The 61853-nt window shown below is 42.0% G+C and overlaps 3 protein-coding genes across 5 annotated transcripts in view; all 3 read left to right on the top strand.

The window, feature by feature from the left end:
• The first annotated feature begins 1188 nt into the window (after positions 1-1188).
• LOC109889255 (SUMO-activating enzyme subunit 2) lies at positions 1189-22444 on the top strand. The gene is made up of 17 exons (XM_020480559.2): positions 1189-1482; positions 2032-2115; positions 2747-2817; positions 2904-2968; positions 3101-3201; positions 3327-3448; positions 6816-6883; positions 7031-7152; positions 7283-7382; positions 9499-9647; positions 9788-9881; positions 10429-10541; positions 10811-10966; positions 11249-11345; positions 20911-21016; positions 21123-21262; positions 21482-22444. The coding sequence occupies exons 1-17, from the start codon at positions 1342-1344 to the stop codon at positions 21685-21687; spliced, it is 1935 nt and encodes a 644-aa protein (XP_020336148.1). The 5' UTR covers positions 1189-1341; the 3' UTR covers positions 21688-22444.
• A 624-nt stretch (positions 22445-23068) lies between these two features.
• Positions 23069-37520, top strand: LOC109889254 (carbonic anhydrase 5B, mitochondrial). 3 transcript variants are annotated; one of them, XM_020480557.2, is made up of 8 exons: positions 23122-23243; positions 23328-23701; positions 26041-26238; positions 26705-26823; positions 27814-27909; positions 29544-29606; positions 33325-33483; positions 33624-37520. In XM_020480557.2, exons 2-8 carry the CDS (start codon positions 23560-23562, stop codon positions 33792-33794), a joined length of 948 nt encoding a protein of 315 aa, XP_020336146.1. In that variant the 5' UTR covers positions 23122-23243; positions 23328-23559; the 3' UTR covers positions 33795-37520. The 3 variants fall into 3 exon arrangements, with proteins under 3 accessions (XP_020336145.1, XP_020336146.1, XP_020336147.1); XM_020480556.2 differs by having other exon boundaries at positions 23069-23701; XM_020480558.2 differs by lacking the exons at positions 23122-23243; positions 23328-23701 and adding an exon at positions 25037-25912.
• A 17862-nt stretch (positions 37521-55382) lies between these two features.
• The window catches only part of LOC109889252 (large neutral amino acids transporter small subunit 1), a 26404-nt gene continuing 19933 nt past the window's right edge, over positions 55383-61853 (top strand). Inside the window, exons 1-2 of the mRNA XM_020480554.2 lie at positions 55383-56280; positions 59517-59642. Of these exons, the coding sequence (XP_020336143.1) occupies positions 55719-56280; positions 59517-59642 (688 nt within the window). The 5' untranslated portion in view covers positions 55383-55718. The remainder of the gene's footprint in view (positions 56281-59516; positions 59643-61853) is intronic.

Genomic DNA, 61853 nt, shown 5'->3' with positions numbered 1-61853 from the left:
GCAGGGGGTGTAAAGCCATAACACATACGTTTTTCCAGAGCAGACTATGATCGATAATGTCAAAAGCTGCACTGAAGTCTAACATGACAGCCCCCACAAGCATTTTATCATCAATTTCTCTCAGCCAATCATCAGTCATTTGTGTAAGTGCTGTGCTTGTTGAGTGTCCATCCCTATAAGCATGCTGAAAGTCTGTTGTCAATTTGTTTACTGTGAAATAGCATTGTATCTGGTCAAACAATTTTTCCCCAGAAGTTTACTAAGGGTTGGTAACAAGCTGATTGTTTGGCTATTTGAGCCAGTAAAGGGGGCTTTACTATTCCTGGTTAGTGGAATGACTTTAGCTTCCTTCCAGGCTTGAGGGCACACTCTCTCAAGTAGGCTTAAATTGAAGATGTGGCAAATAGGAGTGGCAATATCGTATGCTATTATCCTTAGTAATTTTCCATCCAGATTGTTAGACCCCAGTGGCTTGTCATTGTTGATAGACAACAATACTTTTTTCACCTCTTCCACATTGACTTTACAGAATTCAAAAGTACAATTCTTGTCTTTCATAATTTGGTCTGATATACTTGGATGTGTAGTGTCAGTGTTTGTTGCTGGCATGTCATCCCTAAGTTTGTTTATCTTGCCAATGAAAAAGTCAATAAAGTAGTTTGCAATATCAGTGGGCTTTGTGATGAATGAGCCATCTGATTCAATGAAAGTGACTAGGCAACAGGGTAGATAATAGACAGTAGCAGCGGCATATATGGTGAGTGTGAATTGTGTGTGTGTTGGGGTGTCAGTGTGAGTATGTGGGTAGAGTCTAGTGGGTGTGCATAGTCAGTGCAAGAGAGTTAGTGCAAAAGTGGACTTCAATATATATGTTTACCACCACTCAAAGCAATAAACTAGTTTTATGTCAGTGATACTCTGGCTCTCAATCATTTTCATCATGACTACTTGTTTTAGCTTGACTGGATGTTTTTGTCAATCTGAATGGAATTCATTTGCCACTGCACTATCTTGAACTAGCTATATCATCAAAACTGGTATCCCACAATATTTTCCCACCCACATAGTGAGAAAGGCAGAAACAAAGCCTATTTTGGTCATGGTTTTGGTGTGCAGTTCAGCACTGTACTGTCAGAGAAGGAAACTCAACGAACTCAACTCAAAAGCCTAAACCTCGCCTCTCCAGAAGGCGGCACTATAGGCAGAGTGTTTGATCAGTCTTTGTGCGCTTATATCGAAGGGCCCCCTTATCGGAGTGAGGAGGTGGTGCCTGCTGCTAGCCACATAGCTAGCTCCTCTCTCTTCTGGTCTACTGCAGTTTCTGTATTTTTCTGATCAACAATGGTACAACTAGTGGGGTCTCTCCGAAAAGAGCTCGCTGATTCCTTATCCGCTTGCCGGGTGCTGGTGGTCGGAGCTGGAGGAATTGGTTGCGAGCTCTTGAAAAATCTTGTACTCACCGGCTTCAAAAATATAGAAGTGGTAAGTCGTGCAGGGGGCGGACATTTGCTGGGTCTTTGTGCAGCCTACAGGCTGAAGTGTGAAAGGCCTGGCATGCTAGCTAGTCTGAAATAAGTGTATATATTAGAACATTTTCACATGAGCCTGGCTATATGTAAGTGGTGGAGTTAGCATTGTAGTTATATAGCTAGCTAGTTACATGCATGTATATAAAAAAACAACATTTAGGTCACTTCGTCCAGAATTTCAATTGCGCGCCATGTTGTCACGACCTCTTTGTGGTCTGCTAACGTTAGCTAGACAATGCTAAGCTGTCCATACCGGTATGCTTGAAGGCTAATTAGCTAGCTGCTAGCAATGCTGGTGATTTGTGATAAGCAATGTAAACTACAATGCAGCTAGCTAGATATATAATAACGTACGGTAGGTAGGTAGCTAACGTTATACAGTTTGTAGCGAAGTCTTTCATACCACGTCCAACTTTTTTGTGAACCTGTCTTGATCTTATTAATTGCATTTTTTGTATCAGTAATTGTGTTTTAACTTCGATTTGCTATGTCTCTTTTATAGATTGATCTGGACATTATTGATGTGAGCAACCTGAACAGACAGTTCCTGTTCCAGAAGAAACATGTGGGGAAGTCCAAGGCGCAGGTAGCTGACAGATGCTTTGTTGTTCTTTCACAAACATGAGATCACTTGGTCTTGCATTCTAAAATACACTGAGTTTACAAAACATTAGGAACACCTTCCTAATATTAAGTTGTACCCCCTTTTGCCCTGAGGCTGTTCAGCCTCAATTCGTCAGGGCATGGACTCTACAAGGTGTCAAACGTTCCACAGGGATGCAGTACCTTGTTGACTCCAATGCTTTCCACAGTTGTGTCAAGTTGGCTGGATGTCATTTGGATTGTGGACCATTCTTGATATACACTGGAAACTGTTGTGTGAAAAACCCGGCAGCGTTGCAGTTCTTGACACTCAAACAGGTGCGCCTGGCACCTACAACCATAGCCAATTCAAAGGCACTTAAATATTTTTTCTTGCCCATTCACTCTCTGAATGGCACACATACACAATTCATGTCTCAAAGCTTAAAGATCCTTCATTCACCTGTCTCTTCCTCTTCATCTACACTGATTTGAAGTGGATTAAACAAGTGACATCAATAAGGGATCATAGCTTTCACCTGGAAAGAGTAGATGTTCCTAATGTTTTGTACACTCCGTGTATGCTGTACACAATCTAAATACTATTTGTGAACTTACGTCTGTCTGTCTTGCAGGTGGCAAAAGAGAGTGTGCTGCAATTCTGTCCCACTGCCAACATTACAGCCTATCATGACAGCATCATGAAGTAAGTCAACTAGTGTTGTGAGTTGCCGGTGTGAGAACTTAAAGTCCATGATCCTGTTTAATGTTTGGTATGTTTGTCCTTCACAGCCCAGAGTACAATGTGGAATTCTTCAGGAACTTCATGCTTGTCATGAATGCTTTGGACAATCGAGGTATAGTAATATCTACTTCCCCCTAATTATACCCTCTTTCCCTACCCCTATTCTGTCTGTAGAGTACATTTGGTATCTTTTCCCTGGTGTGGTCCTGGTCTTAACGCCAGCTGAATCTTTTCTTCCTTGCAGCGGCTCGTAACCATGTGAACAGGATGTGTCTTGCAGCTGACATTCCCCTTATTGAGAGTGGCACAGCTGGCTACCTTGGGCAGGTGACCGTTATTAAGAAGGTAAGACACGGATGAAAACAACCTGTGGATGCCAATTAGAAGCATGGTCATGTTCAGTGCAGTAAAAATTCATTAGATACAGAGTGAAATAATCACCTCTCTCTCCTTGATTTCCCACACTATAGGGTCTTACTGAGTGTTATGAGTGCCAGCCCAAACCCACACAGAAAACCTTCCCTGGTTGTACCATTCGCAACACCCCCTCTGAGCCTATACACTGCATTGTGTGGGCCAAGTACCTGTTCAAGTAAGTGTTGTTGAAGTGCTTTTTTAAATGTATTTTTTATTTATATCACCTTTATTTAACCAGGTAGGCCAGTTGAGAACAAGTTCTCATTTACAACTGCGACCTGGCCAAGATAAAGCAAAGCAGTGCGACAGAGTTACACATTGAATAAACAAATGTACAGTCAATAACACAATATACAATTCTGTATACAGTATCTGCAAATGAGGTAAGGCAATAAATAGGCCAATAGTGGCGAAGTAATTACAATTTAGCAATTTACACTGGAGTGATATATGTGCAGATGAGGATTTGCAAGTAGAAATACTGGTGTGCAAAAGAGCAGATATGGGGATGAGGTAGGTAGTTGGTTGGATGGGCTGTGTACAGCTGCAGCGATCGGTAAGCTGCTCTGACAGCTGACGTTCCAGTTAGTGAGGAAGATAAGAATCTCCAGCTTCAGTGATTTTTGCAATTAATTCCAGTCATTGGTAGCAGAGAACTGGAAGGAAAGGCGGCCAAAGAGGTGTTGGCTTTGGGGATGACCAGTGAAATATACCTGCTGGAGCAAGTGCTACGGGTGGGTGTTGCTATGGTGACCAGTGAGCTGAGATAAGGTGGAACTTTACCTAGCACAGACTTATAGATGACCTGGAGCCAGTGGGTTTGGCAACGAATATGTAGTGACGGCCAGCCGATGAGAGCATACAGGTCGCAGTGGTGGGTAGTATATGGGGCTTTGGTGACCAAACGGATGGCACTGTGATAGACTGCATCCAATTGGCTGAGTAGAGTGTTGGAGGCTATTTTGTAAATGACATCGTCGAGGATCGGTAGGATAGTCAGTTTTGTGAGGATATGTTTGGCAGCATGAGTGAAGCATTTGTTCGAAATAGGAAGCCGATTCTAGATTTCATTTTGGATTGGAGATGCTTAATATGAGTCTGGAAGGAGAGTTTACAGTCTAGCCAGACGCCTAGGTATTTATAGTTGTCCACATATTCTAAGTCAGAACCCTCCAGAGTAGTGATGCTGGGTGAGCGGGTGCGGCCAGCGATTGGTTGAAGAGCATGCCTTTCATTTTACTAGCATTTAAGAGCAGTTGGAGGCCACGGAAAGAGTGTTGTATGGCATTGAAGCTTGTTTGGAGGTTTGTTAAATAGTGTCCAAAGAAGAACCCCCATAGACTGCCAGAGGTCTGTACAACAGGCCCTCCGGACTATTTGAAGCTACTGCAGTACGCCACAGGGTGTTTTTGTGCTGGTCAAGAGCAGTCAAGCCTGGAGTGAACCATGGGCTATATCTGTTCTTAGTTCAACATTTTTTGAAAGGGGCATGCTTATTTAAGATGGTGAGGAAAGCACTTTTTAAAGAACAACCAGGCATCCTCTACTGACGGGACGAGGTCATTATCCTTCCTGGATACCTGGGCCAGGTCGATTAGAAAGGCCTGCTCGTAGAAGTGAGCATTTGACAGTGATAAGGAGTGGTCGTTTGACCGCGGACCCATAACGGACGCAGGCAGTGATCGCTGAGATCCTGGTTGAAGACAGCAGAGGTGTATTTAGAATGCAAGTTGGTCAGGATGATATCTATGAGGGTGCCCATGTTTACGGATTTGGGGTTATACCTGGTAGGTTCCTTGATAATTTGTGAGATTGAGGGCATCTAGCTTAGATTGTAGGATGGCTGGGGTATTAAGCATATCCCAATTTAGGTCACCCAGCAGTATGAACACTGACGATAGATGGGGTGCAATCAATCACATATGGTGTCCAGGGCACAGCTGGGAGCTGAGGGGGGATCTATAACAAGCGGCAACAGTGAGGCACTTATTTCTGGAGAGATGGATCTTTAAAAGTAGAAGCTCAAACTGTTTGGGCATAGACCTGGATAGTATGACCGAACTATGCAGGCAATCTCTACAGTAGATTGCAATTCCGCCCACTTTAGCAGTTCTGTCTTGAAGGAAAATGTTGTAATTGGGGATGGAAATTTCAGAATTTTTGGTGGCCTTCCTAAGCCAAGTTTCAGACACGGCTAGGACATCAGGGTTGGCGATGTGTGCTAAAGCGGTGAATAAAGCAAACTTAAGGACGAGGCTTCTGATGTTAACATGCATGAACCCAAGGCTTTTACTGTTGCACACAGGGCCTTGGTTAACCTCTACATCACCAGAGGAGGAGTAGGATGAGGGTACGGCTAAAGGCTATAAGAACTGGCCATCTAGTGCTTTGGGAACAGAGAATAAAAGGAGCAGATTTCTGGGCATGGTAGGATAGATTCAGGGCATAGTGTACAGACAAGGGTATGGTAGGGTGCGAGTACAGTGGGGATGAGAGAGGTTGCATCTCTGGAGGTGCCAGTTAGGCTAGGTGTGGTCTCTGCATGTGTGGGGGGTAGGACAAGGGGGCTATCTGAGGCATGTTGAGCAGGACTAGGGGCTCTGCAATAAAATAAAACAATGAGAGCTGCCCTAAACAACAGTATTCAAGGCATATTGACATTAAGAGAAAGGCATAAAGCAATCACGGGTGTTGATTGGGAGAGCTAAGACAACAAAGGGTGAGACAACAATGAGTAAACCGCTAGGACAATAACAACGGGTAAATGGCGAGCGCAGGGGCCGATTTACATCAGCAGACCAGTCGTGATGGATCGGCGGGGCTCCATGTCGACAAAGGGTCCAGGCCAATTGGCAAGAGGTATTGTGGTTGGTGTACTTCGTTTGCTAGCCGGGAGATGGGCCTAGCTTGAGGCTAACTGGTGCATGCTTCTGGACAAGGACGATAGCCACTCGGTAGCAACTAGCTAGCTGCGAAGATCCGGTGTAATGGTCCAGAGCTTGCGTCAGGAATCCGGGGATGTAGTGGGGGAAAAAGCAGTCCGATATGCTCAGGGCTGATATTGTGCTGTGCAGACTGGCAGGTATTATCCAGGCTATCCGGGCTAAAGCGTCTGGAGTCCGAGCTAAAGGTTAAGACCGCTAGCAGTGGCTAACAATGACTAAATGGCTAGTAGCTAATTAGCTGGCTAGCTGCTGGTGGAGGTTCTAGTTATAAGGTCTAAAAAATAGCAGATCCTTGTGTGAGGCGGGTTGCATGAAGGTATATTTAATTCGAAATGGGGGAAAAAGAGATTTGAATTGTACACAAAACCCCAGAAAAATATTGAATATTTACATGGGCCGAAAAACAAACGCGTCTTACTGCTGCGCCATCTTGGAAGATAACTTTTATGTATCTCACTAGTTGTAAACCAATGAGGAATAGGTTGTGATTGTTATCTTCATCCTAAGTGAGTGTTGGTGTTGCTTGCAGAGATATGTTTTATTGCTGGGAGGTTGAGATTAAGCCCATGATAATGACAATTTTAATCTCCACCTCAGCCAGCTCTTTGGAGAGGAGGATGCAGATCAGGAGGTGTCCCCTGACACCGCTGACCCAGAGCTTTCATGTGAGTAGAGCGCAACACTAGAGAATTCTAATACTGCCACCTCCCTGCTCTCCATAGACCAGAGGGGTAAGATGCACTGACACGTTTGCAGTAAAAGGCTGCTGTGTACACTGGTTTTCATTGAGGTCTCTTGTCTCCTTTTCTCAGGGAACCCTGCAGACACTGAAGCCCGAGCCACAGCATCTGATCAGGATGGAGACATCAAACGGGTGTCCACCAAGGACTGGGCACGATCCACAGGCTACGACGCAGTCAAACTCTTCAACAAGGTAGGCTTTAGTGTGAACAAGCATTCACTAAAGGACTGCTTAAGTGAAAGTGTCCCCTTGTCTTGTTGTCAACAAGCTTATTAGCCCCTTGACTTTGGCTAATAGCCATTTGCTTTGTGTGGTCCTCCAGCTTTTCAAAGATGACATCCAGTACCTCCTGACCATGGATAAGCTGTGGAAGAAGAGGAAAGCGCCACTCCCTCTGGATTGGCTTGAGATTCAGAAACTTGGTAAGATATTAGCATCCTACACTGAACAAAAAATATAAACGCATTGTGTATTATGTTGGTCCCATGTTTCATGAGCAGAGATAAAATTAAAGCTTATTTCTCTCAAATTTTGTGCACAAATTTGTTTAAATCTGTTAGTGAGAATTTCTCCTTTGCCAAGATAACCCATCCACCTGACAGGTGTGGCATATCAAGAAGCTGGTTAAACAGCATGATCATTACACAGGTACACCGTGTGCTAGGAACAATAAAAGGCCTCTCTTAAAATGTGCTTTTTTGTCACAAATGCCACAGAAGTCTCAAGTTGAGGGATTATGCAATTGGCATACTGACTGAAGGAATGCCTGCCAGCTCTGTTGCCAGAGATTTTAATGTTAATTTCTCTACCATAAGCTGTCTCCAACGTCGTTTTAGATAATTTAGCAGTACGTCCAACTGGCCTCACAACTGCAGACCACGTGCATGGCGTCGTGTGGGAGAGCGATTTGCAGATGTTACGAGTGCTCTACGTGCCATGTAAAAAAGCCAACATTTAAGTTCCTTGCTCAGAACATGCGAACATATGAATGCTGGTGGTTCAATATTCCCAGTTGTAGTTATTATAGGAATTATAAGACTATTTCTCGCTATATCATTTTGTATTTCATATACCTTTGACTATTGGATGTTCTAATAGACACTTTAGTATTTCCAGCCTAATCTCAGGAGTTGACCGGCTTGAAGTCATTAACAGCGCTGTGATGCAAGCATTGCTAAGAGCTGCTGACAAATGCATTAAAGTTTGAATGAATGCTTACGAGCCTGCTGCCGCCTACCACCGCTCAGACTGCTCTATCAAATCATAGACTTAATTATAATATAATAAACACAGAAATACATTGTGGTCAAATCCGGAAACTATAATTTCGTAAACAAAATGTTTATTCTCTCAATGAAATACGGAACCGTTCCGTATTTTATGAAACGGGCAGCAACCCTAAGTCTAAATATTGCTGTTACATTGCACAACCTTCAATGTTATGTCATAATTATGTAATGCTCTGGCAAATTAGTTCACAGTTCGCAACGAGCCAGACGGCCCAAACGGTTGCATTTAACATGACTCTGAATGAACGCAAGAGAAGTGACACAATTTCCCTACTTAATATTGCCTGCTAACATGAATTTCTTTTAACTAAGTATGCAGGTTTAAAAAATATATATACTTGTGTATTGATTTTAAGAAAGGCATTGATGTTTATGGTTAGGTATATTCGTGCAACGATTGTGCTTTTTTCATGAATGCGCTTTTGTTAAATCATCACCCGTTTGGTGAAGTAGGCTGTGATTCGATGATAAATTAACAGGCACCGCATTGATTATATGCAACGCAGGACAAGCTAGTTAGCCTTGTAATATCATCAACCATGTGTAGTTAACTAGTGATTATGTTTGATTGTTTTTTATACGATAAGTTTAATGCTAGCAGCTTACATTGGCTCCTTGCTGCACTCTCGTTACGGCCTGCCACGCAGTTTCCTCGTGGAATGCAATGTAATCGGCCATAATCGGCATCCAAAAATGCGGATTACCGATTGTTATGAAAACTTGGGATCGACCATGCCGATTAATCGGTCTAATTCTACTCTGGATTGACGTGTACGACAGCGTTTTCCAGTTCCTGCCAATATCCAGCAATTAAGCACACCAATTGAAGAGGAGTGGGACCACAGGCCACAATCAACCGCTTGATCAACTCTGTGAAGGAGATGTCGAACTGTATGAGGCAAATGGGGGTCACACTAGATACTGACTGGTTTTCTGATCGACGCCCCTACATTTAAAAAAAAAACAAAAAATTTAACAGGTATCTGACCAACAAATGCATGTCTGTATCCCCCAGTCATGTGAAATCCATAGATTAGGGCCTAATTTATTTATTTCAAATGACTGATTTCCTTATATGAACTGTAAGTCAGTAAAATCTTTGAAATGGTTGAGTTTATATTTTTGTTCAGTATATATTATATTGCTCCAAGCTTCTGGAGAGTGCAGTGGACCAATTTGATTTAGAAGATTTTGTTGTGGTAGTTTAGTTTTGTCATTGTCTCTCTCTCTCTTTCTGGTTGTGCGATAGCGTGTCCCCAGGAGGTGACTGGGACGGGACTGAAGGACCAACAGGTGTTGGGTGTGGCAGGTTACTCCCAGCTCTTCTCCCGCAGCGTGGAAACCCTGCGTTCCATGCTGGCTGACAAAGGGGATGGAGCAGAACTTGTGTGGGACAAGGTGAGGACCTAAGGATTGGACATTGCAGAATCAACACTGCCCCACTGGAACAAAATATTTTGGTGGAGATAGAAAATAGACCTGGGAAGATTATGCTCTTTTGGCATTGCATTTGAGTAACATTTTCCTCCTTTTGCTAGGATGACCCTCCAGCGATGGACTTTGTGACAGCAGCCGCCAACTTGCGCATGCATATCTTTAGCATGAACATGAAGAGCCGTTTTGACATCAAGTGTGGGTATTTTGGGTGAAAGATGTCGAGCTGTTAAGTTCTTATTGTGACAATTTATTATTGATACAGATTCATACAATTGATTTTACTTTCTTGCTTTAAAGTTCCAATGCTGCTGTTTTTTTATCTCGATATCAAATAATATCTGCTTAACAATTAAGAACAATTAAGTACCTTACTGTGATTGTTTGTTTTGAATTAAAATGGTCAATTTCTCAAGCAAGAATATGGCTAGGACTGTATGGGAGTGGTCTGAGTGGGCAGGGGGAAACTGAAAACTATATGTTATTGGCTGAGAGGTTTGGAACGTTAACTAATGTACCACTTGATGTCACAAGGCAGGCCAAAACAGACAGAAATTGTAGGCAGTCTTTTCAAACAGCTCTTACACTAAAAAGAGCATGATCGTTTTCATAATTTCACAGTATTATTCCACCTTCATGTTGTGGAAATGTATATAAATCATGTTTTTGACTGCACTGGGCATTTAAATGTTTCTAAGTCTGATACCTATTAAGGTGTTTTGATTTTGTAAATTGTTCCTTGCAGCCATGGCAGGAAACATCATCCCAGCAATCGCCACAACCAATGCAGTCATTGCTGGCCTCATTGTGCTGGAGGCTCTGAAGATCCTGTCTGGAGATGTGGAGCAGTGTCGCACGGTGAGAAATCAGGAGTGATCCCTTCTACTCTTAGAGGGTGGTACTCTACCTTTGATCATCTGCCCCTAGTCTGCACATTCAGGGAAGCTTTGACAGTATGAATGGGGCACTATTTTCAAAATTCAGCATATCACTTACTTGGCCCAGCATTTCATTCACTAATTGTAGCCATGATGGTTGTAAATAATTTTATAGATGATGAGTGTTTGGTGTATGCCTACTGTCCTCTGAAACATTTTCCAATGTTCCTTCCTGTATGGTCTTCTTAGATCTTCCTGAACAAGCAGCCTAACCCCAGGAAAAAGCTGCTTGTTCCATGTGCTTTGGACCCACCCAGTGCCAACTGTTATGTGTGCGCCAGCAAGCCAGAGGTTACAGTCAAACTGAATGTGCACAACACTCTTGTGCTGGCCCTTCAAGACAAGGTAATGTATGCCTCTCTGGCTCCTGTATGCATGTGACCATGCTTGCCATCAGACTGATAAAGACAAACACACAGACTGGTATGGATGTTGTGGGCCAGTGATGAAGACATTTTTGACCATAGAGGCAGAGATGAAGCCAGATGGATATTGACTGCTTAGAGAGTTGCATGTTGATCTATACAACACCAATCTGGTTTGCTTGTTTGTTGCAACCACCACAACACAGTGAAAAGTGATCAGCATATCTATGTGTTCCGCTAAAGATTCTTGTTTCTTTGTTAGATATTAAAGGAGAAGTTTGGGATGGTGGCGCCAGATGTGCAGATCGAGGATGGGAAAGGGACAATCCTCATCTCCTCTGAGGAGGGTGAAACTGAAGGTATAAGACAATCACAGAATAATATCAGACTGTTCCCAAGGAGACCAGTAGAGGATGCCAACCTGTTCCCATGGTGACTGCAGGCCTTAACATTAACATTTTTAGCCACTTTACAAATAAAATGCATTACTATCTTTTTTTACCCTCGAATAAGACAAAAGGGTAGGCTAGCTACACTCTGCTTATTGGCTTCTTTGCATAGTCAAGCCTACACTGCCTCTTTAAGGCTCTCCTGAAAAATGGTTGGCCACCCTTCGTAGCCTATAAAATAATGCAACATTACAAGTAAAACCAAATACTTTTTTGGTTTATAAAATAATTCCGTCCAGGGCTTGAAATTAAGGGTGTCCCGTTGTCCCTGGGACGATAAACAATGTCTGCGGTTCAAAATACAACCACTGCACATGTTTCTTAATCACATTTTATTGGTCACATACACTTATTTAGCTGATGTTCTTGCGGGAGTAGCAAAATCCAAAAAGCAATGAGTTCGGTGCAACAGATCAGACCGTTTAGCTTAAAATGTTGATCAAGTAATTTTTTTTTATTTCACCTTTATTTAACCAGGTAGGCAAGTTGAGAACAAGTTCTCATTTACAACTGTGACCTGGCCAAGATGAAGCAAAGCAGTTCGACACATACAACAACAGAGTTACACATGGAGTAAAACAAACATACAGTCAATAATACAGTAGAAAAATAAGTCTATATACAATGTGAGCAAATGAGGTGAGATAAGGGAGGTAAAAGCAAAAAAAGGCCATGGTGGCGAAGTAGAACATTGGAATGGTAGATTTGCAGTGGAGGAATGTGCAAAGTAGAGAGAGAAATAATAGGGTGCAAAGGAGCTAAATTATAGATGGGCTATGTACAGGTGCAGTAATCCGTGAGCTGCTCTGACAGCTGGTGCTTAAAGCTAGTGAGGGAGATAAGTGTTCCCAGTTTCAGAGATTTTTGTAGTTCGTTCCAGTCATTGGCAGCAGAGAACTGGAAGGAGAGGTGGCCAAAGGAAGATTTTGTTTTGGGGGTGACCAGCGAGATATACCTGCTGGAGCGTGTGCTACAGGTGGGTGCTGCTATGGTGACCAGCGAGCTGAGATAAGGGGGGACTTTACCTAGCAGGGTCTTGTAGATGGCCTGGAGCCAGTGGGTTTGGTGACGAGTATGAAGCGACGGCCAGCCAACGAGAGCGTACAGGTCGCAGTGATGGTTAGTATATGGGGCTTTGGTGACAAAACGGATGGCACTGTGATAGACTGCATCCAATTGATTGAGTAGGGTATTGGAGGCTATTTTGTAAATGACATCGTCAAGGATCGGTAGGATGGTCAGTTTTACAAGGGTGTGTTTGGCAGCATGAGTGAAGGATGCTTTCTGGCGAAATAGGAAGCCAATTCTAGATTTAACTTTGGATTGGAGATGTTTGATGTGAGTCTGGAAGGAGAGTTTACAGTCTAACCAGACACCTAGAGTATGTGGACAACTACCTAAGTCAAAACCGTCCAGAGTAGTGATGTTGGACGGGCGGGCAGGTGCAGGCAGCGATTGGTTGAAGAGCATGCATTTAGTTTTACTTGTATTTAAGAGCAATTGGAGGCCACGGAAGGAGAGTTGTATGGCATTGAAGCTTGTCTGGAGGGTTGTTAACAGTGTCCAAAGTGTCCATATTATAAGCTCAACAATGCGCTCATGGCTGTAGGCTACGTACAAATGTTCCAAAATTCAATTAGCGGGAAAACACTCGCTTTTAAGTTAAAACTAACAGTAGTCAAGTAGGCTACTGTGGCTATTTGATCATAATGTAGTCCTAACAGAGTAACCTACCATCAAAAACAATGAAGAAAATGCATCCAATAACATTTTAACATGGAAATAGCTGTTCTATCGTTCAGCCTACAGTAGCAGCCAATGTGTTGTGTTCGATGTAGGCCTACATTGAGACTTTTGGAGAGAAAAAACATTAACCAGGGCGGTGCCACTCCCGAGTGGTACAGCGGTCTACGGCACTGCATCTCATTGCAAGAGTTAAAGGTTCAATTTAAAAAAGTGTGAAACTGTTTATCCACGTGACCTTCAGACAAGGTGACTGAACATGTTGTTTGATGCAAGAAACCACTTTACAATATAAAATGCATCATTATTCCCATACCATTATTACAGTGAATCAGACATTATTCTACCCTCTGCCTATTGGCCACTTAGCTTATTCAAGCCTGTCTCAAAATACATTGCCCCTTTAAGACAAAAAAAAGCTCTTTACCTGACTGACGTTTCAAAGATGTCTTGAAATGCACACATTTGTGCTCTTTTTGGAATCACACTCCCCATTGCTGACTACAAATTATCTATAACTGGGCTAATAACTCACTAACTAGCAAAGGATATGAACAAATGTACACACGTCCCTACATGAAGCTCTTGCTTTGATCTCAAAACAAGTGCATCTATTCTCGACTGCTGATCCTGCAAAAGGTCCAGTTCAAAGTGAATGGCACAGATCTATGGCAATTTGTCTAATTCTGAATGCTGATTGGTTAAAACAGAATTCCCAGCCGGTGTCTATTCCACAAGTTCCCACCGGCTAACTCTATGACGTTAAAATGCCTATTTACTCTGTTCCATCTGACTGCACAATCCACTGTCTCATCAGCCCAGCCAGGCAATTTATAAACTTGATCTCTACTATAAAAAACATTATCTCCCATTTCTTTTAGACTAACATTTTAGTTTTCAACAGAGGAGATTTGTATTAACCGACATTTGCAACATTGTCTCAATATAGAATTTCAATCTTCAGCATTCCCATAGTAATGAATGTGTCGGGCGAGCCAGTCAGGTAGCGTCCTCTGAACAACAGTGTCCTAACGAGTGAGCACATTTTCTATGCCAGACGAAATCGTGCCTCATTAGCTCATTGTTATGGATGTATCCAAATAAATGTCACTGGAAAACAGCTTAAACGAATGCAAATGCGGATAAGAACATTGCCAGCCAGTATGGCAATGGAACATTTATAACGAACGACTGAGTCGTGTCCATAGATACAGAACAAAATGACTGAATGACTTGGTCGTGTCCATAGATACAGAACAAAATGACTGAATGACTTGGTCGTGTCTCTAGCAACCGAACCAATAGAACGAACGACCAGCCGGTTGGGTAGCAACCCTAGATTTGTGTCGGGACTATATCTTTTCGAAGGATGAAATGGTATGAATTAATAAATCAAAACCTTTTTAAATTAAAATATGGCAATCATTATTTGAATATGTTGGTAACCTGTTTGTATAAAAGTGCTAATGTTCTCGACTTTTTCAGGACCCTGTCTTCCAAAGATAATTCGTAAAAATCCAAATAAATTCACAGATCTTCATTGTAAAGGGTTTAAACAATGTTCCAATGCTTGTTCAATGAACCATAAACAATTAATGAACATGCACCTGTGGAACGGTCATTAAGACACTAACAGCTTACAGACGGTAGGCAATTAAGTTCAGTTATGAAAACTTAGGACACTGAAGAGGCCTTTCTACTGACTCTGAAAAACACCAAAAGAAAGATGCCCAGGGTCCCTGCTCATCTGTGTGAACGTGCCTTAGACATGCTGCAAGGGGGCATGAGGACTGCAGATGTGGCCAGGGCAATAAATTGCAACGTCTGTACTGTGAGATGCCGAAGACAGCACTACAGGGAGACGGAACGGACAGCTGATCGTCCTCGCAGTGGCAGACCACGTAACAACACCTGCACCGGATTGGGACATCCGAACATCCTGTACCTGTCCCGCAGGTGTGATGGCAACAACAACTGCCTGAGTTACACCAGGAACGCACAATCCCTCCATCAGTTCTCAGACTGTCCGCAATAGGCTGAGAGAGGCTGGACTGAGGGCTTGTAGGCCTGTTGTAAGGCAGGTCCTCACCAGACATCACCTGAAACAATGTCGCCTATGGGCACAAACCCACCATCGCCGGACCAGACAGGACTGACAAAAAGTGCTCTTAACTGACGAGTCGCGGTTTTGTCTCACTGGGGGTGCTGGTAGGATTTGCGTTTATCGTCGAAGGAATGAGCGTTACACCGAGGCCTGTCCTCTGGAGCGGGATCGATTTGGAGGTGGAGGGTCTGTCATGGTCTGGGGCGGTGTGTCGCAGCATCATCGGACTGAGCTTGTTGTCATTGCAGGCAATCTCAACGCTGTGCGTTACAGGGAAGACATCCTCCTCCCTCATGTGGTACCCTTCCTGCAGGCTCATCCTGACATGACCCTCCAGCATGACAATGCCACCAGCCATACTGCTCGTTCTGTGCGTGATTTCCTGCAAGACAGGAATGTCAGTGCTCTGCCATGGCCAGCAAAGATCCCGGCTCTCTATCCCATTGAGCACATCTGGGACCTGTTGGATTGGAGTGTGAGGGCTAGGACCATTCCCCCCCCCCAGAAATGTTCGGGAACTTGCAGGTGCCTTGGTGGAAGAGTGGGGTAACATCTCACAGCAAGAACTGGAAAATCTGGTGTAGTCCATGAGGAGGAGATGCACTGCAGTACTTAATGCAGCTGGTGGCCACACCAGATACCGACTGTTACTTTTGACCCTCCCCCTTTGTTTAGGTACACATTATTCAATTTCTGTTAGTCACGTGTCTGTGGAACACTTGACAGTGAGAGGATGTTTCTTATTTTGCTGAGTTTAGGTTATTGGCCATTCAGATTCACATGGAGGGATTTATTTCATAATAAGCTTAAACTTGTCATTCAATGTTTCTATAGGCTATTGATGTTTGTTCTCTCATTAGTCCCCTGGCTACCTTACATTTGTAGGCTATTCAAACTACTTTGATGTAACTCAGCTAGCATTCAGCATTCATTGTTTGATCAGGAGAATGGCATGCATGCATAAAATGATGAAAGCATAGCCTAACCCAAAGTCATATTCATAGTCTATCGAATGGAGAGAAGGGAATATAGCCTACGTTTTTTAAAACGCCTAGCCACAAGATGGTTAAGGACTGTCCGTATTTACAGTGCCTTCAGAAAGTATTCATACACCTTGACTTATTCTACATTTGTGTTACAGCCTGAATACAAAATTGATTAAATGTTTTTTAAATCTAACCCATCTACACACAATACCCCATAGTGACTAAGTGAAAACATGTCTTTAGACATTTCTACACATTGAAAATAAAATACAGAAATCTTATTTACATTGGTATTCACACCCCTTTACTATGTCACTCTAAATAAGGTCAAGGGCATCCGATTTCCGTTGTCCATCCTTGAGATGCCAATACAACTAAATTGGAGTCCACCTGTGGCCAATTCAATTGCGTGGACATGATTTAGAAAAACACCTGTCTATATAAGGTCACACAGTTTGACATTCCTGCAGTCAGCATGCCCATTGCACGCTCCCTCAACTTGAGTTGCCTTTTATTGTCCCCAGCACAAGATGCTGTTTAATCGACTTCTTTATGTCAGGTGGATGGATAATCTTGGCAAAGGAGAAATGCACAACATTTTAGAGAAAAGCTTTTTGTGCGCATGAAACATTTATGGGATCTTTTTTTTTTGCTCCTGAAAGATGGGACCAACACTTACATGTTGTGGTTCATATTTTTGTTCAATACATTTTGCCTGAATGCAAAGCGCTGTCTGGGTAGAACTAGGCCACAGCTCATCACCCGTCGAATATAATCCCTACCGTGAAGCATGGTGGTTGCAGCATCATGCTATGGGGATGCTTTTCAGCGGTAGGAACTGTGAGACTGGTAAGGATCGAAGGAACATGAATGGAGCCAAATACAGGCAAATCCTAGATGAGAACCTGCTTCAGAGTGCAAACGACCTTCGGTTGGGCGAATGAGCCCAAGCATACAGCCAAAGCAAGGCTGGAATGGCTTCAAAACAATAATGTGAAAGTCCTTGAGTGGTCCAGCCAAAACCCAGACTTGAATCCCATTGAAAGTTTATGGAAAGACTTGAATAATGCTGTTCACCGGAAGAATGGGAGAAAATCCCCAAATTCAGATGTGCAAAGCTGATACAGACATACCCAAGACGACTCAAGGCTGTAATCACCGACAAAGTTGCTTCTGCAAAATATAGACTCAGGGGTGTGACTACTTATGTAATAGAGATATATTTAATTTTCAATACATTTGCTAACATTTCTAAAAACATGTTTTCACCTTGTCATTATGGGTTATTATGTATAGATGGGTGAGAGGGAAAAAATATTTTTAATCCATTTTGAATTCGGGCTGTAATACGTACTGCATTGAATAGCCCCCGCGATATGCAACTTTTCAGTTAAGTCAGGAACCAACATACACAGTCAGCGTAGCAGCGTAGCCTAGTGGTTAGAGCGTTGGACTAGTAACCGGAAGGTTGTGAGTTCAAATCCCCGAGCTGACAAGGTACAAAAATCTGTCGTTCTGCCCCTGAACAGGCAGTTAACCCACTGTTCCCAGGCCGTCATTGAAAATAAGAATGTGTTCTTAACTGACTTGCCTGGTTAAATAAAGGTAAAAAAATATATAAAAAAAAAAAGTTGGGAAAGTTAAGGCTAGCTTTTTCAAACAAATTTGCATCCTGTAGCACTAAGTCCAAAAAGTACTGGGACACTAAAGTCCATGGAGAATAAGAGCAGCACTTCCCAGCTGCCCACTGCACTGAGGCTAGGAAACCCTGTCACCACCGATAAATCCGTGATAGAGAATTTCAATAAGCATTTTTCTACGGCTGGCTATGCTTTCCACCTGGCTACCCCAGTCAACAGCCCTGCTCCCCTCACTGCAACTTGCCCTAGCCCCCCCATTTCTCCTTCACCCAAATAGAGATAGCTGAGGTTCTGAAAGAGCTGTAAAATCTGGACCCTACAAATCAGCAGGGCTGGACAATCTGGACCCTCTCTTCCGAAATTGTTGCAACCCCTATTACTAGCTTGTTCAACCTCTCGAATCGTCTGAGATCCCCAAAGATTGGAAGGGGGAGACATTCTAGACCCAAACTGCTACAGACATATCTATCCTCCCCCGTCTTTCTAAGGTCTTTGAAAACCAAGTTAAACAAACAGATCACCGACCATTTTGAATCCCACCGTACCTTCTCCGCTATGCAGTCTGGTTTCCGAGATGGTCATGGGTGCACCTCAGCCACGCTCAAGGTCCTAAACGACATAACCGCCATCTATTAAAGACAGTACTGTGCAGCTGTATTCATCGACCTGTCCAAGGCTTTCGACTCTCAGTCACCACATTCTTATCGACAGATGCAAAAGCCTTGGTTTATCAAATGACTGCCTCGCCTGGTTCACCAACTACTTCCCTGACCGAGTTCAGTGTGTCAAATTGGAGAGCCTGTTGTCCGGACCTCTGGCAGTCTATGGGGGTGCCACAGGGTTCAATCCTTGGGCCGACTCTTTCCTCTGTATTCATCAATGATGTCGCTCTTGCTGCTGGTGATTGTCTGATCCATCTATACGCAGACGACACCATTCTGTATACTTCAGGCCCTTTGGACACTGAGTTAAGTAACCTCCAAATGAGCTTCAATGCCATACAACTCTCCTTCCGTGGCCTCCAACTGCTCTTAAATGCAAACTAAATGCATGCTCTTCAACTGATCGCTGCCCACACCTACCCACCCGTCCAGCATCACTACCCTGGACGGTTCTGACTTAGGTATTTGTAGTTGTCCACATATTCTAGGTGTCTGGTTAGACTGTAAACTCTCCTTCCAGACTCACATTAAGCATCTCCAATCCAAAATTAAATTTAGAATCGGTTTCCTATTTCGCAACAAAGCATCCTTCACTCATATTGCCAAACACAACCTCGTAAAACTGACTATCCTACCGATCCTTGACTTCGGCGATGTCATTTACAAAATGGCCTCCAACACTCTACTCAGCAAATTGGATGCAGTCTATCACAGTACCATACGTTTTGTCACCAAAGCCCCATATACTACCCACCACTGCGACCTGTATGCTCTCATTGGCTGGCCCTCACTTTATATCCCTCGCCAAACCCACTGGCCCCAGGTCATCTGTAAGTTGTTGCTAGGTAAAGCCCTGCCTTATCTCAGCTCGCTGGTCACCATAGCAGCACCCACCCACATCACGTTCTCCAACAGGTATATTTCACTGGTCACCCGCAAAACTAATTCCTCCTTCAGCCGCCTTTCCTTACAGTTCTCTGCTGCCAATGACTGCAACGAGCTGCAAATTATCACTGAAGCTGGAGACTTGTATCTCCCAGCTTTAAGCACCAGCTGTCAGAGCAGCTCACAGATCACTGTACCTGTACATAGCCAATCTGTAAATAGCCCATCCAACTACCTCATCACCATATTGTTATTTATTTGATTTATTTAGCTCCTTTGTACCCCAGTACCGCTACTTGCACACTGATCTTCTGCACATCTATCACCCCAGTGTAATTTCGCTACTATGGCCTATTTATTACCCCCCCCCCCCCTATCCTACCTCATTTGCACACACTGTATATAAACTTTCTCTATTGTATTATTGACTGTATTTTTGTTTACTCCATGTGTAACTCTATTATTCGAGTCATATTGCTTTGCTTTATCTTGGCCAGGTCGAAGTTGTAAATGAGAACTTGTTCTTAACTAGCCTACCTGGTTAAATGAAGGTTAAATAAATCAAATAAAAACAACAAAATGTGGAATAAGTCATGCGGGATGAATACTTTCTGAAGGCACTGTATAAAAATAAAATTTGGTTTAGGCCATAAGGCCCAAGCATCTGACAGCGAGAGAGGGGAGAGACAATATTTTCTGAATGGCCAATTTGCGCTGCTTTGGTGTACTACTCTGCTCTGTCTAGCCTACATTCCTCTTGCGTTCTGTATAACATATTTATTGAAATAGGCCAGCCTTTATTTTAATTTTTTTTTTATTTTACCATTTATTTAACTAGGCAAGTCAGTTAAAGAACAAATTCTTATTTTCAATGGCGGCCTAGGAACGGTGGGTTAACTGCCTGTTCAGGGGCAGAACGACAGATTTGTACCTTGTCAGCTCGGGGGTTTGAACTTGCAACCTTCCAGTTACTAGTCCAACGCTCTAACCACTAGGCTACCCTGCCTAGAAGCCTTTCATAAAACAAGATAATAGCAAATAGGAATAGACAAATTACTCAGAATGTCACCGAGCTGCCCTGCCCGACTCCGTTATTTATTGCGTGGCGCTAGTCAAGTTCAAATACGCTAAACCAGGGGTCTCCAACCCTGTTCCTGGAGAGCCACTGTCCTTTTCTCTCCAACCCCAGTTGTAACTAACCTGGTTCAGGTTATCAACCAAGTATTAGAGTTGGCGTAAAAACCTACAGGACGGTAACTCTCCAGAAACAGGGTTGGAGACCCCTGGGCAAAAAAGTTGTCTGTCACATCACAATATTGTCACCATTGGCAATGGCTGTCGATGATCGTCGATAGATGATACTATCATTAATATCGCTAAACCCTGTATTGTACTCAATGGTATACTCTTATCAGGTATACATATTTATGATCATGCACCATTCTCTTCTTATAGCAAACAACAGCAAGTTTCTGTCTGACTTTGGGATACGACATGGTAGCCGTCTGCAAGTGGATGACTTTTTGCAGGATTACACACTCCTGGTTAACGTGATTCACTGGTAAGAGAGGATGCATTTCTCTGTGCTGTATAGGCCTTTGCATTTGCATGACTAATGCAAATTTGTTTCCTTAACGTAAATGTATTTCTGCGCTTTTCTGGAAAAGTGAGGACTTGGAGAAGGATGTGGAGTTTGAGGTGGTGGGTGACGCCCCTGACAAAGCCCCAACCCCACCCAGCGCACAAGAGGACAAGAATGTTGCCAACGGCAACAAAGACTCTGCAGAACCGTCCACATCTTCCAAAGGTGAGCAAAACTGACCTTGACTACAGAGATGGACTGTTTTTAAACTGTCTAATAATCCAAATCCGGGTCAGAAGTCACCGGTCCTGTCCTTTTAAACCATTTTATTTATGGTACTGAGAATCATGTGCAGCTATGTTTATTTTGTAGCTGAAAGTAAACTCAAATGGTACATGTCGATCATCTCTCGTCTGACTTTCTCTTGATTTCCTTTCTTCTTAGCCCCTGCTGAGCAGGACGATGTTCTGATAGTTGATTCAGACGAGGAGGAGCCATCCTCCAGCACTATGGATGTCCGCATGGAGTCAGGAGGCCACAAGAGGAAGCTCCATGATGCTGAGACAGGCGAGGCTTCAGCCAAGCGCCAACGCCTGGATCAGCCTTTGGCTGCCGATGAGGAAGATGATGACATCATTGCACTAGACTAGTATGTCTCTCCTGGCCCCTCCCCTCTTCAGAAGGATGAAACTCTGTGTTTGTGTTTTCATACGCTGTTCCTCTTACCAAACATGTGTAAATATAAATGTACAAAAACTGTTGTGTGCCAGTTTTTTTTATTTTGGTCCATCACAGATGGATAAAATACTTTTAGCTTTTTGTATTTTTTTATAATGTATTTGTCATGTCACAAGTCAGGGTGTGGTTTGTAGGGAGACTGAAAGAAACATTTAATAGCAAATGTTTTTTCAGTGTATTTCATCCAGTAAACGTACACCTCCATTGAAGGAATGTAAAAAAAAGTTTTCAAACCCAATCATTTCTTTGAGTCAAGCATTGACTGAATTTTCTTTGTAATTGTTAACCATTGACCACTTGCAGGGTGAATTGCTTTGTCACAGCTGGTTAAAAAAGAAATTGTTCTGGAGTTTGTTACTTTATTTATAAATCTTTCATGTGGTTTATAGTTGGAGCCATCATATCCAGGCCTCAACCTCCCTTTGGACCAAATAGATAACGACACAATAAACACTTACATCTAATGACCCCAAAATGTTTTTTTAAGCTTTAGCATACACATTATTACTGGTATTTGTTTGGAACATCAGTACTTTGGCTTGTTTTTACTGGACACACCACCAAATTTCAATTTGCTAACTTATTTGTGGTGCTTTTTTTGGGGGGGGGGGGGCTATGAAGCCCTTTCATTGCTTGGTTTTGGTTTGACAATAAATGATCTGTTTTTGCCACGGTTGTCTTCTAAAGGGTTCAGACTGAGAAAAGGCCTCATTATAGCAATTACAAGTTTGCCGAAAGAGCGAATGAGTTTCATAACGTCCCTTTAATGTTTGTCTTCCAACGTCCTGGGACTGAAGGAAAAACATTTTTCAGAGCAAATGTTTTGTAACTGAAGGTGTGTGTAGGGATTAAAGTCCAAAAGAGTCAACTCAGCCCTGTCAGTAAATGGAGTACACAAGAAAAGCCATAACATAAGCATGTTTACAATAAACATGACATTCCTAAGGAGCTTTAGCTGAACATATTCTCAGTCCCATAGTAGCACAACATTTGCAAGACTTCTATGTTATTCAAAATAACCTTAACCAATCATTTACATTAAATCAGAATAGAATACTTGGGCTGTTTGTAAAGATGCATGTGTGTTCATCCACAATTGGAAACGACACAGTCAATGAGTGAGTTTTTGTTATAGAGAAAGCACTGCACTTTTGACCATGTATCGTATTGAAGATCATGAGGCGCAGATGAATTGTGCTGTTATGACATATGACAAGAACCACACAGACATTTCAACAAAACGAAGTTTAAAAAGTACACCAAATATCTATGTCACGGGTCTAGATCTAGCGCATGTTGTTTGAAACGCCTCTCAGAGGATAAAGCCGATTGGTCGAAAGTCTTACACGAGCCCCACTCAACGAACTCTTCCTTTTGGAACCACATTATCACAAACAATATTTCACCTTCATTGATTCGGAGCGTGCGATAGCAGTAGGTAGCCAATATAAATCGCCGCGGTGTTAAAGTAAGCACTCATCAACAGGTCAAGTGTAAACCTTTGGAATTTACGTGAATGTTTCAATCGTGTGAAAGCTTGTCTATTTTCCAGATCAATCAAGCGATAGTGTGGAGAGAGCCAGCCGGAAGCCATCCGAAACTGTCAGTGTGGAAGAAGAGGGGCCATAACGCAACTCCCGTTGTTGTTTCTGACTGAAAACATATGAAACCGAACGAGACGGGAGCAGTTTTAATTCGACGTTTTGCCTTACCTGAAAAGATAACACAACAGCTCATTTTGACTCTCGCAAACTTCCGAGTAGCCTATTCGAAGAACCGTGGTCATGGTGGCTCTCTCATCGATCGTAAACCCACTTGCCCGGCATCTGCAGAGACATGTCATCAAGCAAACTAAAGGTCAACGGTTGATACCTGTGAGAAGATGCAACCTCACTGCATGTTCAAGCAAATATGTGCTTTCAGCGTGTAAGTGTCGAAACTTTAAAAGTACGGTAGCTTTCATCATATTACAGCTGAATTATCATTAGTTGCAGTTGAATTCGCTAGCTGTTTGCTCTTCATTTCATAAGACTAGAACAATGACATTAATGTTCAGTCCAGCTGGCCGCTGAGATTACATGAGAAATAAGACCGTTTCAAGCGCTCAAGCAATAGTAACATAAATGGCTACGTTGTAAAGTTGTAATCGAAATGCACAATGTCTACATTACTAAAGGGTTAATTAAATGGCGTTGTTTTGATCGCAACGGGTGCACAAAGAATGCATAGAAACCAAGGACTGGATTTCTGCATGAGTGAATTGGCGTCACATTTTCAGGGGGAAATAGTTCATTCTAAACTTCTGGCCGGGGGAAATAGTTCATTCTAAACTTCTGGCCGGGTTTTGATTGTAACTATGGTGTGTACATACACATGTCAATTTGATCATAACTGTGATCACAATTTATGTTTATCTTTTGTATTTTATTTTTTAACTTGGCCTATTGTACACTGCATGTTTGGTTTATGGTCTTGTCTTTACTCAAGACATTCATAAGGCCTGACTTTTCTCTCCAGAACCCAAGGCATTATGCATTATTCCAAGGGTTCTCAGATATAAGCACTGCATACCGGTGGGAACATGTGGACTAAAATCCCAGTGCTCTGTTTTAATGTTTAGAACCATCAATCATTGCTTGCATTACAGTTTTTGAAACATGGAATTTATTTCATACTGTATAAGCGAGAAATAATATAAAAAAATATATTCACTTAATGTAGCAGATTTGCACAGATCCATATGGCTGTGTGTGCATCCAGCTGACAAACTACACTTCTGCTACACCTTCTCCCCAGTTACGCTTAGCACAGGTGGTCGCCTCTGTCTTCCGTAAACAAGCATTAACAAAGGTGTTCGCTGGGCTTCTTCCACAACGATCCTGACAAACCATTTCTGTATGAACCTCGCTTTGTGCAGTGGGGCATTGTCATGCTGAAACAGGAAAAGTCCTTCCCTAAACTATTGCCACAAAGTTGGATGCACAGAATTGTCTAGAATGTCATTGTATACTGTAGCGTTAAGATTTCACAACTGGAACGAAAGGGCCTAGCCCGAACCATGAAAAACAGCACCAGACCATTATTCCTCATCCACCGAACTTTACAGTTGGCACTATGCATTGGAGCAGGTAGTGTTCTCTTGGCATTCACCAAACCCAGATTCTATCTGTCGGACTGCCAGATGGTGAAGCATGATTCATTACCCCAGAGAAAGTGTTTCCACTGCTCCAGAATCCAATGGTGGCAAGTTTTACACAATGTTTGTCTATGGAGATTGCATGGGTGTGTGCTCAATTTTATACACCTGTCAGCAAGCTGAAATAGCCACACCCGTCCACATACTTACTTCATGAATATCTAGCAGATTGTAACAAGTAATGTGATCTATTAGTCATTGCAGGATAGCTACTGTTTGGCATATCACAGAGAATTTTCGATCAACTTTAACTTAGCGACACTATCTTCGTCCTCGATTCGGTCAAACATATCTTCTAATAGGTCTGTGTTCAGTTGCAGGTGGTTTGTTCGAATTTAGAAAACGCTAGTAAGGATAGGCCCTTTTTCTTTCAGGTACAGTAGCAAAATGGATAATTGTTAATACATATTTCCATTAAATACCTTTTCCAAACGACCTTTGTCGTAGGTTAAGCATTCACATAGGTTAAACATTCATAGTCCCATTGGCAGAGCGGTCAGTGGCTGATGTAAATTGCATCATAGGCAGTTATTGTTTTGCAGCCCAATGGCGAAATCAGGAAGTCATAGTAGATTTATTTTAACGCCAGAAGATGTACATCTATGAAACGTTCCATTCAGAGCTGAACTAGTGTCTCCCATTCCTGCTGCGGAGTAAACCTGGTGGGCTGCCAATACATTCCGCGAGTCTGTTTCTGTAGCCTACCCACATTTTGCTTATCCTGTAATTTCCTTTCAATAGGAGTTACTGAAGGAAGTGTCTCTTTTTCCTCCTGCTTTTTTAATTTCTTAAACGGAATCAACGGAGGACGCTTAGACTACTGGTCTCACAAAGTTTTCACAATTGCTTGTCTACTTTGAGACATTTGATCTTATGTTATTTGGGAATTTGACTTATTGCCTATTTTAGAATGCAGGAAGCTGGAGAGTACACTATGAAAAGTAAGTGTCAGCATTTCTTACAGTAGGCTAAGCAATAGGACCTAATGTGATTTACTAAAGACAAGCTGCTGTTTTACATTTTACTATCAGACTAGATTTAAATCCCCTCTCTCATGCTTTGACTCCAGTGCATCCGATGTGGCAGGGACCACTTGTTGCTCCTGGGGGCAACAGACAATCTCCGATCGATATTCGGGTGCGCAAGAGTGTGTTTGATCCGCATCTCAAGCCTCTGACCCCGGATTACGACCCCAGGACATGTTCACAGATATGGAACAACGGGTACTCATTCCTGGTTGAGTACGATGACACCACCGACAAATCCAGTAAGCAGTTTCTGTTCTGCTGCGTGACCTCCTGATTTAACACTGCAATGCCTGCCACGTGGAACATGATTTTGATTTACATTTAGGTATCCCTGCTCTTGGCTTATTTCTCAACATCATGGTCTTAACTTATTGTTTAGACAGTCTAATTACTTTAATTTTCAATCCAATATTATTTCAGAAATGTATTTTATTAACCGCTAGACTTTACATAAATGTTTATACCAAGAGGCAAACATTTTTTTAACAGTAGGCTAATTATTCTGTCATTTAATTCTTAGTTCTGCTTTTCATGTGTGTTTGTGTGAGAAGAGGATACATATGTTTTAACAAGTATGTTTATATAATAATGTTTAACTCGCCACAGCTGTTGTGTGTATTAATTACGGTTTCTTCTCATTATTGTATGCGTCTCTAACACAACATTGATGAGTGGTCGATTTCTTCTCGTCGCTCTCCCTCTCAGCACTTAAAGGGGGTCCTCTGGAGGACAACTTCCGGCTGTGTCAGTTCCACTTCCATTGGGGGGAGAGCAACGCATGGGGCTCTGAGCACACAGTGGACCGCCGCCTCTTCCCTGCTGAGGTAGCTACTGCACGTCCTCTTACTTAACAGAGAGTGTCTGTATTTAAATGTTAACTTTGTTGAATGACTCTAGCTATGCTATAGTAAGAACCTCCTAACATGTCAAGTCTAACAGAGTCATAGTCTTCTGGAGACTGTGGCATGGAACGGTAGATAGTAGGGACTGCTTAGTCATCAAGTCAATGCTGATGCCCTAGCCAATCCATGATGACATTGGCATGCAATTTCTGTGACGGGGATTGTGCTGTTGGAAACCTCTACGTATAGAAGCAGAATGCATTCTGTTCTATCCTTAAGGCCCACCTTTTAATGTGTGATCTATTTTCATATTTTTCCACTCACCTAAAGCATACTTATGCAATAGAGGGAGTACTACTGTATGTCTGGGGGAGGGTGCCATGCCAAGCTGGCGTTAGTGGCTGTGAGAATCTGACCATGTCAGGGTTCTCAACACTCCCCAGGTGCAGTGTGTGTACAGAGGCTCAAGTTACGATTACAGCACACAACTCACTCTGTGTGCCTAATAGGAGCACACCACAGTGGGTAACCGAGATAATGGATCCTTCTCAGTTTACTTATTGGGTTGTACCATTCTTTATAGAAATCTCCCCAGATCCCAGGGTGAATAGGGATCTGTGGTGTGAGTATGGGTAGGGTTGGGTTGGACACTCCGATGGAGTAAAACAAAGAGCAGCTGCATGTGACCTCAGGGTCAGACGATGCTCCGTTTGGTTTAATAGCTACTGATACCCATCTGTTCAGGATGGAGGATTTTGGGTTGGATTTTCATTCAGAATCTGCAAATTTTTTGTTACAGTTTTGATAATTGATTGTTCTACCACGAAGGTAACCGTTTATCTTGAGAATGATATTAAAGATTCATAATTATCCAGCAGCAAATATAATCTGTGACACATTGCATTTGAATTCTCTGGGTGTGTGGATAAATAGGTTCTAATTAATGTATGGCGTTGCCTTTTGTGTTGATAGCTCCACATGGTCCACTGGAACTCTGATAAGTACAGCCGGTTTGAGGAGGCGGTGATGGAGGAGAATGGACTGGCTGTTATCGGGGTTTTCCTCAAGGTAACTTACTGCTTCTTGTTAACATAGCGAAGCATCCCTACCACATGCAACCCACCACCACTGTCATACATACTTGACCATATACAGTTGAAGTCGGAAGTTTACACACACTTAGTTTGGAGTCATTAAAACTCATTTTCCAACCACTCCACAAATGTATTGTTAACAAACTATAGTTTTGGCAAGTCTGTTAGGACATCTACTTTGTGCATGACACAAGTAATTTTTCCAACAATTGTTTACAGACAGATTATTTCACTTATAATTCACTGTATCACAATTCCAGTGGGTCAGAAGTTTACATACACGAAGTTGACTGTGCCTTCAAACAGTTTGGAAAATTCCAGAAAATGATGTAATGGCTTTAGAAGCTTCTGATAGGCTGATTGACATAATTTGAGTCAATTGGAGGTGTACCTGTGGATGTATTTCAAGGCCTACCTTCAAACTCAGTGCCTCTTTGCTTGACATCATGGGAAAATCAAAAAATATCAGCCAAGACTTCAGGAAAATAAATTGTAGACCTCTACAAATCTGGTTAATCCTTGGTAGGAATTTCCAAATGCCTGAAGGTACCACGTTCATCTGTACAAACAATAGTACGCAAGTATAAACACAATGGGACCATGCAGCCGTCATACCGCTCAGGAAGGGGACGTGTTCTGTCTCCTAGAGATGAACGTAATTTGGTGCGATAAGTGCAAATCAATCCCAGAAAAACTGCAAAGGACCTTGTCTGGAGGAAACCGGTACAAAAAGTATCTATATCCACATAACCTGAAAGGCTGCTCAGCAAGGAAGAAGCCACTGCTCAAAAAACACCATTTTAAAAAGCCAGACTACGGTTTGCAACTGCACATGGGGACAAAGATCGTACTTTTTGGAGAAATGTCCTCTGGTCTGATGAAACAAAAATAGAACTGTTTGGCCATAATGACCATCATTATGTTTGGAGGAAAAAGGGGAAGGCTTGCAAGCCGAAGAACACCATCCCAACCGTGAAGCACGGGGGTGGTTGCATCATTTTGTGGGGGTGCTTTGCTGCAGGAGGGACTGGTGCACTTCACAAAATAGATGGCATCATGAGGTAAGGGAAATTATGTGTATATATTGAAGCAACATTTCAAGACAGGAAGTTAAAGCTTGGTTGCAAATAGGTCTTCCAAATGGATAATGACCCCAAGCATACTTCCAAAGTTGTGGCAAAATGGCTTAAGGACAACAAAGTCAAGGTATTGGAGTGTCTATCACAAAGCCCTGACCTCAATCCTAATGAAAATTTGTGTGCAGAACTGAAGAAGTGTGTGCTACCAAATACTAATTGAGTGTATGTAATCTTCTGACCCACTGGAAATGTGAGGAACGAAATAAAAGCTGAAATAAATCACTCTACTATTATTCTGACATTTCACATTCTTAAAATAAAGTAGTGATCCTAACTGACCTAAGACAGGGTTTTTTACTGTGATTAAATGTCAGGAATTGTGAAACTGAGTTTAAATGTATTTGACTAATGTTTATGTAAACTTCAGACTTCAGCTGTACACGTCATATACACACCATTTCAATATTTACTGACATTGAAATGTAAACACCCCATGCAGTGCTCAGACACAGATTATTTTCCTCCTCAGATAGGGAAGAGACACGAGGGACTGCAGAAACTAGTAGATGTCCTACCTGCTGTCAGACACAAGGTGAGTTCAATGATTGACCACTTAAACCATGCAGGTGATTTTGTTGCCAAGGTTTCAGAGAGAACGTTTCAAGCAGGGGTTATATGTCGCTGAGTTTCTGAGAAGGCCGCCCAAAGCTTAAGAACATAAGTAGTCAGTGCTGTACGACTCAGGTTGGTATTCTAGACAAGCCTCTCTCCAGTGACTATTGGAGTGCGAATTACACCATGCTATTTGGGGGATTCTCTATCAAATTTATTGGCCTAATAAATGACCTTTTAATGACATTTTTATGTGGCATGAACACAACCAGTCATATTTTCATCTGGTTGTCAAACAAATCACTTCAAAAAGTAGGCATGTTGGTCCACTCCATAATAATTCCAGCATCCAAACTAGAGGTCAACCGATTATGATTTTTCAACGCCGATACCGATTATTGGAGGACCAAAAAAAGCAGCTACTGATTAATCGGCTTTTACATTTTTTTTCATTATTATTATTACATTTTTTATGTATTTGTAATAATGACAATTACAACAATACTGAATAAACACTTATTTTAACTTAATACATCATAAATACATCATAAATAATGAAACATGTTCAATTTGGTTTAAATAATGCAAAAACAAATTGTTGGAGAAGAAAGTAAAAGTGCAATATGTGCCATGTAAGAAAGTTAACGTTTAAGTTCCTTGCTCAGAACATGAGAACATATGAAAGCTGGTGGTTCCTTTTTAACATGAGTCGTCAACATTCCCAGGTAAGAAGTTTTAGGTTGTAGTTATTCTAGGAATTATAGGACTATTTCTGTCTATACCATTTGTATTTCATTAACCTTTGATTATTGGATGTTCTTATAGGCACTTTAGTATTGCCAGTGTAACAGTATAGCTTCCGTCCCTCTCCTCGCCCCTACCTGGGCTTGAACCAGGAACACATCGACAACAGCCACCCTCGAAGCAGCGTTACCCATGCAGAGCAAGGGGAACAACCACTCCGAGTCTCAGAGCGAGTGACATTTGAAACGCTATTAGCGCACACCCCGCTAACTAGCTAGCCATTTCACATCGGTTACACCAGCCTTACCTTGGGAGTTGATGGGCTTGAAGTCATAAACAGCACATTGCTTGAAGCACAGCAAAAACGCATGAAAGTGCTGTTTGAATGAATGCTTATGAGCCTGCTGGTGCCTACCATCGCTCAGTTAGACTACTCTATCAAATCATAGACTTAGTTATAACATAATAGCACGCAGAAATACGAGCCGTATGTCATTAATATGGTCGAATCCGGAAACTATCATCTCGAAAACAAGACTTTTATTATTTTATTGAAATACGGAACCGTTCCGTATTTTATCTAACGGGTGGCATCCATAAGTCTAAATATTCCTGTTACATTGCACAACCCTCAATGTTATGTCATAATTACAAAAAATTCTGGCAAATTAGGCTGCCCTAACTGTTGCATATATCCTGACTCTGCGTGCAATGAACGCAAGAGAAGTGACACATTTTCACCTGGTTAATATTGCCTGCTAACCTAGATTTCTTTTAGCTAAATATGCAGGTTTAAAAAATATATACTTCTGCGTATTGATTTTAAGAAAGGCATTGATCTTTATGGTTAGGTACACATTGGAGCAAGGACAGTCCTTTTTCGCGAATACGCACCGCATCGATTATATGCAACGCAGGACACGCTAGATAAACTAGTAATATCATCAACCATGTGTAGTTAACTAGTGATTTTGATTGTTTTTTTATAAGATAAGTTTAACGCTAGCTAGCAACTTACCTTGGCTTACTGCATTCGCATATCAGGCAGGCTCCTCGTGGAGTGCAATGAGAGGCAGGTGGTTAGAGCGTTGGACTAGTTAACTGTAAGGTTGCAAGATTGAATCCCCGAGCTGATAAGGTATAAATCTGTCGTTCTGCCCCTGAACAAGGCAGTTAACCCACCGTTCCTAGGCCGTCATTGAAAATAAAGTGTTCTTAACTGACTTGCCTAGTTAAATAAAGATTAAATAAAGGTGTAAAAAAAATAAAAAATAATAATAATCGGTGTCCAAAAATACCGATTTCCAATTATTATGAAAACTTGAAATCGGCCCAAATTAATCGGCCATTCCGATTAATTGGTCGACCTCTAATCCAAACTGCATGTATACTTGTGCTGTTTGACTTAATAGTGATGTAGTGATGTAGTGTTTAAAATGGAAAAAAGTAACACTTTCAATGCATAAAAAAAAAGGTGGGTAAACAACATTTACTTGCGTTTATCCTTCACTAGGCCTACACCCCTACCGGTAGCCTACCCCCTCAGCCAAGGCCATTTTAAACACACGCAGAATAGGTAGCTTACATTCAATATAATACAGTTGAATCAAAACATGTTTTGCACCCTAGTTCATGAATTGTCATGAGTTAATGTTTGGAGTCTTCACAGATAATGGGACATAAAACAGTACCTTTCTTTCCTTATGTTAATGACATTTGACAGTGTTGTTATTTATTAAGTATTTAACAATTGAATTAGAATATTGAACTTAAACCCTGTACAAATAATGTATCTTGGAGATCTGGGAAAGTCCACTAAGTCTAACATTTCATTATGTGATGTTTTGCAGTGAAAACAGTTCTCATGGGCACACAAATCCAAAGTAATGTAGGCCTATGCCATTGCAAAACCGAATGCTTTTAACCAGAAGAGTCAACTACTGTTATTAAGGTAAACTTGTTGGCTGGATTGGATGTGCATTGGTGTCTAGCTGTAGGCTAGTTGTCTAGTGATATTGTCGACCATCAGGTGATCCAGTAAAGAAAACCAATATCGATAGAAAATAATAAATGGTCTGGTACTTCTGGCCACAGTTGGCAGGGAGAACACCAGTACCTGCGCACACCTAAAAAACAGCAATGAGTGCTTTAAGCAGCTGACTAACAAAAGCAAACAAAGATAAATCAATGGATAAATCTAATGCATTGGAATAAAGACATAGGCTATTTTTATCAAGGCTGCATGGCAAACAAATGGCGAAAAATGACAAAGTATCTATGCTGAAAGGAGCTCGGCTGAAGCTGAAATTCAGCACTAGCCTACTGGATGGACAGCACCGCCACAGAAATAAATGGTTTAAACCATGACAGAGTTGGGGGTGTACGTTTCATATTTACCACTGCATTTTAAACACATAGGAGAATGGTTAAATTAGCATTATTTAGAGCCCCCCCCCACCCTTTGTTACCTTCCAGAAGTATTACTGCAAAGGAACTTACTGAGATGGGGAGACTTGTCAACTTTAACTGCTGTCTAGTGGCCATGAGTCAAATTACATGCCTCTACAATTTCTTAGATTTTTTTTTAACCTTTATTTAACTAGGCAAGTCAGTTAAGAACAAATTCTTATTTACAATGACCTACCAAAAGGCCTCCTGCAGGGACGGGGGCCTGGGATTAAAATAAATAAATACAATATAAATCTAGGACAAAACACAGATCACAAGCGACACTACATAAAGAGAGACCTAAGACAACATAGCAAGGCAGCAACACATGACAACACAGCATGGTAGCAGCACAAAACAGGGCACAGTCAACAGCACAATGGTCAAGAAGGTAGACAACAATACATCACACATTAAGGTTGGGAAATGGCAATTATTATTATTTGACTTATGACATGGTTGGCAGCACCATGTAACCCTTTCCTCTTTCCCTTTTTACACCTTAGGACAGTGTTGTTGAGTTCACCAGGTTCGACCCAGCCTGCCTACTGCCCACTAACATTGATGATTACTGGACGTATGCAGGGTCACTGACCACGCCTCCTCTGACCGAAGCAGTGACCTGGATTATCATGAAGCAGCACATCGAAGTCAGCCATGACCAGGTTAGTGTGTGAGTGAGAGCGTGTGCATGTGTGTGTGAAAAAGGAATGTTAGAACTACTGGTGGACTACACTTTAGTGACTTCACTCGGCTGCTCCATGTCTGCTTAACACATTCTCTCCCTGTCCGTTCTCTTCCTCAGCTGGCTGTGTTTCGGAGCCTTCTCTTCACCTCAGCAGAGGAGGAGGTGCAGAAGAGCATGGTCAACAACTTCCGTGTGCAGCAGTCGCTGCAGGGCCGCACTGTGCGTTCTTCGTTTACCCCCTTCCTGAAGGAGGAGCAACCGGCAAAGGGTCCACACACAGGCCACTGACCTTTACTCAGAGACTCACTTGGACCCTTCAAACCAAAATAATGCAATACCCTGGGAAGCACATTTTTGGCTAACAAAGTCTTACGTTTGACTCTACAGAAGTCATACTGCTGGCATCTTTCCAAACGCTTATGCATTCAGAAAGCACTCTGATTTCACTTAAGTGCCAGGGATTTTATAATTCCAATGTCACCATCTAAAAGCTGTTTTGTTGACCATCCTTGGCACTAGACAGCTGTTTCACTGCCTGCTGTCCTATCAATAAGTGAAAGGCATCATCAACACAGGGCAGGTGTATTGCTGTAGTCTATGCTAACAGATTTTTTAAACCCCTGTCTCTTAGGTGAACCTTTTTTATTCAGTCCTTAACAGTCCCACTTGAAATGCTTCCAGAAACCAATGAGGGATTATGCTGAAATACAGGTAACTGTCAAAATAAAGGAAAACACCAACATGTATTGTCTTTAAGAGGGTGTTGGGCCACCACAGCTTTATTGTACAAGTGTCTGGAAGTCTTGGATGGATGCGACACCATTCTTCCATGAGAAATTCCAGATTTTTTTTGTTTTCCTCCAGGATCTCCCATAAGTGTTTAATTGAGTTGAGATCTGGTTGCAGAGATGGCTATGGCATATGGCTTACATCATTTTTATGCTCAAAACATTCAGTGACCACTCATGCCCTGTGGATGGGGTTATTGTCATCTTATGGGGGCGCAGCCAAAATAATACATCACCCTAAGTAAGCATGATGGGCTGTTACCTGCTTAATTAACTTAGGAAGTGCACCCGTGGAAGCATCTGCTTTCAATATACTTTGTTTCCCTCATTTACTCAAGTGTTTCCATTATTTTGTCAGTTACCTGCACTTTTATACTATCACCGATTTTAATAATCTCAAGCATAAGAATATCACCCTTGTGTATGAGCAGTACTCTTGCAGTAATTGTTCTCCTTCCTTGACAAAGTATTTGAGGTGAAGGGGCTCCATATATGGATGTGGGGTTTAGTTTGAAGGTTTAAGCTCTGAACTTGTTTACTGCACACAGCCGAAGAGATTTGGTTCATTGTATTTGGGTCTAGCTAAGGCTCCAAACTGCACAAATGAGTGTTGCTCATTGCTTTGAAAGATGTTTTAGATGCATTTGTGATTGATTTTATTACATAGTCTATTGAGTGGACTAGAATGTACATCTCACTATCTGTAACTTAAAGGTAAAAATCCTATGTGTAGGATTGACATCTTTTATAAGGCCTTATAAGCACAAGGACACAGGCATTTGTTACAACTAATATGCAGAACTATTTTGTTGATATAGCAAACTTCTGTATTTTAGCATGGGTGTCTAAGCATATTTCCTCGTGTTCTGTTCTACTAAACAGGAATCTACCATAGTGTCTTCTATTTTATGCATCATACTGACACATGGCGGTCACCTCTGTTCTCATAGATCAATTGCTCATGGCAGTGTCTATTCTGTTGGGGCTTGCTGGTCTAACGCATATCGATAATATTCTGCCCCTACCAAGCTTAACAGTCGGTCAATTTGTATGTTTGTGGTTTAGGCGCTGGGAGAGTTAAGAGAGGGTATCACATCATGCATCATTAACCTGTTATCTTGTTGGTTCTGTATTTATTTATTTATTTATTGGTGGAGGTCAGTAGGTTTTTACTTGCCTTTTTAGAAGCACACAGACAGGAATCATTCTCCTGATATTTGTATTTCATTTCTTGAGACTTAAGCTTTTTCTGTACTTTATATCTCCCTATATATATATATATAACACATTTGAGATTTTAAAGTTCCCAGCAGAACTGGACAGGGATTACAGTGGAACCAACTACATGCATCAACTTTAAAACATAACTACACTTAATGTTATGCTTTAATAGCTTTCCAAAAGGTTAACTGTAATATAAGCACTGCTATTCCCCATGTTGACACAAAACCATGAAACGTGATACAGCAATTGTAATACCTTGCTGCCTATTTTCTATTAGCCTACTTCTAGTTGCAGTATTCTGGGTGTGCCTTCCAGTGCTTCACTATTTTCATCAAAGAAAGGGAGTGATTGAATAAAGAGAGGGGGGGGGTCTTATGTTTGCAGTGTTCAGAGAATGTGAAGTAGGTGCTAAAAAGATTGGAGGAGAAAGGGATTGATTGGTTTGTTCTATAAACAGGGAATGAAAAGGGAGCAGACATTGAGGCAACATTGGTATTGTTTGTTCTATAAAGCATTACGTGAGTGAATGGTTGTCTTTGTGATCATTCAATAACAATGTTCCTGTATAAACTGTCCCTTGTGGGGCCTCTCCCTTGAAAAAGCCACCTGGCCCTCTCCCCACTAGGTCAATTGCAGAGAAGAAGTAGCTTGACACTAACCTGTTTTGAAAACTGTACAGCACTGTCCAAACACAGGAACCGTAAGACTCTTGCCCTCTACCCAAATGACACTTGCCTGTTTCACTGCGTTCCCTATGAAATGAAAGATGGCATTTTGTTACACCAGAGTTTAGGGGAACAATGTTGGGGTACAGGGAGGATTTGAACACAGTTCTGAATGGTTATACATTTCATGTGGGCATTTTTATGGGTGCTGATTGGTTTGATGGTAAGTAGAGAGATTTCATTTGCTGTTGTAACTGGTACGGGGCCTATTTTTCAAGCTTCCATTTGTCTTGGTCTGTTTAGTTATGATCTGCCTTTTTTAAATATTTGAAATGATACTCCAGTGGGAGGTTTCTATTCATTTAACTGTATTTTTATAGTTTTCAAATGATAAATACTAAACGGACACAAAAGTTGTACTATAATGACTATGTACTTTAAAAATGGATCATTAGTCTTGGTTAATATGTCCTCTGGTGAACTGCTGTATTTTAATGTGTCTGCCATCAATGCCTGTTTTAAACGTGTAAAAGTTAGTATGCACAATGATCTCGATCGATATACAATGTGTACAAAACATTAACACCTTCCTAATATTGCTGGCCGATGTTGACGCCAATGCTTCCCACAGTTGTGTGAAGTTGGCTGGACGTCCTTTGGGTCGTGGACCATTCTTGATACAAGGGAAACTGAAAAACCCAGCAGCGTTGCAGTTCTTGATGCAAACCGGTGCGCCTTGCACATACTACCATACCCTGTTCAAAGATACTTCAATATTTTGTCTAGCCCATTCACCCTCTGACACACACACAATCCATGTGTCAAGGCTTAAAAATATATTTTTAACCTGTCTCCTCCCCTTCATCTACACTGATTTGAAGTGGATTTGTCAAGTGACATCAATTAGGGATCCTATCATTCACCTGGTCAGTCTGTCATGGAAAGAGCATGTGTTCTTAATGTTTTGTACACTGTGTACATGTTTTGCATAAATACGACTTGCAGTACTTCCCCTTTCTTTGTTTGCTACTTGGCAGGTGTTTTCCTGAGGCTAGAGGAGTATGCTGTAGTACATGTTGTATTTGTTTGATCGTCGGGCAGCCACATTCCTGCCCCATGGGCCTTGAGGAGCTGTGGTTCAAGGGATAAGTTGGGGCCCCTCTTCCAACAGGCCTGTTATTGCACCAGGTGCCGGATTGGCCCAGTCCAGCTGGGCAACCAGGAAGTGGTGCTACTATCATGTCCCACAGGCCTAAAACACCACAGGGATGGACCTTACATCCTTTGCTGACAGAATGTTTATATATAAGATTAATAATAAAGAAATTCCTATTTTATTTTGATGTGCAGGTGCTATTAAAAAAAACTATGGAATGGAAGAAAGGGAAACGCTACTAAGGTACACTATAGTACATTTTGGTAGATAGAAGGTGCTCCTTGGTAAAAGGGGTAAATTGGTCATCAAAAAAGAAAGGAGGACCAAGGCACTTCATATAATTCATTAAAATGCCTTTAATATGGAATGTTTCAGCTGCATGGCCTTCATCAGGGAGTACCAAAAAAAAGAGAATACAATGTCCTCTTTTGAACAGCTTTTCCAATTAGCCCTAATTGAAAGAAGGAGTGGTTACAAAATTGATTGGACACACCTAGTAAGCAATAATATACACATTAAAAGGTGAAATGCTGTAGCTATGTTATCATAAAGATACAACTCCAAGCTAGAAGTATCAGAACACTTAGAAAGGTAGTTCTAACCTTAAATATGACTGGGAGAAGTGTCAAGAATAAGAAAGCTATATATTCCATAGTACACTAGAACACAGCAAAACATGAACAACAGTCTAAACATAGCTGAGGGCAATTGAGCAAAATGTCCACTAGATGACAGCAAATGGACCCATCACGACCCTACAGGAAGGGTGAGAAATCCATATCTTCATTTAAACCAGGGTATTTAGTGGCCTGTAGTTTGTAAATCCAAAAACTTTCCCTTTGGTTTAACTGTTTAAGACGGTCCCCTTTTCTAATAGAGGCCGGAACATAATCAATACCCATAGCTTGTAGGGAGGCAGGATTGCCATGGTGTAAGGACTTATAGTGCCTTACCATGGGGTAGTCTTCATTGCCTACCCGTATGGCGTACTTGTGTTCCGCTAAGCAGTCTTGAAGGCATCTCTTTGTCTGTCCAATGTAGAACACCCTGCACTGTGGACATTCCAATCTATAGATGACATGAGTGGTTTTACAGTTAATGAAATGCTTGACGTAATACTCCATTTTGGAAGCTGTGTCAACAAAATACTTCTGTGCAATATTTCTGCAATGGTTACATTTAAAAGAGCCCTTGGGTTTGTGGTCAAGCCAAGTTTTTTGAGAGTCACCCGGAAGATAACTGTGGACTAATTTGTTATTTAGGGTAGGACATCTCTTAAAACTTATGACTGGTGGCTCAGGAAAGACTTGGCGTAGAAGCATATCACTTTGGATGATTCCCCAATTATTTTTCATGATTCTTTTAATGTTCTCTGCTTCAGTGCTATATTTTGTAACAAAATACACTCTCTCTGATTTGTCATGAGGCATTCCCCTTCGCAACAAGTTCTCTCTGTCAAGTAATCCAGCCCTTATACCTGCAACTTTCAGGACCTGAACGCTGTAGCCTCAATTCAAGAAGCGATTCTCCAATTCAGCAGATTTGACACTGTAGTCCGTTTCCTAATCGCAAATTCTGCGGACTCTTTGGAATTGGCCATATGGAAAATTAGCCTTTTGGGGTGAAAGCTGTCTGCCCTCAGAATGGTATTCCCATCTGTAGGCTTCCTAAAGATTGATGTGTGCAAACAACCTGTCATTTTTACTCATGTCGAGGTCAAAAAAATTAATGTTATCCTTGCTGTACTCCATAGTTAGTTTGATGTTAGGGTTAATGTTGTTAAGGTATTGGTGGAAGGAAATAAGTTCATCTTCAAAGACGGACCAAAACAGGCAAACATCATCAATCATCAATCAATCAATAGCGTCCCCACCATATAATCCGGTCAAAGAAATAGTTATTAGAAGGATCCAAAATGAAGTTATTTTCCCATTTATCCAAGTACAAACCAGCGTGGCTGTAGCTCCCATGGCACATCCTTTGACCTGTTTAAAAATACAGTCCTGAAAGATAAAGATGTTATGATTAAGAGTCCATTCAGTCAGTGAGACAATGAATTCATAAGTCATAATTCATAAGCTTTAAGAGATGTCCTACCCTAAATGACAAATTAGTCCACAGCTATCTTCCGGGTGACTCTCAAAAAACTAGCTTGGAGTTATCTTTTTTTAATGTTTAATTTATTTATTTTTTTATCCCCTTTTCTCCCCAATTTCATGGTATCCAATTGTTAGTAGTTACTATCTTGTCTCATCGCTACAACTCCCGTACGGGCTTGGGAGAGACGAAGGTCGAAAGCCATGCGTCCTCCGAAACATAACCCAACCAAGCCACGCTGCTTCTTTAACACAGCGCGCATCCAACCCGGAAACCAGCCGCACCAATGTGTTGGAGGAAACACCGTGCACCTGGCGACCTGGTTAGCGTGCACTGCACCCGGCCCGCCACAGGAGTCGCTGGTGCGCGATGAGACAAGGATATCCCTACCGGCCAAACACTCCCTAACCCGGACGACGCTAGTGTAACAGTATAACTTTAGACCGTCCCATCGCCCATACCCGGGCGCGAACCTGGGACCCTCTGCAGTCATCAACAACAGTCACACACGAAGCATCGTTACCCATCGCTCCACAAAAGCCGCGGCCCTTGCAGAGCAAGGGGAACTACTACTTCAAGGTCTCAGAGCAAGTGACGTCACCAATTGAAACACTATTTAGCGCGCACCACCGCTAACTAAGCTAGCGTTTCACGTCCGTTACACTAGGCCAATTGTGTGTCGCCCCACGGACCTCCCGGTCGTCTGCGACAGAGCCTGGGCACGAACCCAGAGTCTCTGCTGGCACTGTAATCCAGCGCCCTAGACCATTGCGCCACCCGGGAGGCCCTGGAGTTGTATCTTTATGATAACATAGCTACAGCATTTCACCTTTTAATGTGTATATTATTGCCTACAATCCATTTTGTAACCACTCCTTTCAATTAGGGCTAATTGGAAAAGCTGTTCAAAAGAGGACATTGTATTTTTATTTTGTACTCCCTGATGAAGCCTTCATACTCCCTGTGAATTTTACCCCTTCTCATGGTATCCAATTGCTTTAGTAGCTACTATCTTGTCTCATCGCTACAACTCCTGTACGGGCCCAGGAGAGACAAAGGTTGAAAGTCATGCGTCCTCCGATACACAACCCAACCAAGCCGCACTGCTTCTTAACACAGCGCCATCCAACCCGGAAGCCAGCCGCACCAATGTGTCGGAGGAAACACCATGCACCTGGCAACCTTGGTTAGCGTGCACTGCACCCGGCCCGCCACAGGAGTCGCTGGTGCGACAAGGATTTCCCTACCAACCAAGCTCTCCCTAACCCAGACGACGCTAGTCCAATTGTGCGTCGCCCCACGGACCTCCCGGTCGCGGCCGGTTATGACAGAGCCTGGGCGTGAACCCAGAGTCTCTGGTGGCACAGCTGGCGCTGCAGTACAGCACCCTTAACCACTGCGCCACCCAGGAGTCCAATAAAGGCATTTTAATTAATTATATGAAGAGTGCCTTGGTCCTCCTTTCTTTTTGAAAACTATGGAATGGGTTACTCATCTGGGCCAAGTCATGTAGTTAAAGTAAGGGTGATTGCATCTCCCATATAATACCACAAGTCTTTTATGGGACATGCCATCACCTTTTACTTTTTTTGGACTTTGTCTTTGATTTGATTTTGTGAGCCCATGTGGTTATGTTATATTCATGTGGTTATGTTATAGGTCATATTGGGGCGTGTTGAATGTGTCTCTTATGATGTCCTCAATAGGGTGGGAAAAGGAGGAAGGGTACAATAGTCAATATTGCAGAAAGATGGTTTGTCTGTGGAACAAGGTACTTGTCTTTAGTCGTTACTCAGCATTGGGCTTGTCATGCTATGAGGTATGCGGGGCAGTAGTAGGCACTGAAGTAGCAGAATATGCTGAAGTTACAGGGCTTGTACCTATGAAGCACTTCAATACACCAAACACTTTGAATTACATCAAATCAAATTTCAAATGTATTTATATAGCCCTTCTTAAATCAGCTGATATCTCAAAGTGCTGTACAGAAACCCAGCCTAAAACCCCAAACAACAAGCAATGCAGGTGTAGAAGCACAGTGCTTAGGAAAAACTCCCTAGAAAGGCCAAAACCTAGGAAGAAACCTGGAGATTATAACAGAACATGGCCAAGATGTTAAAATATTCATAAATGACCAGCATGGTCAAATAATAATAATCACAGTAGTTGTCGAGGGTGCAGCAAGTCAGCACCTCAGGAGTAAATATCAGTTGGCTTTTCATAGCCAATCATTAAGAGTATCTCTACCGCTCCTGCTGTCTCTAGAGAGTTGAAAACAGCAGGTCTGGGACAGGTAGCACGCTCGGTGAACAGGTCAGGGTTCCATAGCCGCAGGCAGAACAGGTGAAACTGGAGCAGCAGCACGGCCAGGTGGACTGGGGACAGCAAGGAGTCATCATGCCAGGTAGTCCTCAAGCATGGTCCTAGGGCTCTGGTCCTCCGAGAGAGGGAAAGAAAGAGAGAATTAGAGAGAGCATACTTAAATTCACACAGGACACCGGATAAGACAGGCTTCTAGCGAGGGCAATTTTGGAGCTTCACCATGTTTCATTGAAATGTACAGCTGTGTGTCATCCGCATAGCAGTGAAAGTTAACATTATGTTTTCAAATGACATCCCCAAGAGGTAAAATATATAGTGAAAGAAATAGTGGTCCTAAAACAGAACCTTGTGGAAACCCCGAAATTTACAGTTGGTTTGTCATAGGACAAACTATTCAGAGACAAACTGATATCTCTCCGACAGATAAGATCTAAACCAGGCCAGAATTTGTCCGTGTAGACCAATTTTGGTTTCCAATCTCTCCAAAATAATGTGGTGATCGATGGTATCAAAAGCAGCACTAAGATCTAGGAGCACGAGGACAGATGCAGAGCCTCGGTCTGACGCCATTATGATCAAGATCTTTTCCTCAAAGAAGTTCATTAATTTATTACTGCTGAAGTGAAAGCCATCCTCTCTTGGGGAATGCTGCTTTTTAGTTAGCTTTGCGACAGTATCAAAAATAAATTTCAGATTGTTCTTATTTTCCTCAATTAAGTTGGAAAAATAGGAGGATCGAGCAGCAGTGAGGGTTCTTTGATACTCCACTGTACTGTCTTTCCAAGCTAGTCGGAAGACTTCCAGTTTGGTGTGGCGCCATTTCCGTTCCAATTTTCTGGAAGCTTGCTTCAGAGCTTCAGAGCTTCAGAGCTACAAGGTCCAATAGGAATTCAGGGAACTCAGTATATGGCCCAGGAGGCCTGTAAACAGTAGCTATAAAAAGTGATTGAGTAGGCTGCATAGATTTCATGACTAGAAGCTCAAAAGACGAAAGTCATTTTTTTGTGTTGTAAATGTTAGCAAAACCTCCGCCTTTGCGGGATGCGCGGTGGTCACCGTGTGGTCACTAGTGTAACCAGGAGATGAGGCCTCATTTAACACAGCAAATTCATCAGGCTTAAGCCATGTTTCAGTCAGGCCAATCACATCAAGATTATGATCAGTGATTAGTTCATTGACTATAACTGCCTTTGAAGTGAGGGATCTAACATTAAGTAGCCCTATTTTGAGATGTGAGGTATCACGATCTCTTTCAATAATGGCAGGAATGGAGAAGGTCTATATCCTAGTGAGATTGCTAAGGTGAACACCGCCATGTTTTGTTTTTCCCAACCTAGGTCGAGGCACAGACACGGTCTCAATGGGGATAGCTGAGCTGACTACACTGACTGTGCTAGTGGCAGACACCACTAAGCTGGCAGGCTGGCTAACAGCCTGCTGCCTGGCCTGCACCCTATTTCATTGTGGAGCTAGAGGAGTTAGAGACCTGTCTATGTTGGTAGATAAGATGAGAGCACCCCTCCAGCTAGGATGGAGTCCGTCACTCCTCAGCAAGCCAGGCTTGGTCCTGTTTGTGGGTGAGTCCCAGAAAGAGGGCCAATTATCTACAAATACTATATATTTTTGGGAGGGGCAGAAAACAGTTTTCAACCAGCGATTGAGTTGTGAGACTCTGCTGTAGAGCTTATCACTCCCCCTAATTGGGAGGGGGCCAGAGACAATTACATGAAGGTTCATCTTCACTGTTATGCACGCATGTAATGCTTCGCTGCAATTTCAAGCCAGAACGCACTACACATAAACTAAGATGAGGGTCTGCAACAGAAACAATGTCACAGAGCTCTGGGTTCTTAAAGGTTTGTCCACAATAATTGTGCTGCACTCCATTGTTCCCTATCAGACAAGAGCCTAGGCCCAGACATTCAATAAGGACCTGGACCAGGGCTGATAACGCCACAGAAGAGCTAAACGGCACCTTTGAAGACAACAGAGAATGGGGTGTGGGTGTTTATAAATGTTAGAAAACCTGGTTTGAGTTGTCTCAACTTCATTCAAACAGACCCCTATTCGTGTTTATTATGGTTCGCCACAGGGGATATAAAAGTGGGATGTGATATCTCCCAAAAGGCTGCATGGTTTCCCATTATTGTGTGGGAGAGTTTGAGAAGCTGTTCTTTGAACGGTGTAAAAACAAATGGCAAAGTTAAACGAACAGGCGATCAGAGTGAATATTTCTGTGACTACATGGCTATCATTCAGAGTATGGGAATAAGCGTCATGTCCGTCTGTGGTCCTCATGCTTGAGCTGACCTCTTTCCACTGACCTTAAGTTACAAGATGAATGGCAGTTAGAAGATGAAAGAAAATGTCTAATTAAAGAATTTCTACTCTTGGTTTTTGTTCTTTGTTTGAAGAGGATATTTTTAGAACAAAAGATGAGCCACCAGTCTCCCAAAGCCCACATACTAGGACTGTAAACAGGAACTTGCAGCTTCAGGACATTCTCAGAACTCCCATCCAGCTGCTCTTTCTCCCCCTCAACTCAAAAGTTTGTTTAGTTTATCAGATATTTCAATCTGTTTCTCATAAATAGGGTTTGAGAACTAGAAGTCCCCTCTGATGTGAATGGAAGCTTCAACTGAAATTGGCTCCTTGAAACATGAAAGGAGGATAGTCCAGGCTCTTTGGTTATGAGAATGGTTGGCAGTAGATTGGGCACTTCTTATGCCAGTACGTTTTGTTCACAGGATCTTCAGATGTTGTTTTGAACTGAAGAAAATAACCTGTATTCATTGTTTTGTCAATCAGAAAATGCAATATCAAATGTCTTTATTGATCTCAGTCCAAATCACATCACACAGAGACCATAGGGACTTCTGTTATCTTGATTTTTCAATGGACTTGCTGAATTTTTAAAGATGCAGTGAATGTTAGGCTACTTCTGAGTAAGTTTCTCACCTCAGACAATGTGAGCCTACATCCCAGAGCTTGTATAGCATTCATTTTGTTGTGTCACTGTATTTACTTATTCTCATTGTTTTAAGGATTGCTGTTCAAGGGACTCCTTATCCTAATAGCCACACTATGTACAAACATATGTTCCATGCAATCTCAGCAACAGCCTCAGATCCTCCCTGCGCCCCCGCTGGCAGGCCCTCTGTGGGCTGCATTCAGAGGATGGTTGATTGTTTTAACTTCCTTATGTTGACCAGCCCTGTATTAGAGGTCAGTCCCACCCTTAGATCACCTGCCGGGAGAGAAAGCAGAACCTCCACATCTGGAGGCAGCAGTACCTTCATCACTCTGTCAATGATGATCACCACTTCACCTTGCCACGATGCACACAAACTGCCCAACCACCATCGTGCTTAGTACTCTGATACCTGGGTTAACGAATGATGAGTCCCACATTCAGTAGAGTATATCAGTAGGTATTAAAACATCTGGACATCATGAGGGAAGAAGACAAATAGAGAACTGGGAAATAAATTAGGGGAAATAAGTCTCCCCATGTGCGTTAACATTTGTGTTCTTGTGACTGACTAAACTAAGGGTGTGGAATGTCATATTGTGCAATATGAGATCGTAGCAGTGGAAGCTCCTCAGAGGAGGATGGGGAGGACCATCCTCAGTAAATTTCATAAAAAGTTAAACATTTAAAAAGTTATCCTTTATAGATTAAGCTATACTAAATATATTCACGTCACCAATTGCTGTAATCTGTTGAAAAACGTTTCTCAAAACGGAAATAAACGAAAAAAATATAAACATATCTGAATTTGTCCAATAGAAACTCGTTTGCAACTGATGGGCTAATGATTACACCCTAGATCAGCTAGATGCAGGCAAAAGTGTGTAAAGGCGGTATTGAATATGTCAATTTCTCTCGAACTGTGGACATACTTAGTGCACTTTCATTCATAGGCTAGGTTGTAGCAACCGCATGATGGGTATAGGGAAAATGTGAGAATCATGTAGTAGCCTAAACTTAGATGTTATATTGAGTTGAGTGAATGGAATATGAACGACAGTCATCCAATATGCTGTAATTTGAAATAAAAAATGTATCGTCCTCCCTCATCTTAAATGGCACCGACCGCCACTGAATCGTAGGGCCGGTCTCTAAATAAATGATCAGGAGTTACACAAGTAGAGGGTATAGTCAGACACCAAGGTACACGACATGACCAAAAGTATGTGGACACCTGCTCGTCAAACATCTCATTCCAATATCATGGGCATCAATATGGAGTTGGTCCCCCCTTTGCTACGGTAACAGCCTCCACTCTTCTGGGAAGGCTTTCCACTGGATGTTTTAGCATTCCTGCTGGGACTTGCTTCCATTCAGCCACAAGAGTATTAGTGAGGTTGGGCGATTAGGCTCGGAGTCGGTGTTCCAATTCATCCGAAAGGTGTTCGATGGGGTTGAGGTTGGGGCTCTGTGCAGACCAGTCAAGTTCTTCCACACCAATCTCAACAAACCATTTCTGTATGGATCTCGCTTTGTGCACAGGGGTATTGTCATGCTGCAACAGGAAAGGGATTTCCCTTTTTGTCTAGAATGTCATTGCAGGCTGTAGCGTTAAAATTGCCTTCACTGGAACTAATGGGCCTGGCCCAAACCATGAAAAACAGCCACAGACCATTATTCCTCCTTCACCAAACTTTACAGTTGGCACTGAGCATTCGGGCAGGTAGAATGTTTCTGGCATCAGCCAAACCCAGATTTGTCTGTCGGACTGCCAGATGGTGAAGCGTGATTCATCACTCCAGAGAACGTGTTTCCACTGCTCCAGAGTGCAATGGCGGCGAGCTTCACACCACTCCAGCCAACGCTTGGCATTGAGCATAGTGCTCTTAGGATTGTGTGCGGCTGCCTGGCCATGGAAAGCCATTTCATTAAGCTCCCGACAAAGAGTCCTGATGCTGACGTTGCTTCCAGAGAGCAGTTTAGAACTTGGTAGTGAGTGAGCTTGTGCGGCCTACCACTTCGCGGCTGAGATGTTGTTGATCCTAGACGTTTCCACTTCACAATAACAGCACCTACAGTTGACTGGGGCAGCTCTAGCAGGGCAGAAATTTGACAAACTGATTTGTTGAAAGGTGACATCGTATGACGGTGTCACGTTGAATGTCATTGAGCTCTTCAGTAAGGCCATTCTACTGCCAATGTTTGTCTGTGGAGATTGCATGGTGGCCTGCTCGATTCTATACACCTGTCAGCAACGATTGTGGCCGAAATAGCCGAATCCACTAATTTAAACGGGTGTCCACATACTTTTGTATATCTAGTGTATTTCTTCACAATGCTCTCTGCAGTGACCCGGGTTTGGTATTTAGGAAAAAAACAACTATTCAGACTATAGATGAAAAACTAAGCTTGTGTATGTCTGAAATAGCTTTTTTTTGCTGTGTTGAATGAGGAGCCAAAAACTTGAAGACCTTAGGAGGTGAATTTGTCCACTATTCTTTTCCCATGTCCTCCTCTTCGGAGGAAAATGGCAGGAAATTGTCTGAGTGGGGTAATATTTGTCCCTCTGAGCTCCAGACAAATGACATTCCTTGCAGGGCACATCCCTGCAAAGCCCTGAAGGTGGGGCTTTTTTCATCTTATTTTCTTAACCCTTCCTGTGCATTAACCCTATGGGGTAGGATTTGGGGGAGGCAGCCAGGTAGAAATGCAAATAGTTCTACTGTATGTGAACGTGTTGATTTTATTTAAACTGGTGAGTTTCCAAGAATGTGGATATATTTACAATGACATACAAACTTCCGTTGAATATTTCAGTCTTCAAAAGAAAAAAGCCTATAACAGGCTAAACCTGTTCTTAACCATACAAGACACAGGTGGGGTGTAAGCAGGGTCAAATGCACCCTCCCTTTACTAAAACAGAACTAATGATAACATCCCCAAATGGGCATTTAGGCAACACATGTGGTGCACAGACCAGAGGAGTATACTGCAAAGCAAGATAGAAAACCCTGAGTAGATCTAAAGCTAGAGAACTTCAGTTAGCTTCACATTCCAGCTCAGGCTTCATCCGCATTACAACAGTGGATATTGGTCATCCGCCTGCAGGCTTAACTACATGTGCATGTCACACATGGCTAGTCTAACACCAAACTCTTCATTGAGACAATGCTGAAACATCAACCCATGGGCAAATCAGTGCCACATTTTCATTTGTGCCAAAAATGAATGAAAAGTTATCTTGCAAATTCAACCTGGCTATCGTGTGAAATAGACTTTTACAGTAGCCGACTTCCACTCAAGGCCACAGACAGAGAGTAGCCTAATCAACACTTCTCCACTCCCCCTCATTCCATGGCAGTGATTTCAGCAGGTAGGGTTCTATTCTCTTACCCTCATAGTGCTGCGACTGCCCTGAAACATTATGGCAACATGCCAGAGTAGTCAATACCTTTCCACTCCCTCTCAAGGCCACACAGACCATTACTATATTACTTTGGCATGGTTATCAATGCAATCATCACAAAAGTTTTACTGTGCGTGAACTTTCAAATTCATTCTGCCATTACTAAATGTAGAATGTGAGTTAGCCTGCCCCGGAGCAGGTTAGTTCAGAAGGATTTGATGCCATAGAAACTTGTATGACCAGTTACCCCGAGTTGGACTCAGTTAACCAAAGTTACCTCACTGCAATAGTGTGCTTAGTAATAGGCTATATGCCAGCGGTTCCCAAAATAGGGGGATCGTGACCCCATATGGGGTCGCCTGATTTGAAAATGGGGTCGAGGGAAATTTGACAAAATCCTGAATATACAAAAAAGGGTCATAATATCATATTTGTATCTCAAAATCATTGTAATGTGGTTAACCTTACATCCAAATTACAATTAATCAAATCTAAAAGAAAATTCAACCAATGTGCCCTTAGATCATGGGAAAAGCCCTAACTTTACCATTACACTTGAATCATTCACACGGTGAATGACTTGGTCCGCTACGCAATAAAACCACACACTATTGCAGACTTTGATATTACCAGCTACAATTGATATTATGAAAACAATGTGTGGGGAGGCATAAGCACAGAAATTTACATTAATACATTTGTCAGATAACACTGTTAAAAAATTATGAATGCTATTGCTAGCAATCATGAGGAAACTGACTGAATGACTCAAATATTATCCAGTTTATGCTCTCCAAATGGATGTTAGCTGTGAGGGCCAAGACGCCTATGCATTGGCTGTTGTTTGCTGTACATGACGTGGGGTACTATTCACAAGGACATATTGTTCCGTCTCATTATTCCCGAGCATGAAACGGCACAGGGGATGTTCAGTGAGCTGCGTGGCTATTTTGACGAAAAAACGATTCCATGGAATCGAATGGTGGGCTTTTGCACGATTGGGCTCCATCCATGGCGGGACGACATGCAGGCGTTTGCACTCTAGTTATGAATGTGTCTCCCTCTGCCATATGGACGCGTTGTATGATATGCCGAGAGCAACTGTCGGAAAAAGAGCTGAGCACATACATCGGGGATATACGGGAGCAGGTAAATTTGATTGTAAACTACATTAATCCACATCCACTGCGTACACGCCTGTTCACATCTATTTGGAGATATGACCGATTCAGCGGAAATACACTGCCCCAAAAAATAAAGGGAACACTTAAACAACACAATGTAACTCCAAGTCAATCACACTTCTGTGAAATTAAACTGGCCACTTAGGAAGCAACACTGATTGACAATAAATTTCACATGCTGTTGTGCAAATGGAATAGACAACAGGTGGAAATTATAGCCAATTAGCAAGACACCCCCAATAAAGGAGTGGTTCTGCAGGTGATAACCACAGACCACTTCTCAGTTCCTATGCTTCCTGGCTGATGTTTTGGTCACTTTTGAATGCTGGCGGTGCTTTCACTCTAGTGGTAGCATGAGACGGAGTCTACAACCCACACAAGTGGCTCAGGTAGTGCAGCTCATCCAGGATGGCACATCAATGTGAGCTGTGGCAAGAAGGTTTGCTGTGTCTGTCAGCGTAGTGTCCAGAGCATGGAGGCGCTACCAGGAGACAGGCCAGTACATCAGGTGACTTGGAGGAGGCCGTAAGAGGGCATCAACCCAGTAGCAGGACCGCTACCTCCGCCTTTGTGCAAGGAGGAGCAGGAGGAGCACTGCCAGAGCCCTGCAAAATGACCTCCAGCAGGCCACAAATGTGAATGTGTCTCGGACATCATGTCTCGCTCCATCCACCAACGCCACGTTGCACGACAGACTGTCCAGGAGTTGGCGGATGCTTTAGTCCAGGTCTGGGAGGAGATCCCTCAGGAGACCATCTCCTCAGGAGGCCACCTCATCAGGAGCATGCCCAGGCGTTGTAGGGAGGTCATACAGGCATGTGGAGGCCACACACACTACTGAGCCTCATTTTGACTTGTTTTAAGGACATTACATCAAAGTTGGATCAGCCTGTAGTGTGGTTTTCCACTTTAATTTATAGTGTGACTCCAAATCCAGACCTCCATGGGTTGCTAAATTTGATTTCCATTGATAATTTTTGTGTGATTTTGTTGTCAGCACATTCAACTGTAAAGAATGTAAACAAAAAAGTATTTAATAAGAATATTTCATTCATTCAGATCTAGGATGTGTTATTTTAGTGTTCCCTTTATTTTTTTGAGCAGTGTAATTCTTATTGGATAGTTTTTTTTCAAAAGCTAACCATGCTCCCTTCCTCCTGCAGTACATGTTTCAAAAAGAAAACAGCATCCGTAAATATCCCACATGAGTGATGACTGCTTACCTCCAAAGCTTGGAAGAGCACTTTGGGACCTACTTGCCTGTAATCCTGGCTCAGTTAACATGCCGTTAAGGGAAATCTAACAGCTGATCGAGCTGCAGACAACGCATTCACGGGTCACTAAGGATGCGGTATGCGGGCCAAACACTTAAAATACACACCCTATCCCCTCAGCCTTCAAATTAAGTGGAAACTTCTGATGACGTTTCATGACGTCTGACGAGTATACACTTGCAGGGCGAGGGAGGAAGGAATGATTTTTAAATGGACCACCCCGAAAATCTCCCCCTTCTAATTTCCTTCATTTTGTGGCTAGAGTCAAATACTTTCTGTGACACACATTAGAGTCAAATACTTTCTATAGAACAAACTTCACATAGGCAACCGAAATTAATAATGAATGTGTGTTATATTAAACATAGAGGGAATAAAATTATGGCAAGCAATAAACATTTCAGAACAACTATGGCTGAATTATTATCCTTACATTTTCAAAAACACTAGTCGAATAAGACATGGGGAGATGACGAATTTTGACAAAGAGATGTATTTATAGACTAATACAAAATCAGTAACGGATTTAGGTACCGGCAACAAGGGCAGCCGCCCAGGGCTGCATCTTGCCGGGTGCGGGCGCTGAAGGGGGGGGGGGTTCGCCCAGGGCGCCATACCAGCTAGAACCGCCGCATACACTTGAAACAAATAGCCAAACCGAAAACTGTAGACAGAAATGCTTTTTGCTACTAAGATCAGTGACATGTAGGCTAAACTAACAACGGGGTGAAGATCAGAAATCTCAACGAGCAAGCAAGTCGCAGCAATGAAGAACCCAAAATGCTGGCAGGGGGGAGATTTTCCGCACAACACCGGAAATTCGTCACTAGTTTATCCAGCAATGATTGATGTTTTCAGCCACCGGTAGCTTGTGGGTGCTTTATATGCGCTACAGTCAATTACGAGCGCATATCTACTTATATTAAATCTATAAGTATTAATATGCCTACTGTATGATAGCTAGCATATTTATTAGCTAACTAACGTTAGCATGCCTAGCTGGAACTTCTGAAGAATGACTTTTTTTATTTCTAAAATTTCCAAAAAAATAACCCCCAAAAAGCATATTTACTTTTTACGATACGTGTTTGTGCCGTCATGTGCATTAGTAGCACAATTTTCAAATTATTTGCATTCATTTGTACTTTCCCATTGTATATTGACTTCTCCATTGGTGTTGTTTAGAAAGTTTTCGCGGACTTTTCTTAGCGGATGTACAATCGTCGCGAATTGAATTATGGGGAGTTTCAGGCCCCGGAGTGACCATCATTGTACATTCACAAATCCGAATAAAAACAAGGGCTGAGGGGCTTACGTTGCAAACATCCCTTGCTTGGCTGATCATTTGGACCGCCAGCCAAGATGGCAACGGGGATTCCCCCAAGGGCATAAGGCGAGGGTAAGTGGACGAGGGTGTGTATTTTAAGTGTCTGGACTGTAACTCGGTTCATGACTCGCAAGGGAATAAATATCCTACATACCCTGTCTCTCTCTGAACATTAATGCAGCGTTTAGAACAACTAGGAACTGGGAAATCTCCGACTCCAGTGCGTTCAAGACAACTGGGAATTCGGGAAAAACGAGCTCCAACTAGGAAAAATCTATTTGAACGGTCATCCAACTCGGGAATTCCAACTCTGGAACTTGGGCCTCTTTCTAAAGCTTTTTAAAATTTTTATTTATTTTTATTGAATCAAATATAACAGATAATCTGACATTATGGAGTCAATAATTAACAAGAACCTAAAGGACAAACAAAAACAGAAAAATGTGTTACGACAGCATAAGAGAATGCAACAATGTGACTTATTCAGAAAATAATTAATTATAGAATACAACCATAGACAAGCTTTTCTTATATAGTAATTTCAGAGACTCAATTAGAAACAAACTCTCAAAAACACTTTAAAGCAGGGGTTTTATTTGTATTTTTTGTGGATATAAAAATGTACCAACCAAAATCATGACATTAGTTATACATTTCAGAGTTCAGAGTACAGTAAAAAAAAAAAGAGTTCATAACATCATTGCATTTAATATCAATAGTGTGACCAGTTTTACTCAATATGTACTCTTCCATTTCTTTCCAAAATCTAATAGTGTACAAATAACTGTATAACAAATGTATCAGCGTTTCAGGTCCATCATTGTAGAAAGTACATGTCATGTCTGTAAACCTTAACACCATTTTGTTGGAGGGGTATATATTGTGCAAAATCTTTAGGTGCCCCTTTCTTAATAGAAATAAAAAGAAAGGAAGATACAAAGCCTTTTGCCATGAAATGTCTGATAGTTGTATATTCCAAAAGGGTTTCCCTCTTATGTGTGATCTTTCTTTTGCTAGAAAAAAACATGATCTTTTGTGTTTATTTGTACACTTGGGACTTTTGAGTTCAATACCATTAATCAATAGACTAGGTTCTATTCTATGTGTATCTTGAAAACACATATGACTTTTCATTAGCTGGGAAATAGCTGAGGGCATAGCATTAACCACAGAGCGATATTCTTTGTATGTAACAGGAAAGGCTTTGACTCTTAAAAAGACCATTTGGCCACCACTATCAAACATGTCACCTACAAAGATGATATTTAAAAAATAAATATGAAAAAGTAATTGAAAAATAATTTCCATGCCATAAAGGCTTGCTGATTACATTTTGATAACATTAGTGGCAGTTTGATTATGTTGTAATTTCAAGACAACCAAATTGTGAACCCCCAATTTTCTTACAAATAAAATGAACCATAAAGATTCTGGAGATTCTATGCATTTTTCAAACACTTAATCTTAAAGATATTATTCATATCGACAAAATCACATAACTTCAAACCTCCTTTTTCCCTAGTTGCCCTAATAATTTCTGTCATATATTAACAAAATTGAACTATATGTCTGTACCACAAATGAAGGATTGTAACTCTGAGATAATCTGAGAGTAAAGGCACTTGCGAGAATAGAAAAAACTCTGAACAAAACGAGGTACCACATATAGACCAAAAGTTAACCATGTAACAAAATGGTCATTATCAATGTGAATCTTGCCTGTCTGCGCCTTTTAGGTCATGCTAGGAATAGGAATGCTCTCCATATCTTGTTTCTGAATGTGCTCATGGTGTATTGCATGATAACTGGTCGGGTTGTCTTGTCGTTTCGGGGGTATCCGACTCTGTGCACCGTGTCCACCAGGAATCCAAGTTTTACCCCGTCTTTGGAGCGATCTTGGCCAAAACGTTGAAAAAGGCTTTCCTCACATCTTCTTTGCGGGTCTCAGGAAGGCTGTAGAGCCGCAAATTCCACCTCCTACTGTACCTTTCAGCCTCCTCACTGACCTTACTAGAATCCCTCTATGGCATCATCACTCGCAAAGCCAACATTAACTAAACAAATAGCTAACGTTAGCTAAACAAATAGTTAGCTAAATTACTGCCTGTACTATAAAAAAACTATCTAGTTAGCTATCTATCTAACCAGACTGGCTAGCCAACATGCACAGAGAAAGTTTGCTTTTGGGTCTCAACCAGCACTTAAATCTTATTGATTTTGGTTCAAAAGTCACATTGTTAAATTCCTTTCATAATGTAAATATGTTTGTGGTTCAATAAATCAATGAAACATGTGGTACTCCATAACTGTCTGAGTTCACAGGGATGCTGCTGCTCTCGTCGCCATTTTGTGCGACCTCCTTCTAGAGCTTCACCTTTCCGACCAGTAGATCACTGAAATCATGATTTGACTTCGTATTTTTCTGAGTTCCCATTTGTCTTGAAAGCACCCTCAAAACTCATGGTACCCTTCACCAGCTCATATCTGTGTGAAGCTGGATTCAGTGCTCTCATCTGCATTAACACCAGATATCAATCCAGGTTGGATGTGACAGCAGAGATGAGGTGCACACTGTTGACCACGCCCCCTGACTTTGAGAATCCCCGAGGAGACATGCATCAAGCACACCCCATTAGTGGTGGTGAGAAAATATACATTATGTCAGACTCATTTACAATTGACTGTTATAGCCCCACATTAAAATTATGTTTTGAATACTGTTTGAATGTTTTTCAATTGACTGTCATAGCCCCAAATATAATTATCTTTTTAAATTCCACATTGTTGGGGTTGAGAAAATGTTCAGATATCAAAATGGGGTCTTGGGACAAAAAAGTTTGGGAACCCCTGCTATAAACTCAGGAGGTACTTCTATGCACGCAACGGCGCGAGTTCACACAACATTAGGCCTACCGGACGGAGAAGCCAGAAAAATAAAAACATTTACAGATGCAGAGAAATGCTTGTGTTTCTAACTCCAACAGTGCAGTAATAATAGCCTACCTAGCAATACAAAAAAAATATGTTAAAATAAATAAATAGGCTATCATGCACACATGAAGCACTCCAAACCAAAGACAATTAAGACATGGACAGAAAACTGGTAAATATAATTAAATAAACCTTATCTCCTTTCACACATGTGTAGCACAGTTTGTGAGCTATCCAAATAACGTGTCCACTTAAATAAATAAAACCGTAGGCAAAATGAATGTAATAATGTGAACTATGGGAAATGACTGGAAATGGCAAGGATTAACGGGATATTGGATAAACATTAATAAACAAAGGGCAAACAATTCACACCATGGAATAATTCATTCGCACGGTTTGGCGGGAGATAGTGAGCGCATTTGTGGAGAAAGAGGCAAATACTGTTTCTTCGCCACAATGCCCTTTCTAGTATTACAATTCACTAATGCCTTGAAAGTACCAATAAAACCAGTTCTGCTAGTTTGGCAGTTTGGCCCTGTCTGAGACATCCTTTGAGGGCAAAGCATCAGTAGAGGGCGCAAACGCTTTGGTCTCGCATTGAGCAGTATGTGGGGTGGATTTGTGACGCTGTCATGAAAGGAGAAATGGAAGAGGCTGTCCTAGACAGACCATGAAGCTTTATACTAAAATCCTTTATACACAGAGTTCCGTTGACACAGCACAGAACACGTGTTTCTGTGTCAGCATCGTGTCTTTGCACTTCAGGAGCGACAGACAGGATCATAAACATTCAATTCGAGAAGAAAGAAAAAAGGGAGAGACACAGACACCAAGCAAAAAGCCGTGTCCCCACAGGAGCGAGCAATGTCAAGTTTAAAGAAAAGATATTCGAATTCGTCAGCCGAACGGAACGTGGAAGACAAGGAGGTTACGGAGAAGATGCTCTCTCCAGTCGGAGGAGAGAATGGAAACTCAAGCCGCATGGGAAGCCCGGATAAGGTACCCGGGGAAGAGAAGGTTGTCCTAGAAAGAACCATTACCCTGGTGAATGGCGTAGCTATCATAGTGGGTACCATCATCGGCTCGGGTATCTTTGTGACCCCGACCGGAGTGGTGAAGGAAGCCGGGTCCGTCGGACTGTCCCTTGTCGTTTGGGCAGTGTGTGGGGTGTTCTCAACCATCGGTGCACTGTGTTATGCTGAGCTGGGCACCACTATTTCCAAATCAGGTGGTGACTATGCTTACATCCTTGAAGTGTATGGTTCCCTGCCGGCTTTCCTGAAACTGTGGATCGAGTTGCTCATCATCCGCCCGTCATCCCAGTACATTGTCGCGTACGTCTTCGCTACCTACCTTCTCAAGCCAATCTTCCCTGACTGCCCTGTACCCGAGAATGGGGCGAAGCTGATCGCCTGTCTTTGCATCTGTAAGTAGCCATTCTGATTCAATTTACTATTCTCAAACTCAGTGCTACTATATCAGGTGGTAGTTACACACGTTGCATCCTCCTTTACGCATGGCGCCACGTCAGGATTTCGTAGTATGCAAATGTCTTCCAACATAAAAAAAAAAAAGTATTTTTAATGAAACTTCATTTTGTAATTTCCTGGACTATGTTGATATATGGTGCCAAAATCTTGAAAACACGTAGCCTAGGCCTACTCACTGCGACACTGTTCTCTTGGCAGTGCGCTCGTCACTCGCCCAAACGGAAACTCTGTAGGCTAGGTCTACTGTAGAAAAAATAGCGCGTTATTTCATCATCCTTGGTTTGTAGGCTTTTTGGCAGCATTACCCAGGCGCCATATGGTCTGATTACACTCACATGGACATTTTTATTTCTCTCCAGATAATAAAAATAAAAATAAGGAAAATAATGTAAATACAATAAAAATATTAAACATAATCTACAATAAATTATTGTTTCCCCAGAATATGCTAATAACATTAAATCAGTTACACATCTTGCGCACATTATTCTCATGGACCCTTATTGCGCGGGGTATAAACGACAGTAATAAAAATTTTAAAAAAGGAACGCGTGTGATGTGACTTACTATGTTCAATATCAATATGATGAAGGGATGTATTAAGTTTTGACACTATCCTTTATCACTTTGTTGATATCATATGCTTTGGTATACAAATTAACAATATTGTATTCTCAAACGAACCAATTTGGACAGTTTATAGGCCTATACATTCAGTAAGAGTTGTTCTATAAATGTTTTTGTGAGTCAGGTGGCACTGTGAAGTTCAACACGTAGATGTTAGCTAGTCTGTAACAGACATGGCTGTTGTGTTGTGCTGAACGATGATTATTTTTCGTTTTTTAAACAATAAATTGACCTAAATCGGTTCAATTATTTGAAATTTGTTCCGTTTTTTTTCTGTGAGCTCAATGCACACATTGCACAGTTTCTCTAGAGATAAATCATATCCAGCCTGAACTGTATGATGTTGTAGTTTCCAAAAGGCCAATATTCTACATAATTTAGCGCATAAAACGCATTTGTAGTCTGTGTTTAATTTATGCCTGCTACGGAAGAGGCAGAAGAATGTACGACCATGAGGGGATATAGAGGGCAGCTGTTGCTTCGCAAGGTACAGTATCTCTACCTGAAAATACATGATCTAAGTGATTAATAGTTGGTATTCAGCCGTCATAAAAGCATGCCTTATTTACTTTGGATTACTACAAAATAGTGATTTTTGTCAAACCGCATATGCAGCAGCTCTATAGGGATGAGATGATGACTTGGAATGAAATAAGAAAGTCATAAAATAAAACAAATGTCACAATATACACAACTGAAATATTTGATTAAAGTAATGTGAATAAATGATGGTTAATAAGTGATAAGCAGTCACTACCATCATGGGACTGTGTTGTATTGTTGCATTCTGTGTTACAGCATTCAACACATATAATAGAAACCGAAATAGAAAACCTTTTTTTTATAATGAACCAAAACCGAACAGACCTCAAAAAGCACTTATCGCTCAGCACTACTGTTGTGCAGTGTTGGATAGTAGTTAGCCAGTTGGGATTATGGGTGGATTAGTTTGAGCTCTGCATTAATTAGCCAACAAATCAAGAACATTCTCACATTGTGGAGATTGCTAGTTATCTCAAGCAGATTTTTCTTTCTGCTCTCCAATTCCATCTCTCTGTTACAGACTTTTGCCCCTTTTGGACCCATCTCTCTTGTAGCATACATTTCTCTGTTGGGGGTATGAATCAGTGGAGGCTGCTGAGGGGAGGACGGCTCATAATGAAGGCTGGATTGGAGTGAATGGAATGGAATGGAGGGAATGGTATCGAACGCATGAAAACCATGTGGTTGATACCACTCCGTTGACTCCATTCCAGCCATTATTATGAGCCTTTCTCCACTCAGTAGCCTCCACTGGTATGAATGCCTGATTAAGGTGCAGGAATGTGTGTGTGAACGTCATATGGTATAGTGCCTGCGCTAGTCTCTAATCCCTTTTCTGAGCGTGTAATCCCCAACAGTGGCCACATGATAGAGACTGAGATAGAGGGGCAGCCAAGCCAGGGCACATATATAGATTAGAGATAGGGTTGAAGCCAAGATGTTGTTGGTCTAGACTCTAGAGTTGACATGGTCAGTCAGGATAGTTAAGCTTCTATTATCCACAATACTGTTCCATGCAGTTTTGCTAATCCATTGAGTTGTGCTAGGCTAGGATGTTTGTCTGACCGTCTGTGTTATTGTTCCAGTGATTGATTTGGTGTTTAGTAGTTATTAGGTCGCCGTGCTTTAGTTTAATGTATATTTCCACAGTGGTGAGGTTTAACACAGTGGCCCCCTGGCTGGTTGTGGGTTGAAACCTCAGGTTCAGTCCATGTCATTTGTTTAGGAGGCTGAGACTGAAGACTTTTTGCCTTGGTAGTCCCTTTACTCTGATCCCAGTGGCAGCAGGTCTGCTCTCTCATTCTCACTCTCAGTGTGAGTGTGTTTTCGTGTGTGTGTGTGCCATTCCTCCCAATCTATACTGTACTCCCACACAGGCCCTCTTTGTTCTGTTTGGTTCCCCATTGTTGCCCAGGCTGATTTTATTTATGGTTCTTTGAAGTGTTCGTTAGTTAATCTTTTTTAAAGGGGAGTCATAGGGACAGGGGGATTTTATTCCAACAAGAATCTGTTTACTGGGTCTCTGAACTATTCCACCCTCTGTGCCACATGACACACCTCACAGCGGTCCAGCGCACTGATCATTTACATTTTAGTTATTTAGCAGATGCTCTTATACAGAGCGACTTACAGGAGCAATTAAGGTGAAGTGCCTTGCTCAAGGGCACCTCAACATATTTTTCATCTAGTCGGCACTGGGGGTTCGAACCAGTGACCTTTCGGTTTACTGGCCCAACACTCTTAAACGCTAGGCTACCTGCCGCCCGATCACATATATAATGTGGGCTGGGTGCTGGGATTTCCCAACCCTAGCCTCAGGGTCCCGCTGTGCGTGCTGAGTGGATGCTACGCGAACAATTAGTACCTTCAGAAGGATTTATTGAGCTTACTGAGCTTATAAAAGGTGGGAGAATTTTGAAATATTTTTTTTTAGCTCATTCATGTAGACAGTAATAAAAAGGCATAACTCTCACACACTGTCTCTTTCTCTGTCTTTCCCCAGTGCTATTGACTGCTATAAACTGCTACAGTGTGAAGGCAGCCACGCGGGTCCAGGATGCCTTTGCAGCTGCCAAGCTCTTTGCCTTGGGCCTCATCATTATTATTGGTTTTGTGAAGATTGGCAAAGGTAAGATACAGCCACACAAAATCACTAACACACTCATCATAATGCACTTTACAGGAGGAGGTACACAGTGAAAACTAAACAGACAAGCCATAAAGTGCCATGCGACGGGAAAGGAAGTGGTCATTTGTAGCTCAGTTGGTAGAGCATGGCACTTGTAATGCAAGGGTAGTGAGTCCGATTCCTGCTTCAGATAAAAGTGTCTGCTAAATGGCATATATTGTTATATATTATAAGTCAGGCCCAATAACGATGTGTCTGGTGATCGAGTGCAGGAAGTTGGCGTGGCCTTCATTGCCAATAAGGTATTTCCCGATAGATGGAGGGTGTCCCCAAGAGAGTGAAGTAACTAACTGTCTTAGCCCAGCGCCCAGTTTTTCTCAAGTTATCTATCCGGATTTCAGCTATCAGATTGGATGTATAGAAATAGAATGTAAAGAACATGAGTCCCCATTCAAGTCAATGATTCATCCGTTCTATTCATTCTATTGTTATTGATTTTATTTCAGTTTCATATGAGCTTATAAAACAAATCAAATCAAATCAAATTTATTTATATAGCCCTTCGTACATCAGCTGATATCTCAAAGTGCTGTACAGAAACCCAGCCTAAAACCCCAAACAGCAAGCAATGCAGGTGTAGAAGCACGGTGGCTAGGAAAAACTCCCTAGAAAGGCCAAAACCTAGGAAGAAACCTAGAGAGGAACCAGGCTATGTGGGGTGGCCAGTCCTCTTCTGGCTGTGCCGGGTGGAGATTATAACAGAACATGGCCAAGATGTTCAAATGTTCATAAATGACCAGCATGGTCGAATAATAATAAGGCAGAACAGTTGAAACTGGAGCAGCAGCACGGTCAGGTGGACTGGGGACAGCAGGGAGTCATCATGTCAGGTAGTCCTGGGGCATGGTCCTAGGGCTCAGGTCCTCCGAGAGAGAGAAAGAAAGAGAGAATTAGAGAGAGCATATGTGGGGTGGCCAGTCCTCTTCTGGCTGTGCCGGGTGGAGATTATAACAGAACATGGCCAAGATGTTCATAAATGACCAGCATGGTCGAATAATAATAAGGCAGAACAGTTGAAAACACTATCTTGAAGAATCATGTGCACAAGAAAACTAAACAAAATTACATACAATTGACATGCATGCAAAATAATCATAGCAAGTACTTGCTATGATTATTTTATTACTTGCTATGTAAAAAAAATTATGAGCAGTATCAAATATGCCCTATAATTTCTAGACGCACAAAGGCAGCTTCATATCTCAGCAGCTTAAACATGAGTCAGTCTTTGAGAGCACAGGAAGCTGCTGCTATCACAGAACTAGGAAAAACACCTCATGTTGCACAATGTAAGAACAGAATGGATAAAAGAAATGGCAAACAAATAATCAATATTATACCCATCCTGTTCCCAACTCAAGGGTCCCGACTGGGGTCCTAAGGAAAGATTATGATCATTAACTTTAAGTGATATAAGTTCAACAGACATCACCATTCAATCCACTAGTGTTTTGGTCCAATTAAGATGTTCAGCCCAAATGAGAGGCATAAAAAACAACGTTATCATGTTCCAACAGTAAAACACTACTCCATTGTCCTGCGGGAGGAAGGAGAGCTGAGGGCCAGTCAGTACTGATTGAGAGATCAGTGTGGACTGATTCAGTGCCCAGACTGGGCTTATGGGCCACCTTGAAGGAAAACAAACAAGTCTTCCAGTCAGACTGATTTAATATTATGTAAAAGTAATTATGTTAGAATAAAAGGTACTGTTGAAGTGCAAGGAATTGCACTTTTTAAATCCTTTGTCCTGGAGATGCCTGAGATTTTGTAACCTGATGTTTTACTGTAGCAAGTTAGCAAATGAGAATTCCTTTACAGAAGTGTGTGGTTAGTGCATGGGAGCAAATGAGTGATTCAAGCTTAAATAAACAGCTTACAGAGAGGTGCCACCCTATTTACCAGAGGCATGCCCCCCCTCCTTCAGTGTACCAAGACTGCAATGTCTAAGGTGCATACATTTGCAATGCTGCTCAGGGAACCGTTTCTGAGACTGCTAACCTTTCCCAGGTAACCCTGTGCCCTTGGGGGCCAGATACCCTCTGTTGGGTGAATATGTGTAGTCATGGCCAGCTGTGTAACCATGGCTGGTCCTGTTCTTCCCTGTTGGCCTCCTTGTTATCACATCTCTTTCCCCTCTCCTGGTTGTATATT

Source organism: Oncorhynchus kisutch, linkage group LG4 (assembly GCF_002021735.2).
Source record: "Oncorhynchus kisutch isolate 150728-3 linkage group LG4, Okis_V2, whole genome shotgun sequence".
NCBI lineage: Eukaryota > Metazoa > Chordata > Actinopteri > Salmoniformes > Salmonidae > Oncorhynchus > Oncorhynchus kisutch.
This window is presented reverse-complemented; position numbering and strand designations above follow the sequence as displayed.

Coding starts and splice junctions, on each gene's coding strand:
- LOC109889255 (XM_020480559.2), top strand. CDS start 1,342: ATGGTACAACTAGTGGGGTCTCTCCGAAAAGAGCTCGCTGATTCCTTA. Junction 10,542..10,810: donor ATGTGGAGCAGTGTCGCACG/GTGAGAAATCAG, acceptor TGGTCTTCTTAG/ATCTTCCTGAACAAGCAGCC. Junction 21,017..21,122: donor CTGGTTAACGTGATTCACTG/GTAAGAGAGGAT, acceptor TTTCTGGAAAAG/TGAGGACTTGGAGAAGGATG.
- LOC109889254 (XM_020480556.2), top strand. CDS start 23,560: ATGGTGGCTCTCTCATCGATCGTAAACCCACTTGCCCGGCATCTGCAG. Junction 26,239..26,704: donor TGACACCACCGACAAATCCA/GTAAGCAGTTTC, acceptor TCTCCCTCTCAG/CACTTAAAGGGGGTCCTCTG. Junction 27,910..29,543: donor TTATCGGGGTTTTCCTCAAG/GTAACTTACTGC, acceptor TTTCCTCCTCAG/ATAGGGAAGAGACACGAGGG.